Source organism: Falco rusticolus, chromosome Z, assembly GCF_015220075.1.
Source record: "Falco rusticolus isolate bFalRus1 chromosome Z, bFalRus1.pri, whole genome shotgun sequence".
NCBI lineage: Eukaryota > Metazoa > Chordata > Aves > Falconiformes > Falconidae > Falco > Falco rusticolus.
The window spans coordinates 74,834,171-74,888,471 of record NC_051210.1 but is presented as its reverse complement, the minus strand read 5'-3'; the positions used below and the strand labels follow the sequence as shown (position 1 = coordinate 74,888,471).

General features: G+C 43.1%; 2 protein-coding genes across 5 annotated transcripts; one reads left to right on the top strand and one right to left on the bottom strand.

Moving 5' to 3' along the window:
* Positions 1 to 1,611: 1,611 nt before the first annotated feature.
* On the bottom strand, positions 1,612 to 32,882 carry KIF24 (kinesin family member 24). Of its 2 annotated transcripts, none has more exons than XM_037373306.1 (13): positions 32,806 to 32,882; positions 27,437 to 28,064; positions 23,999 to 24,188; positions 21,995 to 22,092; positions 19,842 to 20,057; positions 18,217 to 18,304; positions 16,109 to 16,230; positions 14,417 to 14,522; positions 11,637 to 11,708; positions 10,900 to 11,009; positions 7,573 to 9,993; positions 6,538 to 6,631; positions 1,612 to 4,249 (listed from the first exon to the last, which is right to left on the bottom strand). In XM_037373306.1, exons 2-13 carry the CDS (start codon positions 28,048 to 28,050, stop codon positions 4,109 to 4,111), a joined length of 4,272 nt encoding a protein of 1,423 aa, XP_037229203.1. In that variant the 5' UTR covers positions 28,051 to 28,064; positions 32,806 to 32,882; the 3' UTR covers positions 1,612 to 4,108. The 2 variants fall into 2 exon arrangements, with proteins under 2 accessions (XP_037229203.1, XP_037229204.1); XM_037373307.1 differs by lacking the exon at positions 32,806 to 32,882 and adding an exon at positions 30,700 to 30,758.
* Positions 32,883 to 33,083: 201 nt separating this feature from the next.
* Positions 33,084 to 39,426, top strand: NUDT2 (nudix hydrolase 2). 3 transcript variants are annotated; one of them, XM_037373964.1, is made up of 4 exons: positions 33,256 to 33,324; positions 33,812 to 33,865; positions 34,485 to 34,640; positions 38,493 to 39,426. In XM_037373964.1, exons 3-4 carry the CDS (start codon positions 34,508 to 34,510, stop codon positions 38,804 to 38,806), a joined length of 447 nt encoding a protein of 148 aa, XP_037229861.1. In that variant the 5' UTR covers positions 33,256 to 33,324; positions 33,812 to 33,865; positions 34,485 to 34,507; the 3' UTR covers positions 38,807 to 39,426. The 3 variants fall into 3 exon arrangements, with proteins under 3 accessions (XP_037229862.1, XP_037229859.1, XP_037229861.1); XM_037373965.1 differs by lacking the exons at positions 33,256 to 33,324; positions 33,812 to 33,865 and adding an exon at positions 33,084 to 33,128; XM_037373962.1 differs by lacking the exon at positions 33,812 to 33,865 and having other exon boundaries at positions 33,140 to 33,324.
* The last annotated feature ends 14,875 nt before the right edge of the window (positions 39,427 to 54,301 follow it).

The following is a 54,301-nucleotide window of genomic DNA, read 5'->3' as shown; positions in this document are numbered from 1 at the left end:
GGCCTAGGGGAGAGGCACTTCCGAAGAAATGTGTACCAAGTGACACAATACGATGAGACTCGAATGTTGTTCTGGGCGCTGTGCATCACTAGTGACTCTGGTACTGTCATCCTCTTCCTGTCAAGAACAAAGCTCAGCCTGGACGGGAGGAGGTCCTGCTGGTAGCTGGTACGGGGCTGGGCTCTGCCCTGCTGACAGCTGGTCAGATGACTGTGTCCCTGCTCACACTTGAGACATTAGGGCATTTCCTTAGATTCTCGGCTCAGATTGAGTCATCTACCTGGCACTTGGCACCGGTTTAACTTTGTCAGAGGTTGTTCTGCCTTGCCCTAGCTGTTGCCGCATAGCTGAGGTCTGGGTGCTGTGGTGGAAAAAGGCCTGTGGGAAGTGTAGGGACAGAGCCAAAACTGGTGGTTGTGCTTTGAGCCAGAGACCCCCTGAGCTGCCTCCTGATGATTCCGGACAGCAGCAGCCTGGTAGGGGCTTTGGCACTGAAGAGCTGTCGGTCACCCACACAGCAGCTGAGGCCTCCTACTCTGCCTGCAGATGGCTGGAGACCTGCTGGGATGAGAGCGCTGCTGTGGTCACCACCTTGTTTTGAAGGTGACTCCTTTCTGGGGTCCTACAGTCGGTCAGGCAGTGGGAGCTGCCGATGCCCGGTGTCCCAGGGCTGCAGCATGCCGCAAGGCTTTCTTCAGCTGGCCTGGTGGCTCCTGCAGCAGAGTGGCTGTGCTGGACACCCGTGGGTGGCTGACCCCAGAGCCTGTGTCCGCAGCAGCTGGGCACGGCGTGCGGCTGGGCAGCTCCCCGTGCTGGGGGGCAGCTGGCTGCTGCCGGCCGTGCAGCAAAGCCTGGTGCAAGGGTCGTGCTGCTGCTGCTGCAGGCTGTGTGGGCCCGTGGCTGGAGGGCAGCTTCTGAAACATGTGGTGTCAACAGGCCAGGTGTGAAGGGGATCTCATACTTGGTTCCAGCCCCAGGTAATCTTTTGCAATCAAACAAATGGATCTTTTGATGACATTTACTTAAAAAAATTCACCAGAGTTCTGCAATAAACAATTTTATTTTAAATAACATCAATTATTCAAACACCAAGCATCTGCCATGAGCATTAATAGTCTTTGTTGCAGCTGAATACAAAAGTGAACCCATTTTGGTTCTGTATGTATTTGATTGTACGTGGCCAGGCTCTCCTAATCTCTTAGACTGCTGTAATGACAAACACTTCCACATACATTCCTTGGGTTGAAATGAAAACCATTCATATCGGGTGTCAGTGCAATACTAAACAGCAGTAAGGAGATGACACGTTAAAAATGCTCATTTAACACATTTTTCACACAAGAATTAAAGCAGCATCTAGGTAAAAACCTTAAGAGTGGAGAGAAAATTTTTTACCATTTTTGGCAACACCTTTGGTAGTTTCCATTGTGTACTAAGAGCCCAGTTCTGGTATTCCCTGGGCATGCAGGCATCACAAGTATGTCTGTAGTCCTGTTATTGCCAAGGATGTGTGGGTTTTCACAGCCAGGGATTTTTTTTTTTAATTTATTTTTTATTTTAGTAAAGTTCCACCTTCAGTAGAGAAAATAAAATTCTGGGAACGGACTGATAATAAATTCTTATCTTTAGTAAGGTACAGTCTTGTGGATTAGCTGGATGGTTCTAGTTTAAAAAGTATTATCAGACCTGGAAAACTGCTTTGTTGTTGTTTGGTTTTATTTGTTGTTTCTCAGTGTTCCTGGCCATTCGTCCAGGGAGCAAATAATTCCTGCTCTGGAACTTGCACTGGGGCTCAGATCTGCCAGACAGACATGCCTTTTTCACACTCTGGGCAGGCTGGACAGGATTCACAGCTGTCTCAGATTTGGTAGCTGGCTTAATTCCCACTTCCTCTGCTCATGGAAATTTTCAGTCACTCATCAGTCTTGTTAAAACTACCTCTAAAAATACCAAGGTTAGGACACGGCCCCGTCAGTTGTGAAAATGGTTCTTCCTTGTGTGTCGCTTTAGAAATGGCTGGCTTGGGTAAGAGGCTGAGAATACCCATGAGTGTACTTGGCTGAGCTGCTCTTTAAAAGGCCTGGCAGTACAATCAACCAATACTCATCTCCCAAATGTCCGAGGAGGTGAAGTTTTCCTTCCTAGCACTGCATTACTGGCTGGGCATCTCATTTTCCTGTGCCCTGTGCACACATCCTGCAGCAGTCTGACCTTTTCCTTGGCTCCAAATGAAAATGCAAAACTCAGCAGCTCTCCAACAGCCTGTATCTCTGCATGTTCACTGAGAAAGTCCTGAGGGAAACAACATCCATTTATGCTTTCAGAAAGCACAAGGACTACCCCACCCCATGCGTTCTCCTCAATCAGGAAAGCTGTCACCAGCCGCAGGTGGAGGGTGGCTTTCTAAGAGCTGCATGTTTTAAAGGGGAGCTCGGTTTAATGCCGTATCTTCCCTCCATGGTTTTAATGAGACACCAAGCGTTCAGCTGCCTTATAGCTCTCTGGTGGCTGCCAAACGCCACTACTCTGCGCTGTGCACAAGTACCGAAATACCACTGACACTCTTGCTCCTGGGAGCCTCATTCCTCTGGGCGAGGAAGGCTTCTGAAAAGGGGACTGGGAGAACTGGGTTCAGGTGTCACTTGCTACTGGCCTGTAACCTGCACAGAAGAACCGTCTTGGGAGCCATAAACTCAGACCCTGGAGGGACTCTGCTCCACAGAGTAATCCAGTCTCGGTAGCAAGAGGAAGACTAACTAGTGCTGAAAACAACCCAGCAGTCAGGGCACTGATGTAGGACTTCCTACTGCTACGGGTCCATCCCTTGGAATTCTGCCTCCCCAGGGCTACGCTGCGTGGCATTCCTGGGAGTGTTTGTACCAAACACCAGAAACTGTCACTGTGACTACTGTATTGCTGCTCAGCCAAAACTGGGCTCCTCAGGGCAGGTGTAGAAGCAGGCAGGAAAATTGACAGCTGGTCAGGCAGCAGCATTCCCTTACCCTTGGCATTTCTGGCTACTGAGCAGGCTTTGACAGACCTACTACAGGCACTACTGAGACACCGAAATGGCTGCGACAGCCCAAATTTTGGAGTGGGAGCGCTCACACAGCACGTCAGCTGAGCGTGTTTCAAGGTCACTTGTGGCTTCCACAAGTGGACCTGTTCTGTGGTTCAGATGTGATGCCTGCAGCACCAGAGCTTTTGCAGGGCTCCAGCTGATCATTCTGTAGTTCTTGATTCAAATACCGGCTTCATGTAACAGCACCGTTAGCAGCTTCTAAAATCCCACTGCTTCTAACCAAGCACTCTCTTGATGTCAAAAATCAGTTCTGCCAACCCAGATGATGAGCACTCTACAGCTGAGCCATAGTGCTGAGATCAGGTGTTGTTTGCAGCGTGTAAGTTGTTGGCCTCTCACTGTTGGCAGCAGTGTGAAACCCACATGCTTAGTAACATGCTAGGTGAACCTTTGGTACAGTCTTTACTAAACCACCCATTGCCCATGACTTAAGCCATCTTTTTCAGTAGCTCTGGAGTGTTTTCCCCAGGCAAAGAACAAATGCAACAATAACCTTCCTTCCAAAAGTGACAGCACTTCTTGTCCTGCCTTGACTTCCATTTACTTATGGTTGAGTTAATGTTGGTGTACTTAAACGGCAGCTCCTCTCTCTTCCCTGGCTTGTGTTTGCAAGCACTTTTCCGGATAGCTTTTGAACATTTCTGTTCAGATCTGTGTCTGGCTTCAAAGTGTTTTTTCTTTTCCCCTCATTTTCTTGGCCACACAGAAGTGCTGTTAACATTTAAGAAGCTGCTATGAATACTGCGGACAGGACTGCCTACTGCTTGGTGAGATATTTGCAGGCTGCTGAATTGTTACTCTTAAGAACACTGTCCTACTGGTATGAAGGAAATACAAAAGCTTGTGGTGCCAAGTAGTTATCTCTTATTTACTCAGAATTCTCTCCATCCTTAACTAAAAAACACACTAATCACAAACATAAAACCGAAAGTTATCCCCTACCCACTCACACTCTGCAGCACCAAGTGTGCTGCAAACACTGGTGGTTCCTGTAGCTGTTCTTCTGCATGGGTAAGCAAAGAAGGTCTAAACTGGTGGAGATGTTTCCAGGGACATGTCAGTGCCAGATGAGGCTAAGTAGAGCTGAAGCTGGGCTCGCATCGTTTGGATACATTTTGACTTCAGTACCAAGATTTCATCCAGCTTGGTCACTAAGTTCTGAAAATCCTGGTTAGGAAGGCAAACAGAAAGTTTAGGGAACAACAGTAGCAGCAGGTTGGAAAAAAATCAGCACATGTTATGCTCTGCAGCAATACATAAAAGCATGTTTTCCATTCTGCAGTGTAGCACATTAAATCAGTTTCCTGACTGAAGGCCTGACCCTTGAAAAAGTCAATGCCTTTAAATACTGAGGTTTGCTCACTCTGGTAGTTTTATTAGCTAACACAGTCGTTTAAAAATAAAAATGTATAAAGCACCTTTTAGCACCCTTCAACACTGGTTAGCTTTTCAACAGTTTGGTATAGGGACTGGTACCTGACATGCAGTTTTATGATGTACTGGACACTGTTCCTGACATTTCTTGTGTTGGATCTAGCAATCATGAAAACACAGTGAGCTGGAACACTCATTGACCAGATACGATAGCCCATTCTGGGGAGGTGGGTGGCATTATTTAATATCAAGTCGCAGGGCCAGTCCAACTCCTGCACAGCTACAGGTCTGTCAGATCTGACATGAGAAACATCAGCAGTGTACATAGCCTCAGCCAAGGGGAACTCTGCCTTCCAAAGCAACCTGTCACATGGATTAAAAGTGATATGAAACTGTGATTAAAACTGAAACAGAGGCAGCTATTTTTCAGTGGGGCTTGTATTAGTAAGGGAGCACTCAGACTTGCTCTGCTGTCCAGCTGAGAACAGTTTGATGCCTCCATTCACAGGTCAGTGCTTAAAAAGCTGGGAGGTGTCAGCATCCTTAGTGCTAGGGGTTTCAACTGCTACTGCATGAAAATCAATTATTCAAAAGCTTATTTGGCTGGACTCCAGCTATCTTGTGCACTGTGCCTTTGTCTTGCAGGGACATCAGGACTGTAATGAAGACCAGCCCAGCTGCCATGGCATATTTTTCTTCAGCACTTTAAATACTGCTTTGTTCAGTATGTGGCTAATCTTGGCAGGAGTCTCTCTTTGGGCCAAAGTTTCATGGCTGGGGAAGTTGCAACCATCTGAAAGTGGAAGGAGAGAAACTGATATGCGAAGTCCAGGCTAATTTCACTGCCCCAAGAAAGGTCATGATGTGAAATAACACTACAGGATACAAGTTACTCACAGACTGCTGCGAGGATTGGCAAGCTTATCATAATTCTGCTAGCCAGAAAATGATTGCTTGCTGCAAGGGGCAAATAAATGGGGCAATGGGGGGAGGGCCTGTTGTCTAATAACCAACAGACTTAGGAATAACATTCTCAAAAGATTTTTAAAAATTAAAAAATAAAAGATTGTTTTGTATCATTGCATTCTCTGCCACAAAACTAATACAATTTATGGATCTTGTGCTGCTTTGTGAACTTCTGTACGTTATCTGGTGACACATCACGTGCAGCTGGAAATCACAGCAAATAAGCCACATGGTGGTTCCGTGCTGAAATCCCTGACGCAACAGTCCCAGTAGCTGTACTTCAGATCTGAACTGTGGTAGGAATTGAATGGTTTCTATATATTGTAATGCAGTAACAGAGCTTGGCTTTATGGATAAAATGAGGGAACTGGGAAGACAGGAGGTTCTCACTGGGAAATGTTAATAGTCTGGGTGAGAGATGAGACTTCCCACACAGCTGTGACATGCATCTATGTGGATGCAGGAGAAACTGAGTACTGGGGTTTCCTGGCTAGGAGCGGGGCCATGCAGGTGCCAGTCTTTAGGTCTAGCAAACGTTACTGTGTCCAAGACAACGATAAACAAAGAAACACTTGAGTGACAAAAGTTAAGAGCCTGTAAGGGCACAAGTCGCGGTGGTTTAGAGCACTGGAGTGAGCGGGGCCGTGGGTTGGCACATCTGCAGTGTGGTAGGCAAGGGACTCCCAGAAGGAAGAGGCAACGCGGCACTACACCAACTGCGACATCCCAGTATCATGCTTTAGGGGGCTGCTTTTTTCTGTGGTATTGACTTACTTGCTCCAGCCTACAAGGAGATAAATGTCACATGGAAAGACGCCCTGTTTGGTACAGTCTGCCACGCATGATGCAACACAAGAGAAAGTGTTTTATCAGACACAAGCAGGTCAGAGTTGGCCCGTCAGTCTCGTTCTCCCCCAAGGACCCAGCGGTGTGGAGACTGGCAAAGACGCAACAGGTACTGAAAACGAGCAGCCTCTCCTAGGACTCAGGGAGGCATCAGAGGTTGCCAGGAAGAACTGACAGGGAACATCACATCACTAATTCAAGTTAATAATCTCTTAAGATTAATTTATGCAGGTTCAACAGGCACTGAAATCATCATCTGAGACACTTACCATTGCTGACATCTGATTTATCAAGCACCCTTCCTTGAAGCACAAGGATGCCATTTCATCCAGCTGCTGCTGATGGGCCCGAATTACAGCCTGTCTGATTAATACAAAATATACCAGTGGTTACATAGCCTGCTGTGCTACCTGTAATTACTGTTGGCCTGAATAAACCTGTAAGGAGGAGTACCGCCCCAGAGGAATCCTTGCTGTCCTGTCTCCCTGGCATTCAGAAAGTGCACACCAGTGCTCCTTGAAGTGCAGTGGAATGCACTGGTTTGGGGTTAAAGTTGACCTCGATGACTGAGGATTGCTCAGAGAGGGCTGACCACAGCCTCTTGTTAACATAGGCAGCACAGGGGCACATACTGCTTTTTACCACAGGGAAATCTAGAAGCACCAAAAATTGCCTAATTAATTGCTGAAATGGCTTACAACCATGAGGCCATAAGTCATTTTGGCAAAAAACAGGCAGAGCGGGAAGGCAGTGCTGCCGTTCATTCCTCTGAGCAGATTTCTCTGACCAACGATCTATTTTCAGTCATGTGAATGCAGTCCACTCCTTGGGAGCTGACAGTGGCAGCTCATAGTATTTTGAAACCTGACATCTGCATCTTCAGTGACTGCCCACTGCTCTAGGTATTTTTCTTTCCATAGGGATGGAACAGCTACCGCCTCCTTCTTAATGGGAAGTTTTGATGTATTTTAGGTACTTTATAGCTTATAGGAAGCCAGTTAGTTACTGAGAACTGCAGTTTGTATTAAAATATTAATTCCTCTAGCATTATCCTAGGAAGCTCTAATAGAATAATTGGCCTCCTGTGAGATTTTAAAATATCACTAAATAACAAGCAATCATATATTTATAAGATAATTACTATAAATTATCATTAATCTTATTAAATAATTATTTCATAGATTGATTTCCCTTTGGCTTTTGAAGTACATACAAGTATGATACACAAATAAAGGCAAATGTATCTATCACATGTCTACAATTTCTACACTTCATAACAAACTTCAGTGATGAGCAAGACTTACTGTGCTTTTTCTAGGGCTTCCCTCTGCCATTTTCCCATCTCTGATGCAGCATTTGGAGAGCTGCTGTTGGACATGCCTGAGGGGCTCTTTGCATTTGCAAATGGCTTACTATCTTTGGTTGCAGATCCTGAATCTGCAGCAAAAATCTCTTGTGTAAAAATACTCTGCCCTGTTCCCTCATTGCTGAATGATGACTTGGCTGGGTCTTCAGAATGACTGAAGTCCTCATTCCTCAGTCCTGACTTGTGCTGCAACAGCAGGGTGCTTCCTTGAGAAGGGGACTGGGCTATGTAATCCGTATGTCCCACAGTGAGAAGGCATGATGCACCTGAAAAATAGGTCTTTTCTGGTATATCAGTGTTTATTTCCTGAGCCATGGGCTCAACGCTGGGTCCCTGATTTGAGTTAGATTTTCCTGAATTACCAGCAGTATCTTGAATACCAGCACCACACCGTCTGCCACCCGAGTACTCTTTGCTCATTGAGCTACTCGGAAACAAACCACCCTCTCTCTCTCTCCCGGAGTCTGTGGATTCAGCTGTGGATGTTTCTGTCAGGTCATATCCAACAAGTAAACTGTGAACAGCTCCGTGTTTTGATGAACCCAACCCCAGAAGGCAGCAGCATGGCTTCACACCACAGCAGGTAGGTGACAGCCACTTGTCCCCTGTTTGTGGGGAACACAGCAAGGTGCAGTGCCTTCCACTGCGACGCATTTGCTCCCCCAGTTCCAGCATGCTGTCTGTCAGAGCTCTGCTTCTTGTACACTGCCAGCCCTCTTCCTCAAACCTGTTCTGGGAGCTGTGTATGTTCCTGTCAGAGATCTGCTTCACACAGGGGGACTTCTCTTGGTTAGAAGACACTTTCTCTGTATCAGTTGTTTCCTCATAGTCAAGAAGGGTTACCTTGAGGGGGGCCACCAGCTCAGAAGTGAGTTCTGAGGAACAGCTGGAAGATCCACAACGGTAAACTCCATTTTTTGGAGCTTTCCATTTTACATCTCCTGCAAGGGCAGCCTGTCTATCCAAAGTGGATTCTTCCTTCTCTTCATGCTGGAGGTTGATCTCTTTGCACTCTAGAGTTCCTGGTTTCGATACAGGAGAAACATATGAGTTGGAAGCATCCTTTTCTGGAACTAAGGTTGTTTCACTGGAATAAACAAGACACCTGTGTTTGGATTTGTACTGTTTGTGATCAGCTAGGAAATCTTTGCCATTTTTCCAGTTACAAGCAGGATCTTCCTGCAGGCAGTAAGGTTTTTCTGCAGTATTGCTTGGAGAAGACTCAGTAGTTAAGTCATAGCTCCAGTCTGCTGGAGTTTTGCTGTAGTCTGCATTTTTAATGGATTCCTCCGTCCGTGGGCTGCCCTCACTACAATCCCAACTGTCATCTAGTTCATGTTCTTGCATGGGTATTGCATATTTAAAAAATAAACCCTGTCGCTTTTGGCCTTTTTGCTCTTCTTCAGTTCCTTGTTCTCTTTGATGAAGGAAAAATGAATGTTGACTGCATTTGTTGGTGTTTCTTCTTTTCACACTCTTCTGACTACAGACAGGTGAGAAAGAATCTTCACTGAAATCACTGTCATCCAGATCTTCCAGCTGCATCCCCTCTTTGGTCTGTACTTCTGTGGGAGTAAGGCTCAGCTCCTGCTTTACTTGAATCTCCTCAGGCTTGTATTGCGTTAAAAACCTCTCAAGAGGTTGATAGTTCAAGTTTTGCTGTAGAATAGGTGGTTGCTGAAACTGCTGGTGATAAAGACGTAAATGCTCTTCCCTTTCCTTCTGAAATGGAGGCAGATTTGTCCACGTTTCAACACATTGTTTAGCAAAGGAGTTTCTCCATTCCTGTCTGCCATCAGAAGGCAGATTTCCATCTCCAAAGGAAAAATCATCTCTAGAAACAAGCTGTTTCTGAACAGGTTGCACTGTTTGGACTTTCAGACAGTGGGCAGGTGGTCTGTCTTGCATATTCTTATCTTTCTGGCCACTCTTTTTTGTTTCTGCTGTGGCAGCATTTTTGATGATTAAATCCTTTGCAGTAGGGCTCTTTTCAGAGTCGGGGGACAGATCATCAGTTTTCTTCTTCAGGGGATGTGCTATCCGTAGGACTCCCTTAACTGGACCGGTATGATGGAACCACAGTGAGTTGGGATTTCCTTTGTAAGCATGTCCTTTGTTGATTCCCCTGGGAGTAGAGGTAAAAGGGACGCTTGGTGGCTGGACTGCTGCAGGACATGCCTTTGTTTTTGTAGCATTTGACGGATGCTGGAGGCCTAGCTTTACTTTTTTTGGAGAACTCTTTTCCCCAGGTGGCAAAGAGGAAGAGTTTTGGACACGTTTTGGAGATAAGTTTCCAGCTGTCCGACGTCTGTTTGTGACAGGGGTAGAACACTTAATCCCTTTCTTCAGCTCTTTGACTCTGTAAATGAGGCTGGCTTTAGAAGATTTCATGCTTTCAGATAAATAACAATGTCTTCAGAACAAACTAATGTTTTCACAAATTAAGGCTAAACACTGGATTCAGTGTCCTGATTTTTGTTTTGTCAGTGATCCACACAGGCATCAAACCCCCTCACCCCAACCGCCTGAACTTCTAGAAAGGTCTATGGCATTATTTTGGCCTTGAACAGTGAGTAACAGGTCAAACGAGTGAAGATGGCCTCTGTTTCAGTGCAAGAAGGTTGCATTTCCACATTTTACAATCCAGCACGGCACAGAGCCAGCTCAAGACAAGCTAGTACTCTCCACAGCACATCATAAAGTCCACAAGACACAAACTAAGGCTTTTGGACTAGTTGCAGTGGGGCTAATTTGCTCAGGTGATATGTGTACAGAGCTACAGATTCCTGGATCAGACTCACCAGGGTAAATGTGAAGAGCTGCTTAACTGGTATCCCCTCAACTGTTTCCTTTACTCCTCTTACCCCTTGAGCATCTATTCTCTTAACCCCAGCATTGCACAGCCTGTCATTTACCTCCTCCTCCTAAGGAGGGAGGGTGAAGGATTTGCACACATTCTTGGCAGAACTACAATACAAAACTAAAACAGAATCTTTGATTGCTGAGGTTAGTAATCCTGCAGTTTAAAGGGAGCACAGTGATATCTTCATCACTAAAAGCTGTCATCAGAAAGGATTTACAAGACCCAGAGAATTTTAAGACCAAATATAGGAGTTGGACCAGGTAAGGATTTTATTGTGAAAATTTCATTTCTTGCCTAAATCAACATTTCCAATGCAACCAAAATAAAACGTAACCTCAAACATCATACATTACTTCTTTCTTTCTGTTTTTCACCTTAGCAAGATTCAGTTTCATCACTTACCTGTCAGCATATCGTAAAGTGTTCAGTGTATGCTCTGTAGCTATATGGCTAGGTGATACATTGGCTATCATACACGTCTTAGAATTGCCAATGAAAGAATCCTTTAGCACCTAGGGTTGGAAGGACAAAAACAATATTCTTAGAAATTCATGTATCTTGCATTTCCTGTCAATTAGCAATATGTACAGAGGCAGTTTAACATTAGGTACTTTTTTTTTTAAAATGTAGTCCTTTTGTCTCAATTTATCTTGCAATTCTTTGCAATTTAAAGTGAATAAGATGTTAATCAGGGCTCTGAACAAGCCCTTGCACCGGGTGCCACAAGGGTGCCCATACGTTTTGAGGAATAAAGCATATGTTACAACTGGAGTGAAAAAATGTTAATGAAAACTCCAAGGGCTGTTACTGCACAGAAAATGTAAATCGGTTGCGGACTGTATGGAGGTGGACGATAACTCTGAATCAGAGTCTGGAAGGTAGTGTTAGTGGGTTTGTTAGGTTTTAGTATTTGGTTTATTTGGTTTTCACAATGCCAGCCCACAGGATTGACTGCGGGAACTGCAGTTGGCTTTAATTCCGTGATAGCCTTTAAAATTAACATTTGCAAAAGCTGTGCATTTCTCCTTTCTTCAGGAGTTTAAAAGCAATTACTGAATTATGTTATTTTTTAATTTTTTTTTATCATTATTTTGTTCTCACCAGGGAAGCCTTTACTGTTGCCTTTCTGCTCATTTTACCTGAGTTAATTTGCTTTGCCGGAAAGGAGTATGTGCATGTTCCTGATCCAGTGCCCGAATGCATTCCTTTAGCTACCAAAAGAAAAGTAAGAAAAAAAAAGAGGAGGGAAGAACATATCAATCACACACTGGCAAGGAAGTGAATTGCATCAGAGCTAGCCTATGAATGTACTATGTCCTTCATGCACCTTTGACTCCCACTACGTGATGTCCCTTGCAAGGGGAGTTTGCTGCTGCCACAGCCATGAACAGCCAGCTTCAGCTAGTTCAGTTAGCGGCAGCAGTTTACCTACCCGCACTCAAAAGAGAGCAGAGCTGCAGCACAGAGCACAGCCAGCCCTGCTGTGGTTCTGTGGGCTATACAAAACCCAAGAACCTGGGTAAACGTGCATGTCCAGCACACACAGAGCTTCACGCTCCTGTGGACCTGCTGCTGCCTGTGCCATAGGCAACTGGTTTGAAGCCACATTGGGTGTATCCTAGATCATGCTGCAGCTTGCAGGGCAGGTGTACCCTTAGAACAGAGCTTTTTGAGCTCCACCTCTTACAAATTTCTTTCTTCTAGAAGCAGCTCTTCCCCTTCTGAAAATACCCCACTCCTCTGGACAACAGCAGTGCAAATTTCTTATGCCACTCTGGCAACATTTTCATACCTTTGTCAGATACAGCATGAGTTAATGAGTGCATATTCCTCCCCATACTGACTATAATCTGCAGTCTAGATGTCCCGTCTACGTGTGGGTACACTGGGCTGCATGAGAAGGCAGCCGATCTCCAGCAATTTCCTCTTCACACCAGTGCAACATGCCAAACCCAGCCAAAGGGCAGAACGCGGACCCACACCAAACAATTAGCTGTAAGGGGAGCTGGGTTCAAGTCTTAAGTCCAGGTTCAAGCCCACACTCAGAAAAGGCAGTACAGATACCACCTGTCTGTCTAAACTTTTGACAGGCTAGTAAGAACTATACATGAAACACTGAGAATGAAACAAGAGACTACCCAGGGGATAGAGATACAGCTACAGAACTCCCATTAAAACTAACAGAATATGAGCAGCTAGCTGCACCCGTGCCCTTCACAGAACTCATTAGAACTTCTTATTGTTAATAACTGTCAACAGAAGTAGCCTGCATTCTTGAAGAAGCATCCCTTGATTTATTACCAGCCCTGGAAAAAGATGTCATGCTCAAACTCAAAGATCTGCACTTTTTTGTCATGCTGCCACTGGAATAAGCACAATAGCACACTTCATATCAAGCCTGGATGCTCTCTAAAATGAGCATAAACGAACTGTATGGTCATGAGACAACTAATTTAGAGCAAATATCAACGAGGAAAAAAGTAGATTACAGTATTGCCATGGTGATACTATCATGAAGCAGCCTTTGTACATTTAAAGCCTTACTACGTTCTACATACACACACTTAAAATGACACTTATTTCCCACTTTTATTCCATTTTATTAAAAATAAAATCACACCTCTAACAAGTAAGAAGAGATCAAACTATTCTAATTTTTTATTCTGCTTCTCATAATTGCAGTATCTGAGTATCTTCTACTTGAAATCATGTGTCCATGAATCTGAATGCAAACATTCAAATCAGCAGCAAACTTCAAAGTTCATGTGTTTTAAGGCCTGAAGACAGTGTTATGATCATTGAAGGCAGAGCCAGGTTTTACAGGCTGGAGGTCACATAGGCTTACCCAAAGATGCCTTTTATAGTTAATTCAGTGACTACTTATAGACTGTCTAGATATTTACTCAGCTTCACACAATACTAAAAATACACACAGTCTGATTTTAAAGTTCCTTTTAAAAGAGTTTCATGAGCTTACATTAAGCCTCACTTCCCAGGGATCCTTTCTGTTCAGGTCCTGACTCCCCACACCACGCAGTTATTCACCAGCAAGTACTCAAGAAACACATTCACTTTACAGGCTGTCTCCCAGTATGAATGTTAATATTCCACAGCGGGAAAGCCTCTGTGCAAAAGAACATTCTACATTCTCAAAACAGAGCAAGCCACCTCCTATTTATGGTATAAGAGGTACGGTTGTGTGCACAAACTTCTGCAGCGTTGACTCACACTCACTCATTGCATATCACCTTCAGTCTCACTTAGACAAGCCCTCAGTCATGAGTGAGCTTTGTTCATTTGAATTAAAGAAGGTGCAAAGCCTTCTGCACAATTTATACTTACAGGCACTTCTGCTATCTTAAATGGCATTTCTGTACTCCTTGTCCCTCTTCACACAACTGTGTACCCTTCTAAAAGACAGTTTGCATTAAGAGTGCATTTCTTCTTGTTCCTTCCTCGCCATACATGAATTGCTAGTTTCAATGCTCTCCAGTAGTTGTTATTTGCTCCTGATTTGACAAAGAAGTCTGAGTTCAAGTGGTGAAACTAACTAGCAGGAACAGATGTCCATTTATGAAACAAATATAGCAATCCCAAGCCAATATTCTCTCAAAGTAAAAGGGACAAACTTTCTGTATAAAATATGGGATACATCATACTATACCTAACATTCTTCATGCCATGTTTACCTGGCTGGCTGTAAAAATGGAGTAAAAAGATTTTATTTTCATCACAAAATCTTTTCCCTCTTAAACTGTCTTTCAGGCACGAGACAAATTAAACTGGACACACTTAGTACTTGGTTGTTTTTTCCCCCTCTTTGGAATATATAGATATATTATTCTGTGGTTCCTTTTTATCCTAAAACACATGCTAATAATTAAATACAAAACCTTCCCCAGACATGCTAGTAACTTACTGCTAAAAGGCTTTGGTTTATTTCTGCTCCTTCCATTTTTGTTTGTCGATCTGAGTCTCTGGCATCAGCTGCTCTTTCACTGCCAGCCAAGTCAATGAATGATATTCTAGAAAAAACAAAGTTCCATTTGTTCTAGGGGCTTTTTTCTTTTTCCTTTTTCTTTTCTTCTTTTTTACATCAACACAGGACATCAGAAGAATGAATAGAAACAACTACTTTTGAAAAGATAGATACCCACTGGAAATATCTGAGGCCCCAAAATAAGCATAGTAGCAGGAACAGTGTCACAGCATCCTGGCACAAACACAATCATTATAGAAAGTGTAATGGCGTGTGATGAAAGTGCTCCACAGTTTAATGGACAAGCTGTTTAAAGTGCAACACACTGATCTTTGCAGATAATCACTGTGCTTGTAGTTTCATAAGAACACAATTAAAGAAATTGTAAATTTCTTGATTCTCCTTCCAGGTAAAGCAAATAGCTGCCCTATCAAATGGAAATTCAGAGCAATACCAACAGAAATTTCCAGTGTAGCAAGTAATACACTGAGCTTTCAGTGTTCCTTGTCCCTTCCTTCCACAAAACTCAATCAATCCCTCTCATGTTCCCCAGCTCTGGGTGCCAGCTGCTGTACTGACTGTTGCACTGTATGTTTGTCTTTGCCTTTCCTTCTTTTCCTGGAACAGCCCCGACTTCTCTTACAGGCGTATCTTGGCATACTTTCCCCACTCTAGCTCCACCTCCCTTTCAGTAACAAAAAAAATGGCACACATGCCACACCTACATAACCACATACACTACTATTTCTAAGCCTGCCTGTTCTGCCTTCTCCTTTCTCAACTATTTGTGGCTTTTGCATTTTGCCTTGTATTTAAAATAAGATCCTGGAAGTACATCAACATGGTAATTGCTGGAAGGGTGTGTCAGCATGTTTTTTTGACACTCAGCACTAATATAGACACCTAGACCTCTTTCCTCAGACCTGTTTCTTGGGATTGTTTAGTCTGGAGAAAAGAGCACTGAAAAGAGTCACAATTAAGAGTCTTCAAATATGTAAAATGGCTGCTACAAGAGGAAGTAAACTGCTCTTTGTCTGCTGCAGATAGCATCAGAGTCACACTCTCAAATTATCGGGGAGGTTTAGGTGAGGTACTACAATTCCTCTGACCAAAGGCAAACATCTCTAATGGAATCATCTCCACCTGAGCTAGTCATCCCAGGCTCCCTTTGTAGTCAATTACAGGACAGAGGTGCTTTGAGGGGCAAATCCATCTGACCTAATTTAGGATGACTCTGCAGAATGGCATCAACTGGATCCCAGAAATGGCTTGCTTGCTATTGACCTCAAAGGTGACAGCCTCACATGTGGACATGCCCTTGGTGGACATCTACCTGATTAACACGAGACAGGAAAAGATTTCTGACACTGAAGATGAAGGGATGGATTCGATTGCCAAACTCCTTCACTGGAAACTTTTACAAACAAGCCTGACAAAGCTCTCACAGATGTGGCTTAAGTACTTTCCTTGGGAACAGAGAAAGGACTGTGAAATTTCTCAGAGTCCCTTTGAACCCTATCTTCTGATTCAACTCACAGCTGCTTGCTAACTCAACACCTCCTCATTCTTTGCCTCCTGGATGTGCCTGGGCTTGACTTCATCAGCCCTGAGCACTGCCACTTCTAGTCTTACCTTCCAAATGTCCTGTTGGCTGTGTCTTTGATTTGTATTTGGATGATGGCATGAGATCGAGAGGAATCAGCGTTGACTCCAGTAGCTCCAGTGCTGCGTTCTTTCCCCCCCTTCAAAATCACCTGCAAAATAAGGGGGACAAAATGCAAGCAAATTGTAAAAAATACAATATCTCAGAAAGAGATCTTGTCCTCCTAAGATGGGGAAACATTAGGAGGAATGGTTCATTACAGTCTTCAGATTCGGTGCAAGGCAGTTGTTAAGTCAGACTGGATCCTTTCCCATGTTAGTTTCACAACTCTGTATACGGACTTGCTTGCAGTGACACTACAGAGCTTAGAGAGCATACTGTAGGTAAAAAGTTGTTGCATGGCACATTCACTCAGATTTGCCAAATATCCAAACTATAAAATTAAAAGCAAAAGTATGGCAGTAATGAAAGAAACTTAAGACTGCAGACATAACCTAAAGGACTCATGTGACGATTTGCCGTGTTGTAAAATTTCACTTTCTCATGTAATAGATGGGTACTGTTAGCCAGGAAGTTACAGAAAAAATACAAAGTGCTAAAAATCTTCCTGCGTTTCTGCAACTAAAAGAAATTACACCAGCGTAAGTAACAAAGTTAAAAGATCAATTATACTCAATACAGCAATAAAATAAGAAAACAAGGAAGAGAAGCAAGGCAAAAGGACAAAGGCTCCTTCAAGATATAAATCTGGATAATTCTCTTTTGAAAACCTTTAAGGACTGTCACAGAAAGTGTAGCAGCAACTGCAGCAGGGCATTCATAAAAGTCATTAATTTTGTTTCTGATTGTAAAAATAAATTAAAATATTATCTAGCAAAATCAATACATTCTCAGTTGACAGACGGGATTATTTATGCATTTCAGTGGCCACTTCTCAACCAGCAACCTAACCAACTGCTGCAGCTCCCAAGCATTATTAGTGCTAAATGCTGATAATTTCTGAACCAAAGCCAACATCAATGAATAATGAATAACTACAGACGTATTCAAGACTCTTTCCATGTATCTGTTGCAGACTATTCAGATGCTCTGAGTCAAGCCAGTGACATTTCTGTGTTCAAAAGGGCCCTGTGGACAATATCAGACATCTTTTTTGCCACGGTAACTGTAAGAATAAAGCAATTTAATAGCTCTTCTGTGTGTGGAATGTGATAATACAGAGGAATTATTTTATCAACCATATAGCACATTTACACTCTAATTTACAGAAGTATCACCAGCATGTCCCAAAGCTTGGAGTTAACGGGAAGACCAAAACCAAAATTAAATGGAATATAAGTGGACAATACCATGCCGGTTTTAATGAGTCAATTACACTATCAGGCACTAGTAATTTACACTTCCTTACTGAAGCGTAAAGAAATTAAACTATGCAAAGTCAGGCTAAATAGAAAGCAGATTTAAGTAGCTTGCTTGCTGCAGGACAAGACAGAAAATTTGCCAGTACCTTTCTAGGGCTTAACCAGACAGGGAAGGAAAACTGAAGTCTTGCTTGTGCTGAATGTCAGCTACCATTTAAATATCCTCATTTTACTTGGCTATTTTCACCAATCATTACCTAAGCAGTCTTAATCCTAATTCAAATCAATATCTCAGTCTTGAGTATTTTCTGATTTCTAGTTCTATTACTTTTCAGATTTATATCTTTTGTCCCACCATCTGTGTAGCTTTAATATATAAAATTTAAGTTCATAGAAGCCAAAGAAACCACACTGGGAGAAAAACACCTACCTAGCTTTCAGGATCCCTTGCTGGGACACTATTTAATTTCTGGAATAGTGATAGAAGCCTGTTTCTTGGAAAAGATCTTTCCATAAGGAGTGGCAGCAGAAGCAACAGCTGTAAATCAACAGCTTGTATGCTGCTAACACAAGTCACTGTGACCCAAGAACGTTACTGAATAAAGGCACTTTCAGTAGTGCTCCTCAGTGATCTGCTGGGGTTACCAATTTCAGAACCTTAAACAAGAACATACAGCTGTACTACACAATAAAAACCAATCTCTGTAAATGATTATCTCACAAATCAGCAAACCAGGCTGTAGAAGACAAAAAACAATCACAAACATAGAGGTTACCTCTAACAGTAGATCTACGGAGTCCACCTGCACCTCCCGCAATCCAACTATCTGAACAACATGCTTGCTGTCTTCTCTTGCAAAAAGTCTGAAAAAGAAACAGTGCAGTGCATAACAGATTTCAGAAATCTCAAACAGCAGCAATGAAGACATGTCAGTGCTATGACACTGTGAAAAAGCGATCAAGACGACTGACTGAGGCACAACTGTCATTAATTTATTTTCAGAACTGAAGTGCTATTTCATTTATAACGCATATCACTGACATTTCACTGTTAAAGACATTAGCAATGCTTTTCTGCTAGTTCAGGAATATAACAGGGCAGGGAAATAAATCCTCATGTGTCTATTTTAGAGCTCCTGTCCTTCTTCAAACTGCACCTCAGACTTCTCTAGGAAGTTCAGGTTATAAGTTATGCTCTGTTCAGTTTTGCAGGATTTTTGCAAAGGATTTTAAGTAGCTCAAATAGCCACAGAGTCAGACTTCAGAGCATCTCTTCTATGAATCACAGAGAAGCATTACAGCGTACAGCAAGAATACAGACATGAGGCACACAGGAGGAAGTGTAATCGTCTCCTTCAATGACACATAAGATAGCTAACAGACATGCAGAGAATATAAGGGCACTCTTCCTTAGTAAACTGACTCCTTACATGACAGATTACACCGCCTGCTCCTTAAAGACTGTTTTGGAGAAACGGAACACACACGCACAGAAATAGGTGCTTCCTTTGTGAACAGACGCTCGCTTCCCCAGGCAAAAAGCCTTCCCTTGAGCCCTCCAGTGTGCTCTAAGGATAGTGCTCTCAAAGCTGATAAATGCCTCCAGCTGAAAGGTAACATTCCTTCAAGACCATTGAAAAGACTTCACTGCTGAGATCTTAACTGACTGTTATTTTATTTAGACATTTCAGACCACAGTGGTCTTTTTATATCAGGTAAGTACTGAACTGTCCCAATTTCCATTCCAGATGGAGCTCCTGTAGGAGTATACATCCATACAAACAAGCCTGGGACTGAGGTGCTACTACTAAGGGTGCTGGCAGCATCACCTGCAGAGGCTCACTCCAGTTGAGTCACTGGGCTGCTGGGCAAAGGTGTTCAGGGAGGAGGTAAGCAGGCTCTGCAGTGTCAAGCACAACAAGGGGGAGATCAATGGGATCTTCAGAGACTTGACTGGCAAGAACTGAAGCCCCACCAGCACAGGTGGGACAGCCAGAGGTTATGCTTGAGCAGGGAAAGAGAGGGACTCCACAATAGTTGGCATAAGAACTTCTGGCCACAGGAAGGTTCCTTCTCTACCTGTGGATGTTCAGCTATTACATTATTATAGTGTAAGCAAAACAGCATGAGCTCATATCTCAACCATAGGTCCTTATTCTTACTTATCCCTACCCCCGAACAGTAAAAACCAGGAGGCCCTATCAATGCCATAGGATTTAGTGTTGGATTCTGTGCCTTCCTCTCTAAGGAGCTCCTAGGAACAACCCTAATTAAATACATAACATTTGCTAAAAATAGTAATACATTAAGTGTAATTGAGGAAACAGTAACTGATTTATAAACAGTAGCCAACTGATTCATAACCATAAGTTTATTGAAAAATGTATTTTTATTTAAATACCTCTTCCTTCCATTGAGCAGGTCATAAAGCTGTCCGCAGTAGATTTCATAAAAACTGATCAAAACAAGGAGATCTTTTCTTGACTGTGGTGCCTCCAGGTGTCTAAAGATGTCCTTGGCAGCCAAGGCATAGAGTCCTGGGTTCCGGTGAGTACCTATCATAGTGTAAGTCTTGCCAGCACCAGTCTGCCCATATGCAAAGCACGTTGCATTGCCTCTGTAAAGATAACTTGCATCTTTAGTGTCACATCTGATACATTCCTATCTATTAAAGAAGATTCTGCAGTGTCAGTATCTATCTGTAATGGCCTCTTAGCAATGAGGTTTGGTTTGCTATCCTATCTGGGAAATTGCAAAACACTTAGCAGTGATTCCCAAGCATCTCCTATGGAGGTCTGGCATGTCGCAGAGTGCTGGCTCTCTTCCATTCTTCCAGATGCCAAAAATGTATCTAAGGAAAGTAAGCATTATTAGTATTCTTCCAGCTGTTTAGATGCTGCAGAAACACCATAGGATTATGAGTGGGAACCCTGCTAATGATGAATCACAGAGAAAAATAGCTGTGACATGAGATGCAGAACAGCCAGAAGTCAGGCACTGTATTAATGCATGTTGTACTTGATGAAAATTAACATTCCAGCCCTGTAATTTGCTGAGCAGGGTTGCTTTGTCTCAGGCTGCAGTCCTGCAGGCAGCTAAGTCAGTCTAAAGAGTTGTTGTTGCCTAAGGGAAGGTCTTGTTCTTTCCTTCCCTTGCTTCCAGCTGTGTGACCTACCCCACTGACCCACCCCTGCTGGTGCTGGCTCTGGTATTTGACTTTACTGCACTGAAACAACAGAAAGCTTTCCACTCTTTCGCAAGCCAATTTTCTGCTGTTTCAGTGAATTAAATTACCTCTGAGAGGATGACAAAATATGCCCACACTGGCTCCATATAATCTATGGGAATGAGTTTAGTGACCAGTAAGAAAGAGGATCATCCCCTTTCAGTGACAGAGAGCAGTTTGGTTTACTCACTCCAGCTAGTAAAACCAGAGTCTTGGCTTATTCCAGATTGCTCCATCTTTGTCATCATATCACGTTAAGATTATAATGACAATGCACATAAAATGCCACGGTCTCAGAATATGGAACAAATCTACCTTAAAAAAAGACTTTTTAGCTGGCTCAGTACCCTAGCAAAGATATGAGTAATAATGTAGGGCTGCAGTAAGCACAGTGAACAATCTCTTGCAGTTTAGACTGCAGAATTAGCTCACCATAGTGTCAGATTAGACCAATGCCAGTGAACGGGATTCAGCAGGAGGGACAAAAAAGTTACAGAAAGCTGAGAAAAAACAGTGGCATCTCTTCTGGTGGCATTACTGGATTAGCTGTAATGTGAATTGTGCCTTTAGTGATTATTACACAGGAAGCTACAAGCCTTATTCTCCTTTTTCACTTTCCTTTTCTCAAGAGCACAATACCCTCTGTCTCTGCTAACGATGCTTGGAGATTTGCAGCAACAAAGTGCTCCATTTTGTTAATTTTTAGCATGGATGCATAATCCTTTCCTTCAAAGACTCAAAATTGTAATTACATTCCAGCTTGTTACTTTGCATGAAAGTAAGATCACTCCTGTAAAGCTACCATCAACTTCCCATTAGTCAAGAAGTATGTGATTATGACTAAAAACCTCTAAGCAAATATAAATCAATAAAATAAAAATAAATCACAAGGTTTATTAATAATTTCTATTGCCTTGTGAACCATACATGCAAAAATACCTCACAACAGTTTCATGAGAGGTAATATTATTGCTGTACAGATGAGTGTGCTATAACACACAGAACCTTTGTTAGAGTGGAGATTAGAATCAGAAATCCTGACACACTTTTTTTCATTCTGCACTGTCCACAGTGTCTCTTTGTTGCACCTGAGGTCCATTTTTAACTTTCTTTGTGATTAAGATTTCTCACCAAATGTGAAGAAGGTTTTCCCGGATTTATTTTGTAAAAATCGCAATCAATGACATTCTAAAAGGGGAAAGTATGTGACAAAGGTGAAATGAATGTATTTTTCAAAAGATGAAAAGCATAAAGGAAAACTAAAGCAGTATATGAAATCAGAAAACAACACAGCAAAAAATAACAAAACGTAAGCACTGATGCCCTACCCGTTAAAAATATGCTGAATGAGAGGATGAGCTGTCTTCATATACACATCATGATTGGTACATGACTCCCCAAAGACTTCATCAAAATAAAAAACATGCTGAAAAATAAATATGATCTTTACATGAAAATGAATACGTTTCACTTCCCCTTCACCCCCATTCAAAGGTAAAGTTAAATAACAGAAGTCTTTCCAGTGACTTCATATGGCTTTGGATCAGGTACAGAGTGATCTAGCACATTTACCATGTGGCATGACATATGCAGGAACACATTGTTATGACTAATCAAAAGACTGAGGGTATGGAAAAAAAAATAATAAAGGAGGCCAAGATGCCTTAATTTCCCATCATTCTGAAGTAGAACCTACCACAGCCTTCTGACAAGAAAATGTTAATTACAAAACCCCTGTTCTTTAAATGAATCAGCCTACAGATGTACAGTAAGACTGTAACAGTAAAAAGAACTCAGAGTCGCTCTTGACTGTCTTAAACCTAGTCCTCAGTTGTGATTAGATGTCTGTTCTGCAGACTTAAACTTGTGTCAGAGAAGATAGAACCTATTTCTAAGAAAAGCTGGACTGTATTGTCTTGAAAGGAGGCAAGAAACCCCAAAATTTCCCACTCCAGATCTGACCTAAGCAGCCGGGGCTGTGGAAACACTGCAACAGAGTTCAGTACAGGCTCCTTCTAGGTTAAGAGTAGTGTTTGTAGGGACAGAGACAAACATCACATTTTCAAAAGAGCCTCCACAGACTGGTGTCCAACATTTCACTCTCAAATTCACTGCAGTGTAAATTAAGATGGCAGATCTCTGAGAATGAGAATAATTTCAACAATCACAAACACACCATACTAACGCACAGGCAGATTAGATCAGGGAGTCTCAGCTGCTACAGTCAGCTCAGAGAGCAGATGTAATCTGTGACAGGCCTGCAGTTTGGGTCCCTCCACCGTCAAGCTGGAATATGCCCCAACACCTCCCATTTGCTCTGTACCCCTTGCCGTTCTTTCTATAGGAACCAGAGATTGAGGCAGGGCGAGTAGCCAGACTTGGAAATAAAGAAGTTTTCCTGGGTCCTATAGAATAGACACAGCTGTTGCCATGGCATAGTTTTGTTTGGACTACACTGATTGACAGCAAGATTTTGTTTGTACTGACATAAAATTAATTATTTTTTTTATATTAAAATTTTTAAATTAAAAAAAAATTAAAGTAGTTATTATGCACTGAGATACGAAGGTGATAAGCATTGTATAAATGCCAAATATAGGTAGTCAGATGGAAGGAACAGGGTGGAGTTGCTGCATGTGTCACACCATAAAAGGTGGTACATGAACTGGGCCCAAGAGAGCTGTGAACTGAATTTTTACTGGATACTCCAAGTTGTTCCTAGGACCCAGACTGTAAAAATAACACCCAGTAGAGTGAGAATGGCTTGCTGCTCTCTAGAAATCACTTATGGTCCTGGTGCTGTCAGTCAAAATTGAGAATTTGAACTATGACAGTACAAGGTGCTTGGGATTAAGAAACAAAGACCAAAAGGGAACTTAATTTTCAAAAGCATTTGAGAACAAAGAGAAGGAGGGAATGAGGGTGTATGTGATTCATTGAAACAGACATACAGTGCTGAAATAGTGAAAAGGAAATTCCTTACTGAAGTACCCTGGCCAGCTATCAGGAGACTGCAGCAGGCAATTCTCCTGCAGCAACAGCATGTAGCAGAGGGTTTTATTTTGACACTTGCAAAGAAAGCTGCAAGAGACATACTTTTGAGGCTTAAAATTCTGAGCTCAGGTTTTCTGCCACAGGCTGGCATAAGTCAGAAGCAATACAAATATAGTTATGCTGAGCTCACAGAAGAGCCCACCATCTACTGCAGTGCAAGAAATGCAGACAGCCTGTTTTGCCTCATGGAAACTCCAAGCACAATTTGCTTTATCCCAAGCGACTAGCAAGTGCAAGTGACTGGCTCATAAACACAACATTCAAGTGGAGCACGTTACCTGTAATATATATTGGGTGAGATCAACCGCCTCCTTCTTCTCATGAAGAAGTAGCGTTTCTTTATCTTTCACTGTGATGATATTAACCTCCCCACGCCGCTCTTCTCTCAGGCCTAGAGGACGTTTTCGGACACACACTCTGATTTTTTCACTTTCTGTCCATGGAGTCTCTTTCTCAGAAGTACTGGATCTGCAACAATAGTGTAGGTTTACATTTTAAAAATCAGGTTAGTACAGAATCTAAAATATGCATAAATTCGTTAGCTTTATCAGATAAATATTTCCGTCTTTAGTGGCGTATCAAAAAAACCCAAAACATGTCTCATTGTTACATGGTGAAGTTTCTGCTGTTTTTTCCTGAATAGACTGATGTCTTTTGTGCACTTTTGTTAAAAGAGTAGTTGTGTTTATACAGCTACATTCCTGAACTTGTTGCTAGACTGGCATATTTTCAGTTGTCCTCAAACATATGATTCAAACTGGAATAATATGCAAGCTAACTTAATGAAATTTAATTTTACTGAAATTATTCAGACTCATGATTGGTCACTTAATAATGTACAGATAAAAGTATGGGCAGATCTTGAAAAGGAAAGAGTATAATATTTAGTTGTTTTTCCTCTTGTACTGACTTTCATTCTTTCTATTACAGGCTGTCAAACAGGCTACAAGTAAATGGCCCAATCTGGGAAAGAAGAGAGTATCACCAATTCCTATGCAGTTGAAAGAAAACTTGAAATATTGATCTCATCATGTCTCCCCTTTCGTCTTTTTTCATTAAAAATTATGTGGTTTCAGACCACAGGCAAAGTTATGCTCTTGTGTTTTGGCAAGTCTACTTCAGTTCCCTTCGACACGCCTCAGAAACATGAGTTCATTTCATGTTTCATTGATTAACCTGCTGTGTAAAGCATTTTGTGATGCAGCACCCAGAATATGCTTGACTTCAACCAAAATGCATTCAGTTTGGCTTCCCCTTTTTCAAGCTGTTTTCAGCCAAATGAGTAATGATTTTCAGCTTGGATTTGAATGTCAATTTATGAGAAAAAAATAATTTTGATCAAGCCCCAACTTGCCCAAAAGTAATGTTTCTGCCATGCTGTCCAAATGCCCTTCCAAAATCTCTTGATGTGGCAACTGAAAACTAACACATTTGTCTAGTAAACTAAAACCAAACCCACGAGCTACTCCATATCTCAGTACAACTATGATGTTGTTGTATCACTACCGTGGTGCTGAATGATTCCCCAGAAGCATACAACATGCAGATCATAGATCTCAAGATGCAGTCTGTGAAGACTACACACAAGTAATCTTTACTTGTAATTGGAGTCCCTTTAATTTTAGTACATCTTTCCATGCAGACCAGGATCAGGCCCTGTGTTTAGATGGAAAATTCTTTCCCCTGAAAAGAAAGGCAATGATACTTGAAATAAGATGCTTCATAAGCTAGTGTGAGCTTATGGATATCACTAGGCACAAATGTTGTCCAACAAATGATCAGAGGCTGCGAAGTTTAATTCTCATGTCAGAGGCTGGATTTGGTGACCTTCAGAACAAGCCCATTGTGCTCTAAGAGCCTGAAGGAGGAACGACTGATTTTAAGATTTGGAGAACAGAAAAACTGAAGCCTTGTAGGCTCTGTTTACGAGAGAAAAGGCATAAATTCTTTCTAGTATAGAAACGCATTTAGATGAATATATTTTGTATGGGAACAGAATGAATTTTAATTCTATATGCTGAACCTGAAGTTTAGATTTTCTATTAATCTTTCTTAAGTAGAAACTGTGTTTTATATGAAAATTTTATTACCAGCAAACCAAAAAATCTTGACACAGATAATTAGAAACCTTATTAGGCAATAGGTTAGAAAATGACTATGCCTGTTACTGTCTGCTACTGTCAAAATCAAGCCATTTGCTGTGGGCAAGTGTGAAATATATTTAAAAGAGCTCTCTATCATTCTACCATCTGAAATCATGCCAGTGTTTTCCAGTGTTTCTCACAGATGAGACTAAATTAGCCTTTGCAGTGGTCAGATCACAAGGTGACTGGGAATGACGGATTCAGTGAAGGAGTTAGCTTGCTAAACAAGAATCACAAACCCAAGCGTCAGCAGACTGGCCCAAGCCTGTAATGCACAACATGTACTCTGTGGCCAAAACAGGAGAAAGAGAAAACTCAGGCATGTCAGGAAGAGGATGCTGAAAGCCCACAAGATGAACCATAATGCTAAGCACAGAAGAATGTGCTTAGGAAAAAAGAGAACAAAGGAAGAAAGTGATAACAATGAAGAACATGGCTCTATGACAGGATTAAAATTCTTTAACTCCTCTAGCTGAGCCATGAGGTTATATTTTATCATTTTTTACTTGCCAGCACTGTGAATGCCCTGCCCTTTTAGTTGCACCCTGGCCCAACTTCTAGAGAAGACAGAGAATGTACTAAGATGCCATTATATGTAGGAGGTTAGTGAACTTCTCTGGAAGGGTGGGATGAATTTTTTCCCAGTAAAGGGGAGTTATAAACCTCTGTCTTCCATGTCACAGTTTAAGTGCTCTAACTAATATGTCACCTGAGTACCTTCCCATTGTTGCAACAGCATCTATCCCTCCAGGCTACATGCATGCTTAATGGGAGTTGTAACTGACACTTGACTCCATGGATCCTCCCATACACCACAGCCTTCCCAGACCAAGCCCCAGCCTCACGCAGCTACATCTCCTCATCACATTTTAAAACAAAACTGCCATGATAGCATTGCAACAAGCTAGATGCTGGTAGTATGTGTGCAGAGCTGTATGTGCTCTACTGCTGAATCAGGAAAAAAGTATTCTGTGCTTTAACAATGTTGCCGGTGGATTTACCAGTGGTTCAAGATAACCATAGCCCCTTCTTACCAGAGGGAAAATTATGAAAGTTACAGACAATGTGCTTGGGGAGCAGCTGCAAGGCTTCCTTCTCATCACCGCTTCTATATTCCACCCCAGCTGTATTAATTCTGCTTATTTTTAAAGCTCCAGTTCAGAAACGTCTTTATAAAAAAATATAGCCATGACAACTTGCCAAACTCATCAACAGACAATGCCATATTTTGGAAAAATAACATTTTGCAAGATCGTCTCATGGAAAGAATAAGAGAAAGAAAGATTGGCCAAGACACTAAGAAACAAATACTTCTACCCTGAAAGGCAATAAAGACTATTCTTAGACAACCTTGGTGACTAGCAGCTGGTGAAATTCAGCTGATTCCTTCTACCAGGCTTGGCAAGTTGCAAGTGCTTATTAATACCTCTCTTCTGTATAAGATTTTGCATTACTCTGTAGTGGTAGGGTTGCTTATTTGGAGGTGATAAAGACAGATTCTTCTCCACATTGAAGAAAGAATTAATTATGACTGATTTGAAATATAATGAAATAAAGGTGACTGATTATTACCTGATACAGGAATGAGGTAGTCCATAATTATATCCTGAAATGTGAGTTATTCTTTGTATGATAGGAGCTTCAGAATCCCCCAGAAGAGGAGCAATATCATCAGAAACGGTTGGACAGCTCAGGTCCTTTTTTGTGCATATTCCAGGAGTATTTACGTCTCTTCTAGTTAATGTGATCAGCTCTGGATCATGTGATTGAATGTGTCCCAACATTTCCCCTACACTGTTCTTCTCTTCATTGGCACTGAAGTCAGATGAACCATATGATTCAGATTCAGAGTCTTTAACTGTTCCATCATTTTCTTCAAAGAAGGACTCAAAACACAACTGTCTACGGGGACCTGATCTAGTCACCTGAGGCTGAATGAAGAGGCTGCTTGGTCGAAAATCTTGCTTGCTTAAATTTGCAATGTCTTCCTCTTGCGTAATTTTGATTATTCTTATGAGCTGAAAGAGTCGTTTGCGGTCATTCATGTCATGGACCCCCAGTTTGGTATAATCATTCATTGAAACTTTGGCAAGCTCATCAATCTTCTTAAGACCAAAGGCAGCAAAATGGGGATAGTATTTTTCAAGTTCTGCCTCACAAAGGCATTCATAAAGGCATGATGCCATCTTCAAGCTGAAGTCTACAAGAAATGAAAAAAAATATTGGAATCATATGAAACATCACATGTAACAAAGTTACTAATGAAAAAACCACACATTTCCTGATGCCATTACCTGCAGTTAGGCTAGAAGCTTAATTCCAAGTTTACAATGCACTAGACAGCCAGACACTACAGAACACAGCAATAACAACAGTAAACTAAACATGAAACAAATATTTTATATATGAAACTATATTTCAGAGTTACAGACAATACACAATGATGTGCAAGAAATGCACAGTGCAGTGTTACTTACTGTTGCAGAGTTCTCACACGCCTGATGTCTATTTGATGAATGCCGCGGCTACTGAAACCCTGTCCTCAAGCTACAGAATGTAAAATGCCTAATTTTAGACACTCAATTTAATATCAGGGCATGTGGTCTAATGTGGTTCAGCTATCCCTGGTTAACTAACCAAAGGAGAAGAAACTGCATTTGTCCTCACCTCAAGCTGAGCAATTAAGAACATTCACCTTATAGATGAACTACAGCAAAGTTGTAGTTCTGTTGTGTAACTTTCTCTTGTATGTCATGAATCTTGTGACAATTTCTGAGTGTACTTGACAGAATAACCAAAACATTATGTGAAATCTGAAACACAGAATTTCTCTAAATCTATATATGCTACTGGAACGCCATACTTGCATTCTTGGGAAACCCAAAAAAAGCAGCATGCATCACTGTAAGGTGTGCCAAAAAAACCCTCAACTCCTTCACTCAAGTCTCCCTAGCAATGCATTGTGCAGCTGTCTGCATCCAGATGGATTAATATGTGCAGATATTTTTACTTGCTCCATAAAATGGAAAAATGATAGCACTTCAAGTATCCATTGCCCACTGCTTTTGCTTCCCCAGATATGATAAATCTTTCTGGATCTAAGTGCTTTCAGGAGATAACTCCAGTGTCTCTCCATCCACGGAACTGCAACCTCACAACCTATGAAAACCAAACATTGACTAATGAAGGAGTAACAAATTAATTAACCATGGGGAAAAAAAAATCAAGCAATCATCATGGTGATAGGTTCCAGCATTTCTAATTACTTTAAAACTCAAGAGCAGACAATTTTCTAAAAGATTTGGTCAGGTTCATACATGATAGAATTCAGGGGAAATAGCAGTTGTCAGTGAAACCCTTTTGGCATTTCAATTGGTAATGCTCTAAAAGGAATGCCTTTCTCCTTATTAAAATAATATCTTAATTTGTCCAAGACTGTAAAGTTTGTTGTGTTTGAAGACACTCTTTCTAAAACAGGCACATAGTTCTTCAAAATAAACTGGGTTTGTAGAGAAATAAGAGGAATATTGGTAGGTTTTCAAGAATCCTAAATTTTTAATGATAATGCCACCTTCTGGCAAAAGAAAAAAGACAACTTTCTTTTTTTTCTTATAATAAATAACAGCCAGTATTCCCTCAGTTACTGTCAGGATCTAATTTTGTTTCTTCATCTGAGAACATTGTGTTCTGGGGCAGAAAAATGTAACATTCTTCAGTGTGGTAGTGTCATATCAAAGTCCAGGTCTCGTTCCCTGCAGAAGTATGGTGGCTTCACTGAAAACAGGATTGAGACAAAAGCCTAAGACTTCTTAAATAGTTGGATGTAACATATCCAAAAAAAGCGAATCAGAAAGGAGGTATAATTCTCCATGAGCACCCAGTTATAAGCTCAGGTAGTCTCAGGCCTAAGAAAAACCTCTCACTCAATCTGTATTACAACATTGCTTGTAATTCTTAGCTATTCAGTGTTTGCCCTTCTCATTTAGCTGGCAGAAAGACAGCTTCACTTTGAAATTTTCACCTTCTTCTCACATAAGGGACCACTCTGGCATTGACAAAAAGATGCTGAAGCTGGTCAGTGAAACAGTGAAGTCCGTGACAGTGCATCTTTACCTACTAATACACAAGAAGCTAGCATCAAGAGAGAAACAGTTAATGGTGATATACCTTACTACTGGAACACATGAGATGTTTGAAGGGGCCTATCAGCCCATCATCTTTATGTGGCAAACCAGAGTTCTCTACAGCTTACTTCTTATGCAAAGAAGCCTTACAAAGATCTTAAAAAGCTGCCAGATATCAGTAGTGAATAAGTACTTGTAAAAAAGCATTAGAATTTTATATAAAGGGACCAACTCAAAGCACAGAGTAAGATCACAGCCTATCATCAGAAAGCTCCTCCTTTTCAGTAATAGAGGGGTTTTTTCAAGGTCATAAAGCTGGGGAAAAAAATCAGGCATAAGTAGTAGAAATGAGTGTTACATTACATGTATTCTGAAAAAAATTAACACAAAATTATGCTCTAGGAGCTGATCCTCCATTTTAAAACACTTTTAATTATTAATTAGCTTTTACACAGACCATTTCATTCTCAATGCACTTTTCAAAGTGGGGAAAAGCCTGACCTTCAGAGATACTAACTTAGTGAGTCTCAGTTACTGTGCATAAAATAAATCACATAAAATCCCTACATAGACTATTTTGAGAATAAACCAGTGGTAGGCCACTATATCTTGATCCTTATTAATCTCTGATATATTAAAGATTTCAGTGCACTGTTCATTTTAATAACATTCACATACCCTGTTATCCCACTGTAGCTTACTCATATTTACCTGATAGTTTTAGCTGACTGCTGATACTCCCGAGTGTCACCACCGAGACATGACACAAGTATCACTATATCCATACTTTAAACTGGGGAAATTAAGTCATCACAAAGTGAAGAAATCTTATGTGGCACACCTAAAAATACAAACTAATGCAACTATACACTTAATCATGCAAATAATCCAAGATAATTCTGAATCACAAACTCCAGTCTGATCATTAAATAATTGTATTAGGCACAATTTTCAAGGGCATCTGTTCAACATAGTACTTGTTAATCAGTGTACAAAACCTACAGAGCACCTTGTTTACCTGCCTAACATTTTGTGTTATGCAATATAAATACCTTATAAAAACAAAAGTTAAGAAATTACAAAATTTGTAAATGCACATAGCAGGTAGGTATGTTTCCTCTCCTGACCACAACTGTAGCGGTGTATTGTACTCATTACTTGTGACCACATATACCCCAAACAGACAGGCTCTGACTGTGCCAAAGTGTTTGCTGGTTTTTGAAGTGCAAAAAGCAGAAGACCAGAATGAAGCCAATCTGCCCATCACACAACAGAGAAAAGGGTGATTTATTAACTCACACCATCAGTCATCCACCTTTATTTCTTATTCATCTGAACATCAAGCTCCTTTTTAACTGTGATACAAAGCCAAATCTGACTTAGCCCTCCAGAAGTGAATGGCTAATTTGCTTTTCCACAGCACCACACAAAATGGATTACCTTTCATCCTTCTGAACTCGTTCTTCAGAAACTAGGGTATGCCTGTGAAGAACGGGGTCAGGGTGTGGCTGCACTTTTATAAACACAAGACCCGTAATAAGAGATCATTTGTACTGTAACATGAATTCATAATTTTAGTTTAATGCAGTAGGCACGCATCTATGAAACGGCATTTGATGTTGCAGCAGATCCCTTTGTAAGATCATAGGATTACACTCCGCAACTCCCTGTGCACGTACACAACATGGTATTAAACATTCTGTTGCTCATTGGACTAAGTGTTGTAGCAGCCTGTTTCGAAGGAACAAAGTTGAATACTAGCAATAGATAACCACTTAAAGTTTCAGTGTAGTAAATGTAATTGGAGAGGAGGGAATACTTTTAATGTTAAATGACAACTATTTTACAGTTGGACCACGATGCAGGGCTTCTCCCTGTAGCAACACCCTTACTTCTTTTGCTACTAACACAGTTGGTTACTAAAACTACAATTAATTTCATTCCTCTTTGAAACAGACTTAAAACCAACAACAAAATGTTGGGGTTCTTTTTGTTTTCCAACAGTATTTTTCAATTGGCAAGAGAGTGCTATTTTTTATAATCATTCCTTCATACTAAGTATAGTCTGGTGACCTCAGCAGAAGAGACTCCATCCTACAGCTGATCCCAGACAACTGCTTAAAACAACAGCTGCATGGAAATGGGAAGTGTCTAATATTCAACCACACGCTAAAAAAATAATCTGAGTTATATTGGGATGCTGATTATTTGAAAATTGTGCCCGAGCTTCTCCTGCCTGTAAAATTTACCAAATAGCTTTCAAAATTTATTTTATAATTGTGTCAAAACAAACCACCACGCATCTGGAATTACACTGTATGACTGAGGAGGGGGGCATAGTTACTGAATTTAGCCCCGCAGGGATTTAGAGCTTCCCTCACTGAATTTAGTCCCAGACCGAGGAACTTTTTAGCTTCACCCCCTGGAAGAAGGGGTGTAGGGCTGAGGCAGGGGCCTCACACCCTGCCAGCTGCCAGGCCGCTCCTGCAGCAGCCGCTGCCTCTCCCCTGCCACCCGCGGTGTGCCAGTTCTCCTCTCATCTTTCCCTGCGCTATTCCACTAGCAGCTTTTTCCTCTCCCTTCCCCGCACACACCAGAGCCGGGCGGGGCCCGAAGGAGGGGGGCAGCCCAGCATACCTCGCCGCAGCCAGCTCGGAATCTACGGGGGACAGGGCTGAGGGATGCCGCAGCGCTGCCCCACCACTCGGGGCAGGTGATGGCCCCGGGACAACCCCCCCTCGCCCACCACCACCACCCCGGCGCGGCCGACCCCTCCGCCTCCCGGCTGGCACCCCCGCAGCCGCCACAACCACTCACCGGCCGCGGCGCCGCTCGGCAGCAGCGACTAGGCCGCGTCTCCATAGCAACAACGCTTTTCCCGCTTCAAACGCTCGCGCGCAGTCTCACACCGTCAGCCAGCGAATAGGAAGACGGAGAGCCGCGGATGGGGCGTGTCCCGACGGGAGAAACCAATCCGAGATCTTCGCAGCCGGAGGAGGCGGAGCCTAGAGAAAGGTGGGAGGGGGAGGGAGTAGGGAGCGAGAGGGGGGGAGCTACGGCCCGCGCCTGCGCCTCTGCGATTGGTTGAGGCTGCCTGCGGTCGGGCGGCGCTCCGCCTACTCCTCGGACCGGAAGCGAAGGTGAGGGTGAGGGTGACCCGGGCCCGGCTCCGCGCCCGGCTCCTGCCGTGTCCCGGTGCGCGCCGGGGCTGTCCCGCTGCTATGGCAACGGCCGGGGGAGCTCTGCCCCCACCCCCCACCCCGGGCCTGGCGCCCCGGTGCCCGCCCCGGCGGGGCCCTGCCCGCTCCGAGCGGCCTGGCAGCCCCCGGGGACACGGTGGGCCGCGCTCTGCGGGCGGGCGGGCGGGCGGGAGGGAGGGGAGCGGGGCCGCGGCGTGCCTGGTGGCGGTGGGGGCCAACCCCGGAGGGGTTTATCCTTCCCGGCGCTGGGCGCCGAGCGCGGCGCTCCCCGGGGCTCCCGGGAGGTGGTGCTGGTCTCCCGCCTCGGGCGGGCTCGGCTCTGCTCGGGGCGGGTTATCTTTCTTAGTAGTTGGTGGCGGTTAAAGAGCGGTGAACCGTGAGAGCTGAACGCCGGGCTGGCGCTCGGTTGGTGGTGAAGCACCCTGTGCTGTCATTTCCCAGGCTGGCAGCTGGAGATGTCCCAGTACCTCACTGGACATCCCAGGGAAAAACGGTGTTGTGTAAATTTATTACTGAGATTGCATGGCTCTATCAAAATGCCAGGCGTTGCCTGGAACCGGGAATTGCTGCATTCTTTAACATGTATTTCTCATCTCCATCGCTTTCTCTCTTTTCCCGTGTAGGACCCATTGTCCTGGCTGTGTAGCTTATTGATTACAATATTTGTCACTTAAGAGGTGTGTGCCTTTCTAGTGAAATTTAAACACTGAACACGTGTGCCAAGAAGCTTTTAGTTCTGCCATGTTTTTTAGTTCTGCTCATTCCAGGTCCAGACAGCCGAGAGCCTGTCCTTTGTCATTCATTTTCTCAGCTCTGCGGCTGGCATCTTGAGGAGTTCTGTGCTGCAGGGGATCTGTCTTGGGCAATTATTTCTCTATGCTGCTTCCAGTAATGCTGGGATAGTATCTTTGTGCAGGGCCTTTCAATATTTGAAGTGTAAAGCTCCAGAGTGTTAGTTGGTGGGTTTCCTTTAATTTTATTTTTTTCCTCCCTATGGTGTGGTTTGTAGTATATCATCAGCGGAGAAATGTCGGGCAGGTTACATTTCATGCTTCTTGATAAGTTTTTTTTAAAGTTTTGATATAGGTTGTGATTTCCTTGTTTTAAAAGGAAAGGACTCCCATTTTTTTGCAATTAAAAGATTGTTAATAAGATGCAATTTAATTATGTATTAGCTGCAAAGGGATGGACAGCTCTTAGTATGTGCTGAGATACATTTGCTGGCTAAATACAACTAGTCTGTTTCAGCTCCATGTTGTATGTTGTTCCTGCTTGATCTTTTGTGCTTTTCCACAGCTCTTCGTGCAGTTAAGAGGGGCATGGCAGTGAGAGCTTGTGGCTTGATCATCTACAGGAGGCTGCAGTCAGGACCATCTTCTAAGGTCACTGATGGTATTGAATACCTCCTCCTTCAGACATCCTATGGGACCCACCACTGGACCCCACCCAAAGGTGATATTTGTTCTAATAACACACTTTAGGGTTGTTTGTGTTGGGAGTGGGTGAGATTACAGACTGAACTTTGGCTGAATGCCAAGGTCAGCTTAGAGGGGCAGTTAATCAGTTGACAGTGGCCACTGATTATGCTGTTTGTGCAGCTGAGTGGGTTGTTTTGTGGCCAAAATTATTTGCAAGTTGTGATTGTATAAACTATTGGACATAACTGATTGGGGTTGGGGGGTGGTCACCAAATTGTGCTCCACAGGTATCTGATGTTTCTGGCAGGCACTGAGAAGACAACTGAAATTAGGTAGCTAGAGAAATTTTTACCTTCTCACTCAGGCCTGACCCTCCACCAGATACTGCTGTTGCCAATGCATGGTTGTTTGACCTTCATATAATCAGAGAGGAATCAGTTTGCAGTGCAACATTAGAAAGCAAACTGAAATCTGTGCCGATTTGCTTCAAAACACCTTTCTTAGAAGATGCAGGAGTTTCTTTAAGTTCAGGAGTCCTTTGATGAAGAGTGCGTACCTAATGCAGCAGAGGTGAGAAGGACAGCTAGGAGAAGTAACCTCATCAGCTATGTTCACCTAAGCCATCCTTGCTCATCAATGAGGCTCCAAAGACAACAAGCCCAGTGCCCCCAGACATATAGCAACACCTTATCTGTAAGGACACATGGCAGAGCCAGTGTTTGGTAGTACGCAGTTGCAGTCCTGGTACCAGGAAAAGTGCAGCACAGAAATACTTCAGGTTCCTTGTGGGTCTTCTTACACCCTCTTTTTACCTGCTGAGATTTCTTCCTGCTAGTTTTTACTTCTTGTTTCACAAAATGCAGTGCTCTTAAAGCATAGTGCAGGAGCGGTTTGTAAACAGGAATTTGCAGATTGGGAAAAAAAACCAACTTGTAACGGTATCAACTATGCTCCCCTGTTAAGGGAAAGAACAAAACTTTCCAAACATCCCCCTTTGTCCACTTGACCAAAAGCCTAAGGGAGTAGAGTTTGCAACCTACTGCAAATCTAAAAAACACATGCTGGGACATGATTGGTTGTTGTAAGAGGAGAGACCCATATGAAAAGATTCACTGGAATACAGTAGTTCTGGACAAGTGATTGAAATGACTTGTAAGCATTGCAGTAGGGAGTGAAATAACTTGTAGGCATACATTTATGCACTCAGAATCATAGAATTATCAAATGGGTTGGGTTGGGCTGGGAGGGACCCTCAGAGGTCGCCGGGCCCAACCCGCCAGCAAGGGGCAGGGCCGTCTCAAGTAGAGGAGGTTCTGAGAGCCCCGTCCAGGCTGACCTGGGAGGTTTCCAGGGACGGGGCGCGCCCCACCTCTGTGGGCAACGTGTTGCAGCGTTTTGCCTCCCGGTTGGTCGCAGCGTGTTGCCTTCCTTGTAGGGAGCGTGAGCCGCCCCTCGTTTGGTTTGAAGCCAGTCCCCGCTGTGGTGTGGCTGCAGGCCCTTTGACCAAGTCGGTGGCCATTGTTCTGGTGAGCCCTCTGGAAGTGCTGAAAAGCCACAGCAAGGTCTCTGTGGAGCCTTCTCCAGGTGTCTCCCAGCAGACTAAGCTGTTCCTTGTAGGAGATGTGTTAATCCTTATCATCATGTTTGTGACCCTCCTCTGGACTCCCAACAGTTGTGTCTTTTCTGTGCTAAGGGCTCCAGAGCTGGATGCAGTCCTCCAGGTGGGGTCTCGCTGGAGCAGAGTAGAGGGGCAGAATCACCTCCCTCAACATATTTTTTTAAGGTTTAATAGATCAAAAGCTACATATCAAAGCCATAATCTGATGGCAGCTTTTAATAGCTCAGTACAGATTCGGGGACAATGAATGAAGGGGAGCTATAACGTTATATATTCTCTGCAATATGAGTCATCTTCAAAGGAAGTCTCAGGTTGTGTCGTGCAATAACATAACTTGTATATGATGCACACATAGATTTAATGTGGCAAGAAGCCAAAATGAGAAGTTGTAATTTCTCTCCAAGACCACACAAAAGACAATTTACTACTATAGCTGTACATTGGTATTTTAGAATTTGCCCAAGCAGCTGCAACCCTTATGGGATTAAACTGGATTTGTTTGTATCCCCCCACGTGAGCTTCATCAGGCTCACTTCTGCTCCTAGAACTGTGACTTTGCACTAGCTGGGGCTGTTGGGGAGGGCATGCAGGTTTCGTTTTCTTCCTCGTATTGGAACTGCATTAGTGCAAACAGCTGGTAGGGTCTGGAAGCTGTGGCAGTCCTTTTTCTACCAAGTAGGTACACTATACTGCACAAAGCTGGAAACTTACTGAGCTTATACTTGTGCTTATCAACAGCAAGGTGAGGTGATTGCCTTTCACTTTGCTGGAGAGCAGGAGGATGCACTGGTGTCCTTTGAGCTGAAATTGAACCTTGGCCCTCCAGCTGTATTGCTACTTCAACTCATTGCACATTTGGTGACAATGGATCATGACTGTCATAAAAAAATAGTGGTTACTTACTGTTCATGGATGTTCTGTGGGCATTTGCTGTGGGTACTGTAAAAGTAAGCCAGCTATGCAAGGCCAAGGGGATTAAGTTTTCCAACTGTTAGTCCCAGCTATGGAAATACATACTTTGTCAAAAAGGAGACAGCTTGACTTGCACTGCTGAGATTCAGGGAGAAAATATTTTTACTTAAAGCCTCAGTCTGTTTGATCTCAAATATCCAAGATGTCAAGTGCAACATCAAATGCTGTTTTCTGTGCAGTTGCCGCTTGAAATGGAACTGTATATTACATTTGAGATGATGTCACATTGTAAGAGGTGTTTAAGCTTCTGATATGCAAAGAAGTGAGTGAAGCCTGTTGGGAAAGCAAAATGAGCTTCCCATATACTCCAGTTCTAGTACTAAAGGGTGGCTTTGTGTACCAAGCCCTGAGGAAAGATTGATCTCTATGATGAAATTACGGCTATTTGCAGCCAGCTACATAGAAAATAAAGTGACATCAGGGGCAAAATAAAGCTAACTTTTTTTTTCCTCTTGAAGACTCCCAACTCCTGCTATGTTGCTTTTTTGAGATCTTGCTTGGCTTGTTCTATTTATGTTCTTGTCTGCAGCTTTCATGAGAAAACCAAATCTGACATTTCTCAACAAAAGTACAAACAGCTGTGGATGTGTTATATTTATCTGTTGTTTGTAATGGCAATGTAAAATAAATAATGTGTCCTAGAAGAACTACGCATCTGGTGAAAGGAGTGGCTTTTAGGCTTGCTGCATTTCAGAGGGGAATATAGGAAAGAAATAAAAATACCCCTAACTGCCTAACTGAAAACCCACCCTTTAAATAGCATTTATTGGTGCCTGGTCCCATTGCTTCTGAGCTGTTTTGCGGAGTTGAGCCTTAAGCTCCTGTTGGGGGAAAGGGCTGAGGAAGAACTAACACTCTTGCAGATGAGTAGTGTCCTCCCTAACTAGATAAAGGAAAAACACTGATGAGTCACTCAGTCCTCAGTATGATCTAAGGTGTAACATTACATCTAGAGGAACTAGATGGTCCTTAAGGTCCCTTCCAACGCAAGCCATTCTGTGATTATGGGTGCAGAGTGTTCCAGAAGAGGAGAGGAGGAAGAAAAGATGCCTGGTGCTGACAGGCCACTGGGAGTTTCAGAAGATGTGGGGTAAACAGTGATCCTAAAAGCCACAAGAGAAAGATAAATTAAGACTTGAAAGTTGGAAAAGCAATCTCTGGTCTCCAATTTCAGTTTGCTTCTGTATGAGCTACAGTGTACTCTCATCTCTGTCTCCCAATGTTTCCCAGTTCTCAACTGAATAAACAAAATTTGAGTCTCCTTCCTAGAGACTTACTTTTTCACCTTCTTGACAGGCCATGTGGACCCAGGAGAGGATGACCTGCAGACAGCCTTCCGGGAGACGCAGGAAGAGGCTGGTCTTCAGGCCAGTCAGCTCACCCTCATAGAAGGGTACAAGAAAGAACTGCACTATCCTGTCCGTGGCAAACCGAAGACTGTCACTTACTGGCTGGCGGAAATGAAGGACTGTAACACAGAAATCAAGCTCTCGGAGGAGCACCAGGCTTTCCAGTGGCTGAGGCTAGAGGATGCCTGCAGATTTGCAGAATATGAGGACATGCAAGCAATGCTGAAAGAAGTGCATCAGTTTCTCTGTTCCAAAGAGTAAATGCTTTTGTGAAGGAAAAGGGGAACTTCTGAAGAACATGGCCTGCTTTTATTATTTTTTTTTTAACCAAGGGACGAACTACATGCCTGCAAAAATACACTTTTCTTTTTTAAATCTATACAAAATCAGTGAAGATACTTGAAGCTTTTAAAGAGCTTGTGCTTTTGTCTCCCCTAGCTAATGCAAAAAAACATGGTTTGATTGAAGTGTGAGCCAGAGATGTCTGAATTGAAACTCATAGCTAACGAAGACTTCCTCTGTCCCTGTCTCCTTTTCTTTTTCCTTTTTCTTTTTTTTCCTTGAAGTGCTGAACAACTACGCACCTTTTTGAAAAATCAAACGCTTGACATTTCTGGATTTGCTGATGTAGAGCTACAGAATTGAGAAAATGAGCATATGGGGATTTTAAATAACAAAGTATTTATTACAGAAGTTGCACCTTGCATTTCAAATGGGGAAGCTGTAGTTCTGTTCCCAGCTCTTCCACTGATACACTGTGTTACTTGTTAGATCATTTCAGGTCTTGTTTGTTTGTATCATGGATTTATGTACATCACTAATATACTGTTATGAAAACATTTTCCATCCAAAGAGTCTTAGTAAACAGTTGCCATATAGTATTTAAATGGTAAACTTGAAGCTCTTTTTTGGCTTGTTTATTTTCTTTTTAGCTCTTTAACAGACACCTTAGCTATACATTTGTTCAGGGCGGTGGGAAAGGGAAATCTATCTAATACAGCATTTTCTGCACAGAATATCTTAAGCTGATGTGCAATCTTGCATCTATTGAATAACATATGTGTTTCTGTGGCTTCAGCCCACACCCATGTGCAGGCAGCAGGGCCATGTGTACTGCCAGTGCTGTGCTGTAGATACGCTGTATGATTGCAGAAGCCTGCAGTGGTACCAGTGAGCCCCACCTGCATCAGCTTTCTTGTGGAGACCTCTTGTGATGGACATTGGTCGATGGCACTTAGTGGGAGCTGAGGTACGATTAGGCATGTTTTCATAATAATGGTTCATAACCTTTCAGATGTTTTGGTACATAAAACACAAAAAAAAATAGTGATGGCATTATTAAAATTTTTAGGGGAGGAATGAAGTTTTCTGAATCCCAGGGAACTTTGTGGGAGAACAAGTATCCCTTTTTCCCTGCGTCTCCTCTAGCCTTTGCTGCTTAGGCACTTGAACTTTGCAAAGCAAGTAAGCGTATGAGAAAGTGGGTTCTGCTTCCACTTTGTCTTCCTCCTAGCTGCAGGAGTGGAACGAGGGTCATCAGCATCACATCAGCCCTGAAGAAGACCTGCGATACGCAAGATGCAGCATAACCAGGCTGAGAAATACAGGCAGCAGTTCAGTATCATGTTACTCTCCAGTTAGCATTCATCTTTCGGTGCAGCACATTAATAATGTTAGTAACGCTGTGACAGTGGTGTGTTGTTCATCACTGTTACCTTCCTGTAGAGTGATTTATAAAAGCCTCCTTAGAGTGCATCCTTTTTTGTCTGTATATATATATATATATATGCACATATATACACACACAAAAGAAGGATGGACTACAAGGGGGCTTTCTATATATATACACACAAACAATTTCAGTGCTCCTTCACTTTACAGTCAAGTTTTATTTTGATTATGAGCATTGTTCAAAAGCATTGCATTCAGGTGATGGCAGAGTGAACGGCACATAGGCTGTGCGTTTGCTCTGTTTCTCACCTATTTTAGAAGCAGAGGATGGAAGGTGTCTCCCACTGTCACCAGCTCCAGCCCCAAGGCAGAGTCAGCTGTTTTGGAGTCTTTCCTGATGGATGTTTGGCTACTGTGCCACTCATACCTTCAGCTCCTCTGTCCTTACCTTGGAAAATTTGGTTTATAGCCTTTAATGTAGGTAAACCAGTGAGCAGTAAATAAAAGATAGCAACCAGTAAAAGAGAGGGGGAGAAAATAGATAAAAGCCTGTGTTGGTTCACTTTTTTCATTATTGTTTAATCTACCATTTAATCAGTGCTATGTAAACAATGGTGTTACTGCCTTCATGTTTATAAGCAAGATTGGCATATTAAGTATGAATTATAGAGAGTCATTAGCAAGTCATCTGTTCTGCCCATTCAGCAGTAATGAACATAAGCACTTGCTGCTTTGGAAAGCACAACAGTAGCTGAACTCCGAGTATTTCCGTTTTAATGGCACTGTATACACAGTGTTTCCAAAGTGTGTCAAGGTTTTGGAGGGTAGTAAGTGCATTGTAAGGTGATGTGCTCCTTGGTCAGAATTTCAAATGTGGGCATCTTAACTGTTGTAGAAAAAGGTGCAAGGGACGTAACTGTGTGAACTGGTGAGGCACTGCATTTTGAGAGAGCTGTACATTTGAGAGAAAGTACAGAATGTATTCCCACAAATTTTGTGTGTAAAATGATGCTTACACATTTGGAAATTTGTCCTAAAAATCTCTGGATTTGTTCTAAAGTGGAACAATTGGAAGCTCAGAATTTAATTCTGACTCTTGTTTGTGTTCACTGCTCACTGGTGGAGAAAGAGTTCTTCCTCTGCCCATGTCTAGTAGTAAAATATTTTCCCAAGGAGCATGTGGGAAGCCTTCCAGTGGAATAATCTGCCTGGGGAAGACATTTATTTCTAACCTCTATGATTTTTATCCCCTGAACCAATAAGGTTTCTATTTTCTTTCTTGAGACCAATTAAGGTTTTGGTCATAATATTATCACATGGCAGTTAGCCATTTTACCAGGCTGTGGATATATGTTTAAAAAAAAAATATCAGAGACTTTAAATTCCCTGGAGACCCCATTTTTGGCTTAGGTTAAATAAAATCAACCTCTAGAGAAGTTCAAGCTCCACTGAAATAGCACAACTTAATTTGGGTAAATTGAAAAGCGTTGTTTAAGTCTTGAGTAATCAGAGGTTAGGATATGGTTTCCCTTGCTCTACTGAACAAATATACTGATGCAGCTCATACTTGTAATTTCCTGGTGTTAGTATTTCTTTCTTCAAATAAATCCTGAGTTATAGCCATGATTACAGTTTACATCATCACAAGATCAGAGAGAAGGAAAGCATAAATCCATTAATATTAGGAAAGCACTAAGACATTGCTAGTTTCACTGAGAAAAAATCAGGATTGAGCGTGGTGGTCACAGTTAATTATACTCAAAACAACAAGTGTGAAGGCTGAAAACAGTGCCGTATTCCTTTCTAGAAAAGAACTGTATTCCTGCTCTAGGTGGGAGCATTATATCTGTTCACTGACTGCTCCATATGGCTAGGAAATCAGAGGCTGGTGTAAAAAGGGCTGGATAATGTATCCCTGACAAGTATCACTGATGTTACTTGTCATTCTATGTAAAGAAAGAGTGTGTAAGGTCTAATATGTCCTAAATATGGAAGTATTTTGAGAGAGACCTATTCTGTCAGCTGGACTCTTACGGTGATGCAGAGAGGACAATGGAGTGCTACCTTTTAAGTTAGAAAAATGACTTGCTGTTACTTAATTGATAACTTAGTGGGGGGAGTATTTTGGCAGGTATCTGGAGGAGACTTTAATCTTTTTGAGTCCCGAATGCAGCGCTTATTAGTTATGTTCCCACATTGACAAAGTAACTTGACAACCTTCTGTCTGTTGGCAGCTAGTTTTATCTTAAAAAGGGTTTAAGGATCATCAGGATTTCTGTTTTTCACCTTACACCTTGCCTCCAAGGCTTATATGCTCAGTAACTCTAGAATTTCAGGGCAATGGACAGTTGCAGCTGGTGAGCGTCTCAGCTTGATTTAGCTCAGTCTGGGTTTTGTTACGGGTTAAATCAGCTCTGGAAGAGCTAAGCAGCGTGTGCCTATACGAACCAAACAATCTGCTCTGCTTGCTTCAACCTCGTGCTGTGCAAGGAGATTGTTTTCAAGTGTTAAAAAAAATCCAAACAGCGCTTACAACTCCCTGTCAAAACAGCAAGACCAGGGAGGCGATTGGCTATGGTGCCACTCTGCCTGGTTGGAAAAGTGACACAGGATGGAACAACAGCTCCATTATAATGGAGCTAGTCTGTTTGATAATTTGCATTATCAAAAAGAGGAGTGACAGTCCCATCTTTCCACTCAATGAGGATCTCTCCACGCCTCAAGGAAGGGGAGCATGATGGTGGAAGGTATGGCTGGGGACCTCTTCGTAAGGGAGACTGCTCCCGCAAGTCAGCTCTGCTGCTGTTGGCTGGGGAGCTCTTCAGAGCAGAGAGGATTTTCTTCTTCCTAGGAGAAGAGAGAAGAGGGTACATAACTGCCTCTGTCACTTGGTAGCTTCTCTATGTCAACTGCTTCAGCAATTGTAGTGCCTATGTTCCCTAAACCTTCAAGGGATGGTGCAAGGTGAGTAGAAGAGGAGGAGCCAACATTAATGGCTGTATTTGGATGGAATAGTGGGTGGGAGGGAGAAACAGAGTGGTGGAGAGGAGAAATCATGAAGGGTGACATTATGGGTGAGCAGGACCATCTGCTTAGAGCCAGACACTTCAGGTGTGGGATGCTGGACAGGGAAGTGGTAAACCAGATGAACCTGAATCTCACTTACTTGTTGTAATGAACGTTGAGTGTCAGTATTATTAATCCCAGTATGAATGCCAAGGGGCTGAGGACCAGCATGGCTGTCTTCCAGTTGGTGCCTGAAAGGATATCAGATAATATTCATTTGCTGTACCTATCCCCATTCTTATGCAATAGCCATGATTCCCACAAAAACCACCTGTAATGTCCCTGAAGACTAGCAGGTAACAGGAAAAGTGCTTTGTCCATAAGATCAACATCTTACAGCTTCTTTATGCTGCACAGCATCCTTCTATTGCAAATAGCAACAAAAAGGTTTTCTTTCTTCCTAGGAAGACAGTAACTATTCATGCTTCTCTGCTCTGCAGCTCTCTGATACAAAAAGAGAAGGGCTGGGGAAGGCACCAGTGTTAGTGGGTACCTATTTGCCTTCATGAGCTGGGACAAAACAATTTTATGTTTTTACTAACTTTTTTACTCCAGGCCTGGGGAGATTCGTTTAATCTTTAAAAGGAGTTTTTCTGACAGTTAGTTTGGTGCCCTCATTCCCTACCAAGCATCCTCAGCAGGACCCAGGGGAATGTAACTGTATTGATGGGAAGGTCAGAGGCACCGATGAACCTTCCTCCACCTGGTCTCCTCCTCCTCTGGCTGATCCCTGGACCTACCTGCAAGCCTGGCTCCAGCATTTTTCCCTCGATTTCCATGGTGCTTTTTAGAGTGATTGTGGGATACATCTATGGGAAGAAACAGAGAGGCTCAGATTAGCAGCTTCCACTGTTGGACTGGAGAAAGCTCCAGCTTCCTCCTGGGATTGCACTGTAACCACAAATTCCCTTTGTAAGGAGCTCGAATGAAAAAGGAGACTTTCTTGTTCCTCGGTATTCCCCAGCTACTGCTATTTTTTGTTTCTAGAACATCTGATGTCTGTGCCTTCAGGTTAAGATTATGGCTGTTATCACCGAACTGCTTGCCAAGGCAAACATCTCAACATGTTGTGTGAAAGCAAAGCCTTGAACCACTCAGTGGTATATGTGGAAGTTCTTCAGAAGTACTCAGGTACTTACACCACTGAAAATACTTGAGTAATCTCTAGATGCCACCCACGCTTCTCTTCCTGCAGTTCTTACATATGCCTTCAGAAAAGAAAAGTGCTCACCTTCATTTGCTGGGAAGTATGCCTGCTTGGTCTTCGCTGGAGACACTGTGCTGTTAAATTTGTTAGCCAGAGGTGGGTCAGTGAAGCTCACAGAAGATCCTCTGTCCATGGCATTGATCTTTGATGAGTCGATGGTTTTAGCTTGGAAGGAAATAAAGTGAAGATGTATGTGATTATCATTTATTTTTTGTACAGAAACCTGGATATGCTTGGTGCCTGGGAAGGGAAGGGAACCCAGCCCTTGTGGTATTAGTCCTCTAGCCTGCATGGCAAACAGGACGTGGTGCAATAGTGATGACCTTCTGTGAAGCAGGGGCCTTCAGTTCTCACAGATTTGAAAGCTGAAATGAACCTTTCAAGACAGAACCCATAGCCAAAGCAGAGCTTGTTTTCTGGTGGTAAATAAGGTAATTGGTCTAAAAAGATGGAGTGCAAAACACCAGCTGTTAAAGGATGAAGTGTGAGGAAGAGGCAAGTAGAAGCATCACAAGTATTACCAACAGAGCAGATGATGAAATGGGATTGAAAGGGTTGTAAATAGTCCATACCTCTTGCAAGGCTCAATGGCATCCTTTGTGTTGCCAGTCTTACTCCAGAAGTAGGGTATGTGGGGTATCAACTACTGCTAGAGGGAAGGTTGTGGGAAATCTTGTGGCAGCAGTAGTCATCCCTCTCCTTCACTGATGCATGTGGCAAGACCAAGAAACCCATATATTCAGGGCTCCCCACTGTTTATCCCAACCCCATCCCTTCCTGTGGCATGAGCATCCATGGGTACACGGGTGGAACTTGTCGAGCAAATAACCCACCATAATGAAAGCTTCCTGCTGATGATCAACTGAAACTTGGATAAGAACAGCCTGAACAAACACATAGGACTTTGATGTTGTTACTGAGTAGTCAGAGGTTCCCTCCAGTAGACTCTGAACCATGGGGTTGATAGGAAAATTACCAGTTTGCACAAGACACACTAACTGGCACAACCTGATTCAAAGCCTGCTCTGTGTTTACCCTTGCAGCCTTGTTTGGGGAGGCTGGCTCAGAGGCAGCCCTGGGCTGCCAGGAACATTGCCTTGGGGAATGCAAATGCCCTTTTCACATGCCTTTTCCCATATCTTAAATGTTCCACGCATTTCCTAGCCTATATTTAACTGATTTGTTATGGTATGTAATTTGTGTTGGCTGTATTTACCTGCATGTTAAACAAACACTAACACTTGTGACTACTGTCGTAACTGCATGTTAACCTTCTAGTTGGCTAATTAAAAACCTCAGGTAAAAGGCTATCTTAGCTGCACATGACAGCCAAAAAAGCTAGTGTTATCTCTTTTTTATTTTGAATTAGACATAGCCTCTTTGTGTCAAGGGGTTGCACTCATAATCCATTTGCTTATGCCACCCAGATAGATCAAATTTTCTCTTTACTCATTTCTGCAAAGCTGAAAATCTCATTGGGGCCATCAGGCCTTAAGGTAAGGAATAGCCTTATGCAAGGGAAATTTCTCCTGAGGCAGACTGGGAACCTCATCATCTACAGAACACAGAAAAGTCATTACAAACACCAGCTCTTTTCATCTGTGGAATGGAAGAAGGGGGAGGAGGAGAGGATGAGGGGAGGAACTGAGTGTGATTTTCAGGTCTCAGTTCTGCACACAACTTCACAAGAGAAGTCTTGAAACCACCTTCCTTTGCATAAGAGGCTAAATGAAAGAGGGAAACAGACTGGACCATGAATTATCAGTGGTTAGCAATGGGCTTCACTCGCCATCTGACAAATTATGACAGTCACATCCTGGTGCAATGACCATGCTTGATGTCTTTTAGCCTGGTGTCCAACACTTAAAACTATGACAAGACCAGGATTTCTGCCCTTTTTGTGTACAGTCTAAGCAGGGGATAGCGAACGCTTATGAAGGTAGAGATTATCTTTTTAACAGAGGCCAAGGTCATGAAACTGGTAACACAAACCAGATTTTTTATAACTGATGTCATGTTCTAGGTTTTCCTAATGCAAAGGGATGGCAGCACTTTAATTAGCTCCTGCTACTTGCTGTGTTCACTATTCTCTTTATGGTTATATCAGGCACCAGGAGCGAGGTTCACTTCTGAGGATCGTAAGAGCATGGGATGAAGGCTAGAACCATGGCTTCACTTGTGATGGGTGCACTGTTGGGGTCTGGCAGGAGATAACTGTAACGTGTTGCTTAGAAACAGAAGCAACAATTTCTCATTTCAAATATAGCTGCTTCCAGTAGTTCATACAAGTTTTAAAGAGGTTTTCAGCTGCCCCCAGTTTTCTTGTTACCGAAAATGACATCCCAAAGTAATAAGTACCAAAAGCCCTTTCAAAATGTGAAGTGCCTGACTCTGTGGGACTTCCTTGGTTGTTTTGGACTCAGGAGGCCTAAGCAATTGCAACTATTCTTAGCTTTGGGCACCGATTCACATGAACTTTCCAAAATACTTGACTTCTGCCTGTCATGAAATGCAGCTTATGTTTAGAGTCCTGATCCTGTAAGGTGTTGCGTGCTTTCTGGAAAACACTCAGCAGCAACTACAGGGAACTGGTGGTACCAAGTAGCTGGGCTAACTTGGAGCCATTTGGTGTCTCTCTAGATGGGGCCAAAGTGAACATGAGTTAGAATGATGGATGCAAGCCTGGAGTTAGGTGGCTTGAATGATATGTAAGGTTAGATGTTACCTGATGCTAAATCGACCTCATCTTACTTTCATAGATCCACACATGTGTGCCTGCAGCTGGTTGCGTTGGTTTGTTGGGCCTTGGAGCTGCTGTCCAGGCAGCAGCACAGATGGTTCCATCTGCTAAAGTCTTCCACCTGCTGAATTTGTCCTTCTCCCTTGAGACAAAGACCTTATGGCCTCCTTTCTTGGTGCTGAGGTGGAAGCCCAAGCTCTGCAGAGTCAGGTGTCCCTTCTTGCTGCAGGACCACACTTGGCGTTCCCAGTCCCCGCAAGGCTCCATCTTGACCAGAGCATACTCCTGCATCTTGTGGGCTGACAAGCACTGCTTTGTGTGAAGGCTGACAATGGTCCTGGTGGCAGGGTCCCAGCTCCACTGCTGCTGCTGGGAGTGCACCTTGCAGTCAGTCAGGCTGATGCTGTTGGTCTCGTGGTGGGAGACACGAATGCACTTTTCCATCCGGGTGTTCCTTATGAGGAAGCCTTGTCCCTCTGCTACTGTGGTACAATCAGAGCATGGTTTAGTATTGTGCATGTCCAAGGCAAACAAGCCTTCTGAGCACCAGACATTGCAAATGCCCTGGGAGAGGGCAGACGTAACCCACCCGTCCTTCCATGGGTAGGCATGGCTAGATTAACAGTTCCCCCAGCTTCCTAATTCCCCAGAATGATATTTCATTAAAATACAGTGTATGCAAACAGCCAGGAGCGGTACTAGAGAAAACTAATAACAACGTCAGTATCCCTTGTAACTAATGGGTGAAAATCCACCACACTTTAAAAGTTGAACTATTATGTAATATCTGCCTATATATATTTAATCCAGTATTTCAATTCCTTTAAATAGGTACCCATCGTTTCCTCCCTCCAAAATAATTGGATGGTTGGGTGTGGGGGTTTTTTGCCCCTATCTAGATCAAATCTTTCTTATAAAAAAGCAATTTAAACCCCTGAATTCCTCAGGTGCTTTTCACCTGGGGCCAATTAGGCCACTTTGGGCTACTGTTTCCATTAAGTGGCTTCCGGTGACATTACAGCAATGCTGGGATAAAACCATACCTCATCAGAAATCTGCAAGTACTTGACTGACAGAGCTTATTTACATATTGGTGTAAACTTGGAATTAGCACACTTGACATACATTTGTGCTCCCCAGGCATGAAGGCACCATTTTTAAGGATCCCTTAAATTAAGTATTGGTACAGCTGCCTCACAACAGAACTACAATTTGAAGTGATTTCTGTAATGACTTGTTTCTTTTAATAGCAAGGGGTCCCAACATCTCTGATGACTGGACATCCTGTTAGCTGGACAATAGCCCCCATTTTCAGTACAGAATCATTAGATGTGGCCTGTGAACATCCTGAGAAAAATGTTAAATACTAAACCATCTGTCACTGATGCAGGAGTACCTTCTGCTGTGTGTTTTGTGCCTAAAACAGAGGGACAGAAATAAAACTTGAAGTTTCTAGACATTATGAGAAATCTTTTCATTTTAATTACAATTACCAAATGGTAACTTCCAGCTTTTCTGGTGACTTTTTTTCCCTCAGGAGTCAGAGTTATGAAAGCCCCGTCAACATACAGTATTGAGCACGAAGATTAAGAGGAGACTGAAAACGTGATGTTTATCTAAACAACTGTTTCTGCAGAGCTTCCCCCCACAAAGCAAAGAACAATACTTTTCCCTGGCAGCAAGTATTTGGCTCGGTACCTGAAAAAACTGACCGCGTAAACAGAAGCCGGTACACAATATCAAGGGTATGAACAATAGCTTAACAGAGCTCTTACATTTTCTCTCAGGAAATTCTAGGGGTCTGCTAGATTAATAGTGACTGGGCGTTGTTAAATCAGAAACAGTTCAGGGCTTTCTGGTCAGCCTGAATGTGTGGAGAAAGGCAGCCAGAAGCTGTGGTAGAGCTCCTGCACTGGCTCCGAGTTCAGCACAGATGTGTTCACACTGGGATATTGACATTCATGGACCTGTGACAGCCTCCAGTCAAGGCAATTCCTTCCAAGCCCATGTGCCTAAGTGGAAATGAAATTTCTGTGGGATCTGAGGATGCTTGCGAGTCCCATCCCCTTTACCCCCTATTGAGGGCTGGATGGAGAAAAGATGTTTAATGCACCTTGGCCTCGAGTTTCTGCCAGCTTCTAAAGGCAGGAGATATGTCTCAAATATAACCTCCCATAATCTTTAGAAAATACAAAGGGATGAATACAATCCCACCACCATGTTTTTTTCTAGCACCTGGAATTCAGGACTCTCATCTCTTTGTTTCACCTTAATGAGGAATAACCCATTTTCAAAGTGATGATGATGTTACAGCTGCATAAAAATGTAACAGGAGAACATAAGAATTGTGCTGGGTCAGATAAAATATCTGCTGAGCCCAGTATCCTGTCTCCAGCACTGGGCATCAGCATTTGCTAATAGGGGAAGAGGGTAAGAATCAGACAAGCAAAGTGCTCACTCAAGATAGCAAAGATGCCAGTGCCTCCTTCCTAGAATTTATGGACTAGTTAAAGGAGCATTGCTGGGTATTTATGGTTAAAATGATTTTGCCCTTGTACACTACCTTGTACTTTTCAACTCTGAAATTCAAAGACCATTTTGTTGCTCAATCAGTATCATGAGCTCCTTCTGCAGCTCCACACAGTCAGCTTCAGTTTTGACTATTCTTAATAATTTTGCTCATCAGCAAAATTAATAATTTCATTGTTCACCCTTTTTTATCTGTCTTGGCACCTGCTGATACCTTCATTCTGCTGTCATCATTGTCACAGAATCATAGAATCATTTAGGTTGGAAAAGACCTTTCAGATCATCAGGTTCAATTGTTAGTCCAGGACTGCTGAGTTCACCACTAAACCATGTCCCTAAGCACCGCATCTGTGTGTTTCTTAAGAACCTCCAGGGATGGTGATTCCACCACCTCCCCAGGCAGCCTGTTCCAATGCTTTACCACCATTTGGGTGAAGAAATTTTTCCTAATATCCAATCTAAACCTCCCCTGGTGCAGCTTGAGGCCATCTCCTCTTGCGCTGTCACTTGTCACCTGGAAGAAGAGACCGACCCCCCTGCCCACACCCTCCTTTCAGGCAGCTGCAGCGAGCCACAAGGTCCCCCCCAAGCCTCCTCCTCTCCAGGATAAACAACCCCCTTTGTTGTAAGATTTGTGCTCCAGACCCAAACTTATTCAGTAAGTTTGGAAGTGAGTAATAAGTTGTTAATTTACTCCACTTCTTTGCTCCAGCCTGTGGCTATCTCCCACTCTATGAGAATGGCCTTTCTTCAGGGCCTCAGTGGAAGAATCTTATGAAAAACCTTTTGCAAATGCAGGTGCAAGGTCTAGATCAGCTCATCACATTTATGTGCTCACTGATGCCAACACAGATGTCAGACATCTCCACTACAAAATTGTATTGACATTTCTCATATTTATCTATCTGTCTGCAAATGCTGTTCTCTGCTTCTACTGACTTGCCTGACACTGAAATCAAACCTAGTGACCTGTGTTTCCCCAGGCTATGCAAGGATCCCTCTTAAGGGAGACATAATTGCTATAATGCAGCCCTTTAGTGCTGAGGTTGCTTTAAGTAAGAGTTTACATACTGCTTAGAAATGCAAAAAATGTAACCTTTGGTTTCCTGTAACTCAGTGTGAATACCATCTGGGCTGGTCATTCCCCACAGATTATTTATCTTTTTTTTTTCCCTAAAACGTACCCTGTTGACAATTTGGGTTGATAACACTCTTCAGACTGCAGAGAGTGATGCCATGTGAGGACCTCCCTGACCATGTCTGAAGTGAGCACTGGAACTGATAATCCATACAGCCTTTCTACACTGTCCTGCTTTGGCTGCCCTTCTTATGCCAGTTATTTATTGCCAATGACTGTCTGTTCACAGGTTTCATTTTTCCATTACATTTTGAAGAGTGCTGCTGTTAACCCCGCCAGCAGATTTGTGTTTTGTTCTTTGTATACAGTCCCTGATACTGTATGTTCCTCTCTAAAGAATCGCTGTGTTACCTACACGTTAGCAGCAAGAATTGTGTGCCCCCATATTATCTACCAGCCTTTTGCACTTTTGAACTGCCACTTTCTACCAGCTTTCTTGGTTTTATGCAGGTCTCATTTTGCAGAGACTCACCCCACTGAAGGTCCACCAGGACAGCCCATCTTACATGGGTATGCATGTGAGTTGAGGAACATCAGCACTGCAACTGAAGTGATTTCCTTTGAGATTTGTATAGCTCCTCAGTAGCGTATGACACTGAGTTATTAACAGATTTTTATCTTCGCACCATACCTCAGGTCCAAGAGTCCAACCACCATCTTACAGCTTGGGAACAGAGGTCTAACTAAAGTTTACTTGGTTCAGCATTAGACAGGAGGGTGGCAGCAAAGCTGGGGCCATTATCCTGCTCCTCTGAACTGTGGTCCAAGTGTCTTCCCTACCAGCAGTGAGGCTGAGCTTTCGGTAAGGCTGGCTACCAACAGCAGGATTTTTCTTGTGGTGTTTTGCTTGATCCTTGCCCTCCAAGGTGTGAACCTCTGTCCATTGTACAGGTTCACCATCTGCTACCCATATTGCTTTCCTGACACTGAGATATGGCTAAGAGAGCAACTTATGATTAGATACAGGTAACTGGTAGCAATTGCTGCACATGCCCCACACAGTCACAAGGGGTGGACCCACCAATAAAATCAGAGTATATACACATCAGACACCAACAATCCTTACTCAGGAGGAAAAATGTCTTTATTTCCCCAACACTGCCAAGTCCCATTGTCCAGTAGCCCTGCAAAGGAGGCCATCAGCCCTAACATTTTAGGAATGTTAACCTGGAGTGAGCAGAGCATCCAGTGTGCTCCCTGGGGACTCAGCGTCTCTGGAAAATGCCAGCCTTACCCACAGACCCTGAGTAGATGCCTGCTTTAAGCTACTCATGCTTGAACATTTTGGCCTCTTCATATTTTTAGGAACAAAATAAACAGTTTCTAGCAAAGGCAGTTATTGCCAGCTCATTTGTCCTAAGATACTGCCACTCTGTCTAGTTACAAGCAAGAAAAGCAAGCAAATATAGCCCTCTGCTTCTCTGCAGCACGGCCACCCTTGGGACATGCTGTTCCTTATAGGATTAGGAGCGAAGACCATGCAACGTTCCTAATTAAGGTAATGCCACCAGGAAAGCCTTGGTTACCAGTAATCCCAGTCTGGCTGGGAAAGTTTCTGCTGTTTCTAAGCAGTGCCTGTGACGGCTTGATCAAAGCCATCTGCAAATTGCTTGGGGATGGGTTGCTCCCTCTAAAGGGTCTGTGGAGCGAAGGGTCCAAGTCAGCACTGACCAAGCACAGATTCCCAAAACACTCCAGGTCACCTGGGAACCTCAGCATTGGCCTCTGCCCCTTTTGCCCTCCCTGGTGGGGTTCCTAACTGTTGGAAAAATCCTTTAATTAGCTCAATTTCTCTTGCCAAGTGGTTGTTTTCTGTAGGGAGAAGATGACTGCTGAGTGATAGTCAGGAATTTACCTTTTCCTGCCTCTACCTGTCCTCGAAGGCAAGCATCCATCTGCAGCAGCCACAACATTAAAAAACAGGTCATCTTAAAAACAGCTGGAAGGCACCTGCTGCCATGAGAGGGGTGTGGTGACCCAGATGTGTTTGGTCAAAAGCAGGAAATTAGATATTCACAGGGAAGCAGTGAGACTGGCACTCTGTTGTATATTTTGCCTGAATTTACAGCCAAGACCAATATGGCAGGAGGTGAGATCAGGTTGTGGGTTTTTTTGCAAAACAGGCTATTGACTGGAACCAATATTAGATTTATTTTGCCCTGGTCTTCCTTTACCCTATAACTGTGCTTACTTGGATGTAAAGTTTAGAGACTCAAATGTCCATGACAAGTCAGTGGATGTGACCAATCTACCTATGGAAAGGATGATGCTAGACAGAGCCTGGTGAGTCCCTGTTGGTGAGATTTTGGTTGACCAAAACCAAAAAAAGCTTCATAGCTTTCCATGTTACTGCAAGGTCCACCTTTGACCAAGTATCTCAGCAAAGGCCTCCAAGGGAACAGAGCAGCTGTAGGAAAACAAGGAAGGTTTTGGCATGGAAAAAGACATGGATAAATGATGGGAAGCGGGGGAGTCTGATGAAGTCAACATGAAGCTGAAGCATGTGGGGAAAACCAGTCCCTGAAAACCAGTCCCTGGTGGAATATGATGGAAGTCTATAAAATCCAGAGAGGTCTGGAGAGGACGGGCAGGGGCTAACTGGTCAAGGACTGATCCCAGGTGTGCCAAGGGGTGCCAAGGGAAGGCTTACAACCTGCAGGAGGTGGCTTCTGTGCATCCATGCTGCCAGGGAAAGTCTGCACAAGCTGAGGGAGGAGATCTGATAGCTACTGAAGAGTTAAACACACCAGGATCAGGAAATCCCCCAAGCAGGAAATAGTTGGATGTTGGGGGGAGTCTTTCTGCCTCTTCAATGCAAGACGCTTAGGGCTGCCTTAGGAGAGGGAGGCATGAGGGCTCGGGGAGCAGCCAGCACTGCACGCGGGCTCAGAGGGGAGGAGAGCAGTCCCCAGGGTCCCAGAGACTGGGCCAGGATGCCAAACAGAGCCACCGCCAGCCTCACACTCGGTGCATGAGAATCGAGAGTCAGTGTTAAATGTGGTGTTATTTCAGCAGTTTTCTTTCTGCCTGTATATGCACAGATCCTGCTGGTTCCAAATTCCCACCATCCTTTGTAACTCACTGGGTTACTGTGAAGCTTAACTTCTTAAGAAAACGTGTCACCTCCTTCCCAGCTTGCAGGCATTTTCTGATGAAAACACTGTCAGAACCAGCTTAGGCAATTCCAGGATTTCCATTTTCCAGCAAGAAACCAAGCCCTCTAAGGTGTGTCGAGAGCAAGCACCTCTTTCCTGCTGACAGCCTGAAAGCTCAGCAGCCCCAGGCAGGATGGGATGGGGAGAGGCTGCTCCAGGGGACCCAAGCAAGAACAAATTTGCTGTCTGCTCTTTGAGTTTGCTTTTGGCATTGGCAGTTATTGGGAAGATAAATTCCTTTCTTGAAAAA

Excerpts from the sequence above, each read along its gene's own strand:
- KIF24 (XM_037373306.1), bottom strand. The coding sequence starts at position 28,050 with ATGGCATCATGCCTTTATGAATGCCTTTGTGAGGCAGAACTTGAAAAA. Across the intron at positions 11,010-11,636 it reads GGCAAAGCAAATTAACTCAG|GTGCTAAAGGATTCTTTCAT; the intron begins GTAAAATGAGCA and ends TTCCAACCCTAG. Across the intron at positions 9,994-10,899 it reads ACTTTACGATATGCTGACAG|AGTCAAAGAGCTGAAGAAAG; the intron begins GTAAGTGATGAA and ends CCTCATTTACAG.
- NUDT2 (XM_037373962.1), top strand. The coding sequence starts at position 33,210 with ATGGCAACGGCCGGGGGAGCTCTGCCCCCACCCCCCACCCCGGGCCTG. Across the intron at positions 33,325-34,484 it reads TGGCAGCCCCCGGGGACACG|CTCTTCGTGCAGTTAAGAGG; the intron begins GTGGGCCGCGCT and ends GCTTTTCCACAG. Across the intron at positions 34,641-38,492 it reads CCACTGGACCCCACCCAAAG|GCCATGTGGACCCAGGAGAG; the intron begins GTGATATTTGTT and ends CCTTCTTGACAG.